The sequence below is a fragment of the Dendropsophus ebraccatus genome, chromosome 10, assembly GCF_027789765.1.
Source record: "Dendropsophus ebraccatus isolate aDenEbr1 chromosome 10, aDenEbr1.pat, whole genome shotgun sequence".
Classification (NCBI taxonomy): Eukaryota; Metazoa; Chordata; class Amphibia; order Anura; family Hylidae; genus Dendropsophus; species Dendropsophus ebraccatus.
Window position 1 is genome coordinate 78,869,304 of NC_091463.1, and position 72,089 is coordinate 78,941,392.

The 72,089-nt window shown below is 42.3% G+C and overlaps 2 protein-coding genes across 2 annotated transcripts in view; one reads left to right on the forward strand and one right to left on the reverse strand.

Moving 5' to 3' along the window:
• Window positions 1-12,186: 12,186 nt before the first annotated feature.
• On the forward strand, window positions 12,187-34,174 carry LOC138802997 (protein phosphatase 1 regulatory subunit 14A-like). The gene is made up of 4 exons (XM_069986807.1): window positions 12,187-12,815; window positions 25,493-25,573; window positions 28,661-28,693; window positions 33,391-34,174. Exons 1-4 carry the CDS (start codon window positions 12,624-12,626, stop codon window positions 33,499-33,501), a joined length of 417 nt encoding a protein of 138 aa, XP_069842908.1. The 5' UTR covers window positions 12,187-12,623; the 3' UTR covers window positions 33,502-34,174.
• Window positions 34,175-54,105: 19,931 nt separating this feature from the next.
• The window catches only part of LOC138802998 (cdc42 effector protein 2-like), a 24,007-nt gene continuing 6,023 nt past the window's right edge, over window positions 54,106-72,089 (reverse strand). Inside the window, exon 2 of the mRNA XM_069986808.1 lies at window positions 54,106-57,204. Coding sequence (XP_069842909.1) covers window positions 56,357-57,058 — 702 coding nt within the window. The 5' untranslated portion in view covers window positions 57,059-57,204 and the 3' untranslated portion in view covers window positions 54,106-56,356. The remainder of the gene's footprint in view (window positions 57,205-72,089) is intronic.

A 72,089-nucleotide genomic window follows, 5' to 3' on the forward strand; every position in this document is an offset into this window, starting at 1 on the left:
CATAGCCTGTTTTACCACGGCCTACGCCAGGCTGGAGCTGTTTAAGATCTTAGACGCGTTACAGGAGAGATGCCTCTATCACGACACAGATTCTGTCATTTTTGTGAGCAAGGAAGGAGATTACATGCCACCGCTTGGTGACTACTTGGGAGACTTGACCAGTGAAATCCCAGACGATACACACATTACCGAGTTTGTTTCGGCCGGCCCTAAAACATATGGCTATAAGTTGTCCAATGGGGAAACAACCATGAAAGTAAAGGGCATTACTTTAAACTGTACCGCCACAAAGGACATTAACTTTGACAGTCTCAAGGAGCTGGTGTTGGATTATTCCACCAATCCAAGCAGTGAGTCTCCGAAGAAGATAGTGGTAGAGCAGCCGGGAATTGTTAGGAGAAAGAAATGCTGGGAAATTGAGACAAGACAATTGCGGAAGACGCAAAAGTGCGTGTATACAAAAAGGCATTTGACACCAGATCAAGATTATACCACTCAACCATTTGGTTACTGATGTTGAATCTTTTAAAGACATAGGGGAAGATTTATCAAACTGGTGTAAAGTGAAACTGGCTCAGTTGCCCCTAGCAACCAATCAGATTCCACCTTTCATACTTTCCAAAGAGTCTGTGAGGAATGAAAGGTGGAATCTGATTGGTTGCTAGGGGCAATTAAGCCAATTCTGCTTTACACCAGTTTGGTAAATCTCCCCTATACAGCTACAGCCTTATCCAGCTGTTTTATTGTGTTAAAGGGGAACTACGAATAAGAAAAACTTGTTTTCTAATAAAAATACATTAAATGTTATATAGATGTGTCTATACAATGTATGGCTAGGTTCACACTCTGTATCTGTGCGGCTGTATTGCGGGCGGTAAATCATCGGCCAGATTTTTCCAGGTTCATGCGTACGCTGGAAAGTATACGATATACGGCTGCACAGTGCACACTATGTATGAATCTACGGCCCGATCGTAAACAGACCCGTAAAAAATTAACAAGACCATTGTTTGCGGCTGGAAATGCGGCCGTGGATTGACAGGCGGTCCGTACGGAGTACTTCAAAAATAGCCGGCAATAATGCCGAATGCCGATGCCTCTAATAGTTAATATATTAAATTAATAAAACACATTTTCTTTGTAATAAAGTCCCTTTCGTTGTTCAATAATTTAATTCTAACAAATCCATGATTGTGCAATTAAATATACTGTTAAAATAAATAGATATATATAAATAAATGTATATTTATATATATATTTATTTTTTGACAGTATATTTAATTGCACAATAATGGATTCGTTTAAATTAAATTATTGAACAACGAAACTGATTTTATTTAAACGAAAATGTGTTTTATTAATTAAATATTAATTAGTACAGGAAGCTCCAGTAAGCCGTTAATTCATATTGCCGGCAATAGAGCTTTCTGTACTAATCATCACTTTACTTTAAGAAAACATCAAATGTTTCTTCTAATTATGTTATCACAATAGCATTATTAGAAGAAACATTTAGAATTATATGTGCGCTCAGCTGATTGGCTGATCGGCTCAGCGCACATATAATTAGCGGGTCCGCAGCACAGTGACTTCATTGTGCTGCAGACCAGCGAAGAGGACACATCGGGGTGAGTATAGAGCTCTCCCCACCCCCTCCCCAGCACTGCACCCCTCCCAGCAAGGAAGGGGGGTCTGACATCAGTCTGGCCCCCAAGGGGTTAAGGGGGATGCAATACATCCTCCCTTAACCCCTTGGGGGCCAGACTGTAAGCAGCGATCTGTAAAGATGCTGCATACTGTAAGGTGCACAACACCGCTCACAATGATGGGTGTTGTGCTCCTGTTTGTGTGTTTTTTGTGTGTTTCTCCCTTTTGTTTTTCAGATATCGGTATCCTGTGGATTACGTCGGATTCCGTGGACTACGTCGATGACCAGCGGTTGTTTTTTTTTTTTTTTTAATAAAATGGTCAATGAGGGGTGTGGGGGTGTTTTTATTTGAATAAAAAATTTTAACTTGTGTCTTGTCTTTATTTCTTTACTTTATAGACTTAGTAGTGGAAGCCGTCTAATAGACAGAATCCATTACTAAGTCGGGGCCTAGTGTTAGCCGGTATAAAATGGCTAACACTAACCCCCCATTATTACCCCAGTACCCAATGCCACCAGGGGTACTGGGAAGAGCCGGGTGCCAGTGGTCCCGGAGCGTCAAAATTGGCGCTCTGGACTGGGCGGCAGCAGGCTGGTAATATTTAGGCTGGGGAGGGCCTAAACCAATGGCTTTTCCCACCCTGGTGTTACCAGGCTGCTGTCGTTTGGTTTTTAACCCGGCTGGTTATAAAAATAGGGGGGACCCTATGCGTTTTTTTTAAATTATTTATAAAAAAAAAAAACGCAAAGGGTCCCCCCTATTTTTATAACCAGCCGGGTTAAAAACCAAACGACAGCAGCCTGGTAACACCAGGGTGGGAAGAGCCATTGGTTTAGGCCCTCCCCAGCCTAAATCTTACCAGCCTGCTGCCGCCCGGTCCAGGAGCGCCAATTTTGACGCTCCGGGACCACTGGCACCCGGCTCTTCCCAGTACCCCTGGTGGCATTGGGTACTGGGGTAATAATGGGGGGTTAATGTTAGCCATTTTATACCGGCTAACACTAGGCCCCGACTTAGTAATGGATTCCGTCTGAAAAACAAAAAGGGAGAAACACACAAAAAACACACAAACAGGAGCACAACACCCATTATTGTGAGCGGTGTTGTGCTCCTTACAGTATGCAGCATCTTTACAGATTGCTGCTTACAGTCTGGCCCCCAAGGGGTTAAGGGAGGATGTATTACATCCCCCTTAACTCCTTGGGGGCCAGACTGATGTCAGACTGCACCCATCCCAGCAAGGAAGGGGTTAAGTGACCCCCCTTCCTTGCTGGGAGGGGTGCAGTGCTGGGGAGGGGGTGGGGAGAGCTCTATACTCACCCCGATGTGTCCTCTTCGCTGGTCCGCAGCACAATGAAGTCATTGTGCTGCGGACCGGCTCTTTATATGTGCCCTCAGCCAATCAGCTGAGCGCACATATAATTCTAAATGTTTCTTCTAATAATGCTATTGTGATAACATAATTAGAAGAAACATTTGATGTTTTAATTAAAGTAAAGTGATGATTAGTACAGAATGCTCTTTTGCCGGCAATATGAATTAACGGCTTATGGAGCTTCCTGTACTAATTAATATTTAATTAATAAAACACATTTTCGTTTAAATAAAATCAGTTTCGTTGTTCAATAATTTAATTCTAACGAATCCATCATTGTGCAATTAAATATACTGTCAAAAAATAAATATATATATAAATATACATTTATTTATATATATATATTTATTTTAACAGTATATTTAATTGCACAATGATGGATTCGTTAGAATTAAATTATTGAACAATGAAAGGGACTTTATTACAACGAAAATGTGTTTTATTAATTCAATAGATTAACCATGAGAGACATCGGCATTAGTGCAGAGGATCGCAAACCCCGGTAATAGCAATTCATGTAAACTGTGTTCCCTGCTTTCCCAGATGCACCCAGAGGTGTTTGCATCACTTTCTTAAGATTTTATTTGTTATTTTTAGTTGAACCAGATTTCCAAGTAAATGACCGTATGTTTTCAGCCGCATGTCTATTTTTTCCCACGGCCGTAGTTTCAGCCGCACATTTACAGCCGCATAAAAAATACAGCCGCACACATACATAGTGTGAACATAGCCTATAACTGTACCTGTACGGTTCTGCCACACTGGTAGCTGATAGAAATCCAGGAAGTGGAAAAAAAATGGCCCCTGTCCCAATTCACATTGTCTCCTGCTCCTTCTGCTATCCCCTTTAGGGGACAAATCTTACATGTCTCACATTGTGTGTTTGCTGAGCACAGGCTGATGATGCAGACAGGGGGCAGGGCGTGATGTCACAGGAGGCGGGGCTGGATAACCCAATCCCCTGACTGATTCACCATCTCTGACTGGCCAGAAGCAGGTGTTGCACTTATTTTACTGATTGTAATGGGTGGGGGCTGTGATGATCACATGAGGGAAAGCATTGCATTCTGGGAAATGCCAAACCAGGAAGAACAGAAACACAATACAGAACAACTCCCCCCAAACAAATGGATTTTTGGTAGTTTCAAAAATAAGATAGACAGGTAAGTAATGCCATATGCTTCTGCTGAAGTTTCATCTTTTTTAACCTCTACCCAGAGTTCCCCTTTAAAGAGGGTTTTTATTAGTTTTAAAAGCTTTTATATATGGGCAGGGTAAAAAAAATACAGAACAAAACTGTACTCCCCCACGATAGGCACTAGAATGTTCCTAGAAATGCTGATTCCAGCGACTTATCTTTTGTGCGGTCATTTAAATTATCACTCAATTCATTTCAATTGATTTAAAGGGCCGCAGGATTGAGCCTTGTGGAGACTCAGCAAACAAGCCCTGATCACCGTGTTCTGTCCTCATTATCGGGGCCTATGTAAAAGGGCCTTAGGTCAATGGGGTCTGTTGTGTAATGGATACAACTGTCATGATACAATACATATGTGAGAGACATTGCTCTGTGTCTGGGAAAATGAGTCATAGAAATTGCAGAGAAGGTAAAGTAATATGTCAAAACTGGACATTACAGACACGAGCTTATAAACTTGGACGCAGTTATTACTCTGTTACTTGTACTTTATATGTGTGATTCCTTAAAGTGTACCTGTTGTTATAAAAAACTTTTGACATGTCATAGAGACATTATAAAAGTTTTGTTTGATACAGGTCTGTACCGATCAGGATATAGAGCAGGGAGAAGATGCGCTGCAGCACGTCCACTCTCCGCTCTCAATTTTTTTTAAAAGTCAGACTTATAATGGGCTTTTATGGAGCACGACTCTTTTTTTAAAACAGGGATAGGATGCGCTGCAGCACAGTCCTCTCCCTGATCATTCTCCTGATTGGTCGGGGTCTCAGCGCTCAGACCTCAACCAATCAAAACCTTTGATTTGCCAAAAGTTTTTTATAGCGACAGGTACACTTTAAAATTTGTATACTCTTCATGTATAACCGCAGCCCCATGTTGTTACTTTTGTTTCATTGGTTGGTTCCTGAATACCTTGATAAAAAAAGAAAAGTTAATGAATGTTAAACTTTATGCTTTATGCAAACCTGTCAGCAAGTTGTGTTTGTGGTGGATAATAATAAAGAATAATCTGAAGAATATTAGGATCTGGTGTTTTTATGATCCACCCCACTAATCCTATTTACTGATCCAGGATGTGTTCACATAGATGTTCCTGCTATATCTCTATGTATAACCCTGACCAATGACTTTATTGTTCAATGTAAGAAAACGAAGCTCTCCGATTGTTAGATTACTGGCACTCTCTAGGCATATCGGGCCTCTAGCCTTTAATATAGGTGGTCTCTCTATTAGTGGCTGAAACAAGCTAGCGCCTCTTGTTTTAAAGGGAGCCAATCAGCCCAAAAAAGTTGCTCCGGCAGCCAATACGTGACGCAAGCTGTACAGGAGCTTTATACAATGCTGCAGAGGACCAAATCCCTTTAAAGGGATGGTTTAACTCCTAAAATTACATGTTAATGATTTACATGTAAGCAAATCGTACTTAAAGGGGGATTATTAAGGCTTGCATGCCACTTTTCAAACTTAGGTACAGAACTGGAAGGATCGTGTCTCCCATGCTGGGGAGGAGGAAGTCTGGTAGTATAGCTGTGTTAAGTGACAGGTAACACCAGTATAAAGATAACACAGACAGGAGAACAGTGAGAGGTGACACCAGTATATAGATAACACAGACAGGAGTACAGTGACAGGTGACACCAGTATATAGATAACACAGACAGGAGTACAGTGACAGGTAACACCAGTATAAAGATAACACAGACAGGAGTACAGTGACAGGTAACACCAGTATAAAGATAACACAGACAGGAGTACAGTGTAAGTAACACCAGTATATAGATAAAACAGACAGGAGTACAGTGACAGGTGACACCAGTATATAGATAACACACACAGGAGTACAGTGATAGGTCACACCAGTATATAGATAACACAGACAGGAGTACAGTGAGAGGTGACACCAGTATATAGATAACACACAAACAGGAGAGCAGTGACAGGTGACACCAGTATATAGATAACACAGACAGGAGTACAGTGACAGGCGACAACAGTATATAGATAACACAGACAGGAGTAAAGTGACAGGTGACGCCAGAATATAGATCGTGTCTCCCATGCTGGGCAGCAGGAAGTCTGGTGGTAAAGCTGTGTTAGGTGTGAAGACTATTAGTGACGTTATCTTACACCCAGGGGCCATCTCATGTTAACATTGGGGCAAAGTTTTTCTTATCTCAGAAGTTTATTCCATGCAAATTCACATATATCCTATTCATATTGTCTGATCAGAAGTGTGTGATCCTGGTGATGTTGATCATTTAACCCCATGTGCCATTTAGATTGTTGATAGGAGTTGACTTCCAGTTGCCACCCCTACAATGCACTTGTGGCAGCTGGAGACCTTGTGAAGGCCTTGGTGGTTATTATGGTGACTCTACAGGCAGATCCTACTAGTAAAATGCCTTACGGATCAATGCAGTGCAACAGCACTGCATAAAGCTGAATAAACAATCCCTAGGGGTATTGGGGGCTATGTTCACACTATGTATATTTGAGGCTGTATTTGGTCCTCAAGTTAGATCCTCATAGCAACCAAAACCAGGAGTGGATTAAAAACACAGAAAGGCTCTGTTCACACAATGTTGTAATTGAGTGGATGGCCGCCATTTAATGGCAAATATTTGCTGTTATTTTAAAACAACGGCTGTTATATTGAAATAATGGCCGTTATTTACCATTATATGACGGCCATCCACTCAGTTTCAACATTGTGTGAACAGATCCTTTCTGTGTTTTCAATCCACTCCTGGTTGCTATGAGGACCTGACAAGAGGACCAAATACTGCCTGAAATATATGTAGTGTGAACCCAGCCTAAAAGTGTAAAAAAATCAATAAAAATAAACTTTTTTTTTCTTTTTTTTCATAAGTTTGAGACTCCCTCCCTAAGGGCCCCATTAAACCAAAAGATTATCTGACAGATTTATTATGGTTATTATGGTGACTCTACTAGAGAGTATGCCTCAGGCAGATCCTACTAGTAAAATGCCCTACGGATCAATGCAGTGCAATAGCACTGCATTAAGCTGAATAAATAATCCCTAGGGGTATTTAAAAGTGTAAAAAAATAATAATCAATAAAAATAAACTTAAAAGTTTAAGACTCCCTCCCTGAGGGCCCTAATAAACCAAGAGATTATCTGACAGGTTTTATTTAAACCAAAGCCAGGAATGGACTATAAACAGGGGACAGGTCATAAAGGAAAGACTGAGATTTCTCCTGATTCAAGATACATTTCTGACTTTGTCAGGTAATCTGTTGGTGTTATGGGGCCCTAAATAAATTTAAAAAAAATCACCCCCTTGTTTTTCGATTTTTCAATTTAAAAAGTCTAAATTGCAGTATAAGTAACGCATTTGGTATTGCCTGTGAAAATGCTCAAGCTATTAAAATATAGGGGGAGATTTTTCAAAGGGTGTAAAATTTAGACTGCTGCAAACTGGCCACAGCAACCAATCACAGCTCCTCTTTCCTTTCACCAGAGCTGGAAGCTGAGCTGTGATTGGTTGCTGTGGCCAGTTTGCAGCAGTCTAAATTTTACACCCTTTGATAAATCTCCCCCCTAATGTTACTGATTGCGTCTGCTGAACCCCATATGCAACAAAAAATACCAAGTGCCAGAAATCACATCCCAAAAAGCAAAGTAGTAAAAATCTATATAAATTGTAATCATACAGAATACAGGTCACTTGTCATTTTTTATTGTAAAAGTTGTGTGTTTTTTTTTTACATTTTATGTCTTTCTTTTCTGTTTCGCTGTTTTATACTAGTACTTCACCACAAGATGGCGACAGAGGAAAATGTAAGATTTCAGAAGATGCGCAAAGCCTGTACGGATCATTGTATGGGGATGTTGGCCAATGAGAACATGTGACTGGCTGCATGTGTCTGATTAAGTGTACTACTTGTATTTCTATATATATACAAAACATGTTTTCATATCTTTGAAAATGTTCCAAACAGCAAATGTTTTTTTCCACTACTTCCAGCCTTATCTGGTTTATATATAAGCTCAGGACATTTTTGTATGTTACAACTTGAAGGCTATACAGGGGTGTAATTATACAGTAGGGGGTACTCTGGGGATTTTTTTTTTAATTTCAAATAAACCGGTGTCAGAAAGTTATATATATTTGTAATTTAATTCTTATTAAAAATCTCAATTCTTCCAGTACTTATCAGGTGCTGTATGTCCTGCAGGAAGTGGTGCGTTCTTTCCAGTCAGACACAGTGCTCTCTGCTGCCACCTCTGTCCATGTCAGGAACTGTCCAGAGCAGTAGCAAATCCCCTGGACAGTTTCTGACACGGACAGAGGTGGCAGCAGAGAGCACTGTGTCAGGATGGAAAGAATACACCACTTCCTGCAGGACATACAGCAGCTGATAAGTACTGGAAGACTGAAGATTTAAAAAAAATAATAATTAAATTATAAATCTATATAACTTTCTGACACCAGTTGGTTTGAAAGAAATAGGTTTGAAAGAAAATAAATATCCAGAGTACCCCTTTAATTACAATCTCCATTGGGATATTGCAAGTCACACGTTCATTGTCACCTAATTTACAAATCTATATCTATTTTTTTGTAATCTTTTTTCTATTTTTGTGTTTTACTATCTACATTTTAAAATAATTTCCATCCTGGCCATTAGGCCTAAAATCTGACATTTCCCGTTCTGTACAGATTATTTCCAAGTTAGAGCACAGTGAGAGTGAGGTGACACCAGTATATAGATAAAACAGACAGGAGTACAGTGACAGGTGACACCAGTATATAGATAACACAGACAGAAGTACAGTGACAGTTGACACCAGTATATAGATAACACAGACAGGAGTACAGTGACAGGTGACACCAGTATATAGATAACACAGACAGGAGCACAGTGACAGGTGACACCAGTATACAGATAACACAGACAGGAGTACAGTGACTGGTGACACCAGTATATAGCTAACACAGACAGGAGCACAGTGACAGGTAACACCAGTATATAGATAACACAGACAGGAGTACAGTGACAGGTGACACCAGTATATAGATAACACAGACAGGAGTACAGTGACAGGTGACACCAGTATATAGATAACACAGACAGGAGCACAGTAACAGGTGACACCAGTATATAGATAACACAGACAGGAGTACAGTGACAGGTGATACCGGTATATAGATAACACAGACAGGAGCATAGTAACAGGTGACACCGGTATATAGATAATACAGACAGGAGTACAGTGACAGGTGACACCAGTATATAGATAATACAGACAGGAGTACAGTGACAGGTGACACCAGTATATAGATAATACAGACAGAAGCATAGTGACAGGTGACACCAGTATATAGATTACACTGACAGGAGTACAGTGACAATTGACATCAGTATATAGATAACAGAGGTACACGCAATAGCTGCTGCTAACAACTCAGCTCCTCCTCCCTGTAGAATGATCTCTATAAAGGTCACTGAGCATGTCCAGAAACCTTTGTCAATAATCTATATGGGTAATGTCCTGTATATTGTTGCCTATGATCCTTGAGGTTTGCTGTAAAGCATATCTCTAATTGCTTTTAAAATAGCAGAGGCAAGAGGCTATCTCCATATGGCGATGTTCACACTACGGATGAGACCAGCCAGTCTCAGCCCGGTTCATCACGGCCTTTACTTAAGTACAGGCCGGATGATCTTTCCTCCGTGGAGCTCTGATGCGGGCGCATCAGCACGCGCACGCATCAGAGCTTCTCATAGCCCACAGTGAAGCAAGCAGCCTGAGCCGCTCGCTTCACTGTGTGAGCTGACAGGTCCTTCTGCGGGCGGAATTCATTGAATTCCGTCCGCAAATAATGGACCTGTCAGTTGTTTGCGGTGCTGCATGGGAACCGTTCGGAGCGTATACGATGTGTGTACGCTCCAGCCGGGATCCCATTCATCAATAGGCATTGTTCCACCCCCAAATCTACGGCTGTAGCGTAGATTTACGTAGTGTGAACATAGCCTAATAATATACAAAAAATTTAATAATTTAAAAAATTACAATTATAAAGTAGAAACAGATTAGATAAAAAACATGTCAGTGCCTGGCCCTGATCAGTAAAAAAAAAAAAAACCTTTAATGGTGCGTTCACACCTACAGGATCTGCAGCTGATTTTCTGCAGCAGATTTCATTTAAATAACTGAACACAGCATCAAATCTGCTGCAGATCCTGTAGGTGTGAACACACCCTAAGGGGCCCGGGTGCGTTGACACGTACAGCTTCTGCAGCAGATTTGAAGTTGCAGATTCAATGCAAAGTAACTCTGGGCCATCAAATCTGCTGCGAATCTGCTGCAGATCTGCTGCAGATTCAAATCTGCGCCATCAAATCTGCTGCAGATCCTGTATGTGTGAACGCACTCGGGAGAAGTATTAGGGATTTTTTTCCCCTAATACTTCTCAATGTATGCCGTCATCTGTCAATGAAAATTAATGGTGTGATCCTTTGGCTGGGGATTCTATCTGCATGTCCTAAAAGTCAATTATTTAAGAAATCTTTTCCTTATCTTATCTGGATGGGCTAATTACATATTGTTAGGTGACGTACAGTATCCTGCACTAATCAGATCATTTACTGCATTCATAGATGTCAGGCAGGATTTAGACTAGGCACTCAAAAAAACAACCAATAGAAACATCAAAATTGTCACAGTTTTTTTTTTTTTTTTAAATCAAAACAGCTGCAGCCAGATATAAGTTGAAAGTCAATGGGTAAAACTGTTTTTTGTTTGGCGTTTTTCAGCACGTTTGCAGCTTTGTTTAATTAAAGCATGCTATGAGTTTGGGCATTTCAGCGTTTTCCCCCCATAGACTTTTATAGGGGGTAAAAAAGTGTCAGAGAAAAACCCATTGGGGAGATTTATCGCACATGGTTTAAAGTGAAACTGGCTCAGTTGCCCCTAGCAACCAATCAGACTCCACCTTTCATTTTCCAAAGAGTTTGTGAGGAATGAAAGGTGGAATCTGATTGGTTGCTAGGGGCAACTGAGCCAGTTTCACTTTACACCATGTTTGATAAATCTCCCCCCCATGTCTATATGAATATTGGCATTTTCTGGGTTTTCCCCACCAATTATTCAATAACTAACCTGGAATCACATGATAAAGAATCGTATGACTTGCAATAAAAAAAAAAAATATATATATATATTATGGCACATAATATGCACTCTCCCATTACTCAGGGGTCCAGCTATTGGCTGCAGTGACTCGTACACAGCGGATGGCGTCATCTCTAGGGCACTGCCATGGGCACCAAAACAGGAACAACAGCTAATAAGTGTCCCATATTTCCCTCCCTGCCTCTGCCTTTTTACCAACAGGTTTTTATTTTTATTTTTTATCAAACCAGAAAAGTTCTTTAATTTTGTCGTCAAGTTCCATTACGTCTGCAGCCACTTCTTTGCCCCTGCTTTTTTTTGGATTAAAGCTGGCGGCCATACAAATCTATCATGGGAAATCAATTGTAATAACTCTTATAACTGTAATCCCAGATGCCGTGTTCTCATCTTAGCGTCAGTATTCGCTGGTTTTATCAGGATATATGGATAACATATTGGTCATTTATTTTTTACAGTGATTCATAGGATAAAAAAAATATGTTTTGTTTTTTTTTAAAGGGGCGGCACCTATTTCCTTTTGTTTTCCCTGCATTGTCCCATCTGTTTGGGAACATTCTAATTATTAGATGTATCTAATTGATATAAGTTGATTTGTACAAAAAAAAAAAAAAAGTAATAATGAGGAGTCAGCTAGATAGAGGGAATATGTATGGAGAACGCAGCGTGCTAGAGGTTTACATTGGAGCCTATGTTCATGGGAGGTCTGTGTCTCTCATTTGCACATGGGTGAATAGCTGAGAGGCTTGGAGGCACAATACTGTGAGTTTTTACAAGCGTCCCTCCCTCCCCCTCCTCTCTGGCTATAGGGGATGGTGCAGGATTGTGCTGTGTCAGTCCAGAGAGGTGCAGCTGGAAGGAGCACTACTACACTCATCATGCAGCTATAGGACCATGTGAAGCAGATTCATGTAATGGACCCCAAGATCAAAACCCCCCAGGACTGAGACTGCAGCCAAGGACACGCCGCCCCCTCCCAATAAGCCCATTGTATTATAAAGGATCCTTTCGTTGCCCACGTGGAGAGACCAGATCTGGGAAATACATAGGAAGAAAGAGAATTTTATCATTTTGGATGTATTAGAGGTCAATACTGATCTGATGATTGTCAGACGTGATCGGTGCAGATTATAGACCCCACCATTTGGAAACTAATCTGCTTTTGGATTGACTGGGTGACTTGGTTTTCATTGACCAGGAGTGACCACCAGCCCGGCCGCCCCCGGATCAGGACGTTCGACAATGGCTGCAAATAAGGTTGGAAAAAGACTGATAAATAAAAACCATTCCCCATCCCGGAGCAGGGATTCTGGACAAGCCATACAGAGGAGACAAGCCCGGGTGACAGTCAAGTATGACCGCAAGGAGCTGCAGAAGAGGCTGGATGTGGAGAAGTGGATCGACGAGAGCATTGAGCAGCTGTACCTGGGCAGGGTGAGATGGGGCAGCATATAGCGGGGGATCCAGGGATAGGGCGGAATTAGATGGGGGTTGCGGTTGGATCAGTTCATGAACAATATAGTTAGTAAGGTTAAAAAAGAAAATTAAAGTTGTGTAACTTTTCCATGTAATCTCATGTGACCGGCGCTGTTACAGTCATTTCCAGATATCTTCTATGGAACATGAGTAATGCTGCAACAACCAGGGGTGTAGGAGGGTGCAGGACCCTCTATAATGCCTGGGATAGAACATGGCGTATTATATGCAGTATACTGTACCTTATAGGAAAGTTACATATAGTTACATCAATATATTATTCTTTAAAGGGGTATCCTGCCCAAAAAAAAAACAAAACAAAAAACTAATTTTATTAAATATAATGTATATATTTTCTTATTTCACATTTTTACATTGAGTGAAAGCAGTAAAGTGTAACATTGCCCCTCTGCTGCCACCAATGGCTGTGTTGGAAACCGCAGGGCTGGCCAAGCCCAGGTCCCGGCAAAGTTACATATTGTCAGTGCTGGCGATACCTGTCAGTCACTGACACAAACAGGTTCCTCAAGTATAATGTCTAATGTAAGACTAATATGTATTAGAATTAGGTAGGCTCAGGATCTGTATGCAGCAGCTCTAGTGATTTGTAGCTGTACTGGGATGCAGGGCTTCAGCAGCCCTGCAGTTTCCAGCACAACCATTGGTGTCAGCAGAGGGGTTGTGTTGCCCTTTACTACTGCTACTTAATGTAAAAATGTAAATATAAATATATATGTTGAACACTGTTAAACCCCAGGTCAGATTTGCGGTGCTGTGTTGCTGGTCCTTAAAGGGTTATCCAAGATTAATCATTATTGCCTAACCACAAGATAGGGGATATTTAGCTGATCAGTGGGGTCCAACCATGAGAGAAGAATGGAGGTCAATTGTCACCCAAGTAAATGTCATAGTGAACATGAATGTCACTTAATTTATTGGGTCTTTCAAACACTGTCATGCTTGGCTATGATTAGAAGTCCTATAGAAAATGAATGGAGCAGGGGACGGCCATGGGCACTGGCACTACATAGCAGACCTTTATTCTCATGATCGGTGGGGGTCCTGTAGTTGGATAGGAGGTAGCTTCTAACTGTGGAATAAAACTAGAATGTGGCTATTCGTTAAAAGTGTAATTACATTCTGGCCATCCCCCTACCAACCCTTTGCCAAAAAGCTGATTGGTCATGCTGGATTTTTCTTGACAGCAGTGTCGGACTGGGGTATCTGGGGCCCATCAGGGGAAGTAATCATGGGGGCCACTAATGAAGAACCAGTGAGAAACGACATGTCAGTTAATGTTTGTGCAGGTTCTAAAGCTGGGGGCCCATCGGAGGATTCTCCAGTTCACCAGTGGGCCAGTCCACCACTGCTTGACAGTCATTGGATGATTTTGAATCCATATGATTAGTTCTGATTGCTTACATCCTTCTTTATATTATATATATATATATATATATATATATATATATATGCTCTGATTGCACAATGGCCAATTGTAATATAATCTTTATGGGCAGCTTTAAAGCTCTGATTTTCAATACTGCAAAGGGCATGGAAGAAATATATATATATAATTTTAGAGATACAAAGTTTCAGTAATTGCAGAACTCTATTGGCTGCTGCTAAAAGGTAAGGGCAGATTGATTGATCCCAATAACAGGATATTATGCAATTGTATCTTATGCAATTTGCTGGTGTAGTATACAGTGTAATAAACTGCAGAGCTGCAGGAAATACGTCTCTTAAATACCAGGCACACGTGGTGACGGGAAAGTGGCCGCTCTGCCCCATCAATCCTATCTGTCAGCTTACTTCCTATAAGAAAAAAATCAAGGGCCACCTAGGCTTTCATGCTAAGTTTTGTACCTAACCAATGGTTGTGGAACTGCAACTCTCATCATCCTTGTATAGCTCCAGCAAGTAACCCAATCTAGTGTACACATCTGTATCGGATCCTTATTGTCTTCAAGATCTCTGCTTGCAGTCTTTCAATGGGAACTATTCTTTTTACATATCAGTCCTGGTCATGTGATGGATTCCCATCCCAGTTCCTACTGGATGACAACAAGCAGAGTTCTTAGAAAGTAAGCCGGAACATTGTGTAACTTCTCTTTTCATCTTACAATGACTAACATTTATTTCCAGCTTTAGAACCTGCACAGACACTGACTGACATGTCGTTTCTCACTGGTTCATCATTGGTGGGCCCTCAGGATCATTTCCTCTGGTGGGCCCCTGATACCCCAGTCCGACACTGATCATATCAGATGAGGGTTAGGTCGCTCCATACACATAGGTGTCAGGACTGGCCTCCTTCCCCCCTACCCTCCTAGTTAGTCATCATGTCCTCCGCTGAGAAGTGTTCGGCTCCAGAACCTCCTGAGATCCTGCTGTGTGCTGACAGCCTCAGCAATTGTACAGACTACTGCGGGAGCTGACTGTTCTGTACCAGACGCAGGGGGTCCGGTCACAAGCTAAAAATAACATAGGATTCTTTTAAGCTCTTTCTTAATTTGCTTGGTCTGATCTTAAAGGTGACAGCTAGCGGTGACGGCCATCACTCTGTATATCCTGAACAGCACATAAATCTTTATTATAGACTCTGAACAGCTCATTATCTTACCATTACATGACTGACATGACTTGTAGAGTGGTGTCTTATAGGTCCTCGGCCTTAAACGTGTACCAGGATCCTCATCGACCATGTGCCATTTATAACACTGGTGTCGTCTTATGTGGCAGGGAGTCCTTCAAGCCCCATTGGACACCAGGGTCCCTTTGTGACTGATTTTTCTGTATTCCCTATAGTTACATCCTAGACCAGGGCATCGGAACCTTCAACCCTCCAACTGCTGCAAAACTGCAATTTATATCATGCCTGGACAGCCAATGCTTCACTTTGATGGGAATTGTAGTTTTGCAACAGTCGGATGGCCAAGGGCCATAGCGCAGCTAAGATGGTCCATGGTACAGCTCACAATAGCATCCCCACCCACTCCCCGGGCTAGTCCCCCCCCCCCCCAAAACTGGCATACAAATGCTCTATGCCTCGGCATTTGTTTCCCCGGCTTCCTGGCTTCATTGGGCTAGGTTAGTATATGTGTATAGGGGGGGGGGGGGGGGGGGGTGTCTGTGCGGGGTGATGTGCTGCCAGAGGCTGACCAGGGAGGGAGGGCTTACAGGGTTTATGGGGCCCCATGCAGTTTTTTGCTATGGGGCCCCATGAACCCTAGCGACGCCCCTGGCCAAAGGTTCCCCATCCCTGTCCTAGACTCTCTCCTACCACTGTCTTATCACATAAGGCCCTTTAACACTGGACAATAACAGGCACCAATCTTGCCGGCACGTTTATTGAGTCTTTGGCCGGGTCATCGATCATCCTTGGCTGCACATCTCCCGTTAATATTAGGCAATGTATGGCCAATAACAAACAACTTTAATTCGACCAGACAAGTTAGAGTTTTCTCCTTCGCTGGCCCTATTACATGGGCCAATTATTAGGAATATCTATTCCTATGAAGCCTAAAATCTTCCCAGGTAAAAGGTAGGTTTTTGAAGTTTTTAATCCTTTTGTGTGGCCAAAGGTAAAAGTAGAACCAGAAGAGTATGGTATGGGCTTTAACTTTTTTAACTTTAAGCAACTTATGAGCAAAGTCGAATAAACTAATATATTGTGTGAACCAGAAGGCTTAGGATAACGTGTGTTATATCTCAGACAGATAGATGCCTATGATACATAGGCTATAAAGAATTAGGAGATAGATGGGAGAGGTAATGTGCAGAATAAGACCACACAGGGATTGTTTGTATTCTGTAACCATGGAGACACATTGATTTGTATAGGAGTTGTATACAGTGGAACAATGAAAAGTAATTGCATGTCTTTTAAATGACATTAGTATGTAGCTGTTTATGCTGTGATAAAGCTGTGTTTATGGCTTCTTTCCATTAAAGCAAATGTACCACCTGAACATTGCTTTTGTGATTCCTACATGGATAGACCGGCGCGTTGGAATGCCGGTGCAGCAGGCCCTTTTTTTAACCGCAGCCCGGTTCCCACGTCTGGCGTTGGTCTATTACCGGGCACCGGTCAGGGGTGAAGCACTGGAGCCCCCAGTGTGATGAAACCCTCTCCCCTCAGTGACACGGCTCCATTAGAACCAATGGAGCTGCGTCACAAAGGGGAGGGCCGATTGTCACACTGGGGGCAGACGGGCCCACCTCCAGTGCTTCACCTCGATCGGTACTCGGTAACAGACCAGCGCCGTATACGTCGGAATCAGGCCGCAGTTTAAAAAAAAGACCGGCTTCCCCATGTCGGCGCCGGTCTATCCATGTAAAAAACTGGTGGTACACTCACTTTAAACTGCCTATAGGATAAAGTCAGTCAAACCTGACTACTTTGGTAGGTTCAGCCAACTCTCCATAGTATATGGAGGCCTCCCAACTCTCCGCTGAGTGACGATGTATGTGGACAGATTTATGCCCAACTCTATTGTTCTAGGAGGGACAAGCCGTTGCCAGAGCTGTCTGGATCCAGTTTACTCCTCCTCTCACTACAGAGGAAACATGATAATGTTGATCGATTATGTGTATGGGGGGTGAAAGATAAAAATCTATGGGAACCTATACTGTTCCACAAGAATATAACAAGCTATTACTACTTCCTACTTGCCATCAATTTCGAGGTAGATTGTGTAGATCCGGATTAGCCGTATGGATGCATTTTAATACCCTTTCAGCACATATAATTTCTTTTTCTTATATTTATGCCTTAGCACTGATCCCATCGTATAGCTGATCCTCCAGCTGTTACTTGAGAATCCAGAAGGATTACAGCAGAGTTCAGGTGTCAGCCGCCTAAGAGACATAGATTTTGAATAGATTTACAGCAGATGGGATTTTTTAAAAGGAATCTCTTGTCAAATATTGATCTTGTGCTGCGGGTGGAGGGGCAGGATGTTATTACCATATCAGTGACAGCGGGCAACAACAATCACTTTCTGGATTGATATCGCCTATAGATGTACATGACGAGTATATCTATTGTGAGGATGCTGAGCCCTGGAGCAAAATCTATGCCACGTGCCATTGTATGCAAAGGTTTCATAGTATATACGAGCTATCTATTAAGGTCTTTATTATATTCATGGTCTATACAACTGACAAGGGCCCCACCGATCAGTAAGAAGAAGGTGCCTATAGCTGCGGTGGAATAGACAAATCAATAAACTCCATAATACCACAGCAGCACAAAGTATTTCAGAATGTCTATACTGTATTCTTTAAGAAGAGTTAGCATGCCAAAACTACTAAATCACCGGGATCCTTTGAAGAATTCAGGTCCTATTCCTGTACTAGGTAGTAGGGGGTGGCATAGCATGTGCTGAATGCTGAGAAGTAGAGATGACCGAACAGCGCTAATTTTCAGGTTCGTTTGAGCTCGAACTATCGCCATTTGACTCCTGCTGCCTTCCGTTCCGTGGGGAGGGTGGAGATACCCCGAGTACGCCTGGAAAACAGGGATACAGCCTAGGTAATACCCTGCATATGAACAGTAGTGGGTTTGGTGTGGCAGTGGGACCCATATACATTATACCATTACCCATTACATATACACTACAGTACACAGACAACCTATAAATATGAACGGGTGCTGTGTAATAGTTCATATTTCTTATGATGGCACTGCAGGGAAAATGAACATTTGAACTCCGAAAAACAGAACAGGTAGGACTTTTAGTACTCTCCATATAAGCCTTTTAAGGCCCTTTAACATTATCTGATTATCAAGTGTTCGAATGAACACCCATTACCAACAATCGTTCTGTATATAAGAGCCAGTGATCGGCCAACAGTGGCTGATCACATCTTTTGTTCGGCCAATAAAATCATTGTCATTAGCCGCACATCGCCCAATGATGAGGTCAATGGCCGTATGAACGATCCCTTGATGTAAAGGCTGCGTTAGTGCTGATCATTGGGATCGGCACTCGTCATCTTAAGCCCATGGGCCCATGTAAAAAGCGTCTTACATACATCATTGTCAGCCACCTATGCTCTTTTCATACAGGTAAATGTGCGCCAACCAACAATGACCGCACAATCCCAGTCATCAGCTGAATGCTTGATCTTTTGTACAGGACAATGGGTGGCCTGCATGGTCAGTAATCACCCTGCATAAAGGGCCTGTTAAACTCTTTCTCTGCTTGGTTGTTGTGTGAACAATGGTGCCCGGAGCTGACATTGCTGTTTTGTCACCTAGGAATGCAGTCCACAGTGTGGGCGTCAATGGGTTTAGAGTCGTTGACTGATAACTATATCTTTTGTGGGATCTGAACCCATAGGACAGTCTCAATCTGTATACATGGCAACTGGCCAACGAGCCCCATTGCTTTTGCATAGTACAAGGAGAAAGTTGAATCATGTGCTCTGACTCACGTGGCGCTCTTCTACCCACTATTGTAAGAAGAAGCCACTCGTTGGGCTGGATGTCTCGGCTCTTCGATGACCGCTCATTGAGGAACACCCTCTAACAACTATAACACTACTGTCAACTCCACCTGCCAACAATATTGACCAGCATTGACCACTGCTCCCCAATAAAGGCTTTTTCTTGTCTTTGGTCATTTGTAGTCGTCCAGCTAAAATTGCTCGGAAGACGTTCCAAGCGTTAAAAACAGGAACTCAAAAATGTTGGAGCCAAAATTGACCATGTCATTCTTTATGGCTGATTTTTTGTGTGATATTTGCCTTCAATCCTTTCTACTTGTAGACCTGACACATTGCCCAAATGTAGGTATAGAGCTGATCCATCCCCTTTTCTATCTAACATATTCATGCATACACATTATATAAATAATTCATGCCGTCCCCAGCGCTGAACAGCTTCTCGGGGACATCTATCATTCATCTTCCCGTCAGCATGGCTGGACATTGTGTGTATGTGACATTAATCAGCGTCCCTGGGGGAGCACATCCCCCCTCTCGGAGTGTCACCACCATCCTCTGGGGGCAGCGTCTCATTATCTGCTAATTGGGCAGCTGGGTCCATCTTTGTTATCTATGGTGTGACAAGGTGACCCAGGCAGGGCCATTCTGTACTTAATCTATTTACCCTGCGTTTAACCCTTTACATCTAGCATACTATGCATTTTTTTTGCATATGTTTATTAGATTATATATCAAGATATGCACTGAGGCCAGCGGCAGTCGTGAGAATTTCTAAAGCTATAATTTACATGATGATGTTTGTAGAATGCAATTTGACGGAAAGGAAGCTGTAAGACCTTTTAATCATCTTTAAAAGCAATACTAAACCACCAACAGTGTCAGTAGTCTCAATGTAGGGATACTATTAAAGGCATACTCTGACATAAGGTATAAAAAAAAAAAAACATGGCAGAGATGCATACCAGATTAATTACCTGTCTGCCCCCATTGTGAAACTACAAAAAATGCATTTGTTTTTGAGGTCTTAGTTCTGTTATCCCTGGTTGAGCAATTGTTCAGTTCTACAATTCCCAGAATGCATCGCTTTTCCTCAGCTCTCCATCACAGACTTCCCACCCTGCCTACTCCCCTCCTAGAGCACTCCCGACATCTCATTTCACTACAGACCATTGCACATTAGTGTGGTTGCAGCACCTGCTTCATTTATTCCCATTATGCATTTTCTGTAGCATCATCGTAATTTATATCGTAATTGAGTGACTTCGAGTTTATCAATATCATGATATTCAATTTATTTCAATAAAATGTTCTAATACCCCTTTAACACTTTTACTTTTGCTATTCATGCCCTTAATCCTTAGATAAACGCTCTTATCTTCTGCATTGAAGTGTCAAAGAGGCGTGGCCTGGGGGGTCTGCAGTACATTGATGTGTCAGATAGGCCGTGCCTCTATAAAACTTCAATGAACACTTCAGTTCAGAATACAAGAACGATATTCCCAAGAGTAAAGACACGGACAGCAAAAGGGAAAGTAATACTGGTTTCTCGTATCAATTCCCCAGTGACACGGTTGGCGGTTTGACATTGCTTTTGCAGGTGAGATATGTTTGAAGGATATAATTCCAGCGGCCAGAAATTTGCATATTGCACTTTGGACTCCTGTGAACTGTCCTCTACATATTTGGGTATCTCGCTGAACTGGTTTGTACGGAAATGTCTCCATTATTGGTTGAATAGAAGATAAATTCCTCGCACTGGTTACGGCATACCATAGAGAACTGCTGGGAACTGAAACTTTGCAATGTGTTTAACCCTTTAACCCTGCTACTAGTTTTGGCCTTAATGAGACGCTGATTTCTTTCTCAGCTCTGCCTTATTCTTAGACAAATAAGAGCTTTTTTTTTTTTTTTTTTTTTGGTGGTGGTGGTGCTGGGGCATTTTTACGCTTTTATTATTATTATTTTACTTTTATTCTTTTATTTTTATTTTAGGTTTTTTGTGTGTGTGTTTTCTTTTTATATTGTTCAGCATTTAGTATAAATTGTGCGGGTCAATACATTTACAACTACAGTGGTTCCTTGGATTACAAGCATAATTCGTTCTGGGACAGTGCTTGTAATCCAAATCCACTCTTGAAGGAAAGCAAATTTTCCCATAAGAAATCATAGAAATGCAGACAATTGGTTCCACACCCCAACATAAATATTTATTATCCTGAATAACATGGAGAACAGATGAAACAAACATTCAGAAACAGCAGAATATGTGATATTATAAGTTACTGTACAGTAATGGAGAGGATGGGAAACACAAAGGCGGACAGAGACTCCAGGGAGCAGGAAGGAATGAGCAGGGCAGATGTGGGTACATATATGCAGTGCGCTCTGTCTGGGGAGAGAGGGGTTACAGCTATGGAGAGATTACCCCCACAGTCCTGTCCCCTGATGTAAACCCCAGCCTGAAGTAGATCTGCCATGATTTGGAAGGTGAGGGAGACTTCGTGGGTCAGAGTACAGTGCTGTAGACCCCGCTATGCAGACCATGCCCCTCCCCCACTCGCGCTCCCACCCAGTACAGGGAGCTCTTAAACCAAAGCAATGCTCTTAAACCAAGTCACAATTTTGAAAAACTGTGAGCTCTTAAACCAAAATGCTCTTAAACCAAGTTACTCTTATAATAAGAGTATAATAAAAACACAGAAAATTCCATATTCTAAGAGCTCTAACTTTGTTATTATTCAGTCCACGCGGCGGTGTGTGGAGTCTTGTTTTTTGCAGAACATCTTTTTTATTGGTGCTATTTTGAGATACCGATAACTTATTATCACTTTTTATTTGGAAGGCAGGATGAAAGATTTTTTTATGGCGTTCAACACACAGACTAAATAACCTGATAATGTTTTATTGGAGGCCATTATAAGTACAGCATTTTTTTATATATTAACCTTTGACATTTAGAAAAAAGCTTTTCGCTTCAAAAGAGTTTCACAAACATACTAAAATTTGTTAGATAAACCTTAGAGAGTGGTGACAAGGTAATGTAGTGCTCTCACTGCTGTTACTAAGCCCATGAGTCCATGGTGGTGCACAGCTATTTTTCTTTCCCTACATTTTGGGGGAGAGACCAGAGCTGAGCTGTTTTCTAACAGTACACATAGACTTTCTTTCCCTTATCTGGCCAATCCCATCACATACTCCTCTCTGCTTTACCTTGACGTAGTATTGGAAAAAGTGCACCAGCACTGTGTTGAGCTGATGATTTACACAGGCCAGTGCTAGATGGCATATGGAGAGAGAAGGAGTTACTCATGCACTGTGTTTGAACTGTGTTTGCAAGGTGCGATATGAAGAGAACAGAAAAAATCTGCAGGATCAGAGCAAGGAAACAGTTATACAAGGCAGAGAACTGCTACTGTTGTTGCTTCTGCAGGTGAGAAGCTAAAGGCAGAAGGGAGGAGAACGTTACACTGCAGCATTGTAGACATACATCAGTAGATATACTGGTATTTATGCAAAAGAAAGCTAACCTTAGTTTTAAGGGTGGTCAAAGATAAGAAAGAAGCCTTGATTTACCTTTGAGGGACAGTGTGGATCACCTTCAGCAGGATGACAGACTCAGATAGCAGGCACAAAGGCCAGGCTTTCTCAGGCTCTGTTTCTCTCTTCTGCACATAGTAAACAGGCCCCCACTTTCTTATCTAGCTGTTGTATTTCCCCTGATAACAGGCAGTAAACAGCGAGGCAGTGAGTTCCATAGCCTCGCTGCTCTTACAGTAAAGAATCCTGGTCAGTGGGAATTATAACAGGAAAATATCATATATGTAAACTTAGCAAACTAGCATGTGATATTTCCTCATACTGGCAAATGACACACGATACACATTGGATCACATGACACAACATACTGTTCTATGTCATAGAATGTCCTTCATGACACATTCGTAAAACAGCATTTTTTTTTTTTTTACAAATTATATGCTGTAGCACAAACTTTTTTCATGTATACGATATAATGATATTTAGGGGGAGATTTATCAAACAGGGTGTAAAGTGAAACTGGCTCAGTTGCCCCTAGCAACCAATCAGATTCCACTTTTCATTCCTCACAGACTCTTTGGAAAATGAAAGGTGGAATCTGATTGGTTGCTAGGGGCAACTGAGCCAGTTTCACTTTACACCCTGTTTGATAAATCTTTAGTTTTTTATACTAAATCCATCATTTTCCGTTGAACATAATATAGTCAGTATTCTCTGTGTAATGATTTGTCGCTCATTTTGCCGAATTTACTAATTTTGCATTACAAATAAAGACCAATGGCTCATGTACTAAATCCAGTCTGGGAAAGGTCTGTTAGTCCTAGTGTCTGCTAGGCTTCACTGGTTTATTGATCCGTGCAGTGACTGATATATGACGTGTCTGTAATTGTATTCCTTTATAGAGGGTGTTCATTGTTAATGGTATTTTATGGTCAACTTTACACCAGTCATTGTGTTGTGCACAGATGTGGCAGGGTCAGGACTGCATCAAACTTCCATTACAAAATAGTCTGCGTCCAAGTGTATTATCTACTGAAAGCAGATGACTTTACTAGTAGACTGCTCCCTAGAGCCACATTCAATGGGGGGAATTTATCATTTGCAGCCCGAGAGCAAAAATAGCACAATACCTACAAAAATTGGTATATATATATATATATATATATATATATATATATATATATTGGTAACATATATATAGAGATTGTTATTCCTCACCCCATTTCCTGTGGGGTTTAGGGTTTAAAATCTAATTTCTCCATCTCATCCACATTAAAGCGACTCCACAAGTGTACCCACAATCTGACACCCGGCCCCCCCCCGAAAACCACTTGTACCTTCAGATAGCTGCTTTTAATCCAAGATCTGCCTGGGGTCCGTTCAGCAGATGATGCAGTTATTGTCTTAAAAAGCAACTTTTAAACTTGCAGCCCCGTGCCCAACGGCCGGGGCTTGTAGTATCTGTGCCCTAACTTTGCACCACCCCTCCGTCCCTCCTCCCCACCCTCTTCATCATTAGGAATGCCACTGAAACATTTTCTCCTGTCTAAACATTGCACAGGTGCCTTAACGATCCAGCCCATGTGCCGTACTGACACAGGTGGGGAATAGGAGACAGTCTGCCTGGAACATTCCTAATGATGAGGAGGGCGGGGAGGAGGGACGGAGAGGTTGTGCCAGCCTAATGCATACACAATGTAAGCTACGTCCGTTGGGCACGGGGCTGCAAGTTTCAAAGTTGTTTTTTTAGGACAATAACTGCATCACCTGCTGAACGGACCCCAGGACAGATCTTGGATTAAAATGTACAAGCGGTTTGGTGGGGGGGGGGTCAGATTGTGGGTACAGAGTCGCTTTAAGACCAATTTCATTAAAAGTCATTGACCTATCAGTAGGTATTTGGAATGTGATGGGGGAATATGGGGGCAAACCCACATGAACCACATGAACATTATGAGAACTACAAGTCCCAAACATACTGTATATTTCTTTGGTTGAATTCAAACCCTGTCCCCTAGAGCTGCAGGACAACAGAGCTACCCACTGAGGCATCTTGGTGCCCAAATTTCCCCTGTTTTCGTGGGTTGTGATGTTGGGGGGTCCTGATATAGCAGCTGTACGTATAATGTATGATGTAGTTATAAGATGAACCTACGGTCTGACCGTATGGTACCATGGACTGTGTAGTTTCTGCCAAGAGAGCTGCTCATGCTTTGGCTTACTTAACATGACTGGCTTCTTCTGCTTTATGGTAACAGTTCCACTTAAAATGATTACTCATTTCAATAGTGCAGATTAAATAATTTGCGGCCTTTGTTTCCCATGATAAGTTCCTATTGCTGTATTAAGAGAGCCGCTTCTCGATGCCTCCTGGGTAATCCTTTAATTTTCCACTCAGTCTCCCCCACTGGGCTTCTGTCTTCTTCCAGCAGCAGAGTCATTCTGTAATTATCGAATAATAACCCTATTAGCGGTCTTAGTGGCCCCTTTGAGACCCACCAGCCATCCTGGAGACACACAGTATGGACACCTCCCATTTCCTCTATAGCTTCCTCCAGTCACATGCGATCACAATGAGAACCTGGCTAGAAGCCATAACTGAGCTATTAACCCTTTCCTCAACATTTCTGGCTTTTGTCTTGTAGGAAATGGACATGCCCGATGAGGTGAATATTGACGACCTTCTGGACCTAGATACAGAGGAGCAGAGAAGAAGCAGCCTGCAGGTAGGGAGAACTTAGTAATACATAATTCAATCAATGCATATACATGAATTGTATACAATGATCACCATGGGGGCCCACTTCTTCCTAGTCATCTTCTAATGGCCATTTGGTCATCTTATACATTGGAGAAATGTTAAAAAGATGGCTAACCATCTATCTGCATTTGCTCAGGTTTCTCCATAATTCCCATAAAAAGGGCTAAGTGTATGCACGACCATCTCTCCTATATATGGCTGCTATAGGTGGTCAGGTTGGTCAGGTGGTCACTTGAGAATGAAAGTTGACCTCAGGGAGATCAACCAAAACACTGGAGAGACACTATCACGTTTCTTAACATCAATTAGCTAGCCCGACGTTCCTCCAGGAAGGAACAACTAAGCCAAGAGGGATCTCCAGTGAAGGAGACCACTTTCCAACAAGCCACAATCAAAAATTGACAGGACTTGTGAAATACTTCAGCAAGGTATCCATTCACAGACAGCTGTTTCGGGGTATCAGTGTGGAGTAGGATTCTGGCTAGTGGGAGCAAAGCCTAGTAAGTGCATTCTAGAGAATGATGGTTGACCTCAGGGAAATCAACCAAAACAATGCAGAGACACCATCATGTATTTCTCAGTCAGTGAATCTAGGAATATAGGAGGTCAACCATCATTCCTTTGAATGCACTTAGTAGGCTTTGTTCCCACTAACCAGAATCCTGCTCCACACTGATGAGGGGCAAATACTCTGAAACAGCTGTCAGTGGATGGATACCTTGCTGAGGTATTTCGAAAGTCCTGACATTTTTTGATTGTGGCTTGTTGGAAGGTGGTTTCCTTGAGTGGAGATCAACCTTGGCTCGGTTTTTTCTTCCTAGAGGAAGGTCTGGCTAGCTCACTGATGTTGAGAAACATGTGATGGTGTCTCCATAGTATTTTTGCATATTTCATACTTGGCAAGAGGCCCCCACTAATCTTATCATTAGCTTCTCACCTATAGAGGAAAAAAAGATTCTTGGAGGTGTCTCCAAGAACAATACCAAGGGTTAATACATTTTTCTAGCACCAACATATTCCACAGTACGGTACAGAGATAGTTATTACTCACATTGGTCTTCATCCTCATCAGGGCTTACACAGTAAATTCAATAGAACCTATTAGTTTGTTGTTGGAGTTTTGGAGGAAACCAAGTAGGGGGTGAAACTCGCACAAACAATAAGAAACTCTATGCAGCTTTGGTTGTATTTGGACCCAGGGCCCCAGGACTCAGCAATGCAAACGACTAGGCAGCATAGAAAAAACCTTGTTGGCTTGCAGCTTGGCTTCATTAAAGCACCAGGTTTTATACATTATTAATTAAAACTATATACACAATGGAAATGAAGCCTCAGTGTTTGGAGCCAAAGGGAGTTCCTGCTTATCCATTATTCTGTATAATAATAAAATAACAAGTGGCCACAAATCAGATTGGGCCTCAAGATAAAGAGCTGAGGGGTGACGCATCATTGCCATTATGTATATGGTTTTAATCAATGGGGAATAAAACTGGATGTTCTAATTGATTAGTGCCGGAGCACTTTACTACAATGTAATGCAGTAAAACGAAATTGCCATAAAGTGTTTCCTTTTTATGACCTGGAGAGTACAGGATTGGTATTCCAGCCTGAGTAGATTGCCTTACAATACCTATATTATAGTGACATACAGATTACAGATAACGCAGAACATTGTATTGTAGTGCTCAAATATTACCACCATACAATGCCATAATATATTAGTGCCTATAAAATAGTTTCATACCATAAACCACAGGGTACACAACCTGAGGCCCTCTAGCTGTTGCAAAACTACAATTCCCATCATGCCTGGACATCCAAAGGGAGTAGGTGGGGATGCTAGTGGAAACTGTACCATCGAGGCAGACCACTGCATGGGCCCCATAGCAGCTGCTTTGTCTGCCTCCATCATAGCTGCTCCAGTGCCTTTGGCTATCCAACTGGTGCAAAACTACAATTCCCATAAAGCCTGGAAAGCCAAAGCTAAGCTTTGGCTGTCCAGGCATGATGGGATTTGTAGTTTTGCAACAGCTGGATGGTGCCAGGTTATGCACCGATGCAGCAAACACATAGCACTGATTGAACATGGCAATTTCAGTCGGATCGGCAGACCATCTAATATATATGGGGCCCCCTAGCCTCTTACCCCATTGGGAGTTTGTCGAGAGAGAAAGACGTGCCCCCTCCCTGTTATCCCACTGTTAAATGGATAATGGCGCCATTCACAGGCAGAGAATAAGGCTGTGCTACAGTTCCTTCTCGAGCAGTTAGGTGCCCCTGGGCAAAGTCAAACTGTGGAAGGGGCGCAGCACTAAATCAGTACTATAGCATTCTCATTTTCAGGATCTAAGGGAGTGGAAGCGTTATAGGTGCAACCCTAGTGATTCAGGATAGCTATATATACTCCACTCTAATGCTGCCCCTGAGATCCTTGGGGGAGTCACAGCCAACTACCCAGTCTGCCATTGCCTAAAACCGTCCCTTTTAGGAACTGGAATACAGACACTTAGAGAAATATTTCTCCTTGTTTTTCTGTTAGTTGGAATTTCCTTTCCATTGAAGCCATCAATTATCCATTTTCTTGTGTACTGTATATTATCTCATGGATGTGGGGAACCAGACTTTTATGGGGTTTTCCAGTTGCGAACTCTCGGCCACTTCAAACTTCTGGGAGAGGAAGATTAACTTTCCGCTGATAAATGTAATCTGTGCCTGTCAGTGCCGAGACTTCCAGTGAAATGGTCTCATCTTTGATGTGGTGTAGAATGAATGCTTTCCCACACAGAGCAGATATGTAGGAGGGGGGGTATGGGACATGATTGGGGGGGGTATATAAAGACAGGGTTTGACTGGGCCTTGCGCCTTCACACCACCAGCTTCTGTTCCCCTATGTATAAATCACATGACGTTATGAGCAGTCAATGCTTTGAGGGTTTCTTTTTACAAATAGCTCAAGGTTGAATTTAACATCATGGGATTTTATACAGAAAACCCTTATTACATTGTGCAGAAATCTGACTGATGGCTGTTTGTGTTCTGTGCTTCTTCTTAGGTCATCCTCGCTTCTTGTACTAACAACACAGAGGTATGTATTGCATTACATTGTTCTTGAATGTATTGTATTTTGATATGCCGCCTTTTGTGGTTTTTATTGTCTCTATAAGGTTCTGTTTACTTCTGCAGGCAAAAAAAATTTTTTCCAGACAAAACAACAGACACTCTATCGGATCACAGAGTCTATTAACATGATAAATGGTATACTTGTATTGCTCCAGTCATCTCCAGTGTAAGCCAACCCTTTGCACTTTAAGGGCTATTTTATGTTTCAACTACAAAGAACCACAGAATGGCATTTTTTCAAGGGAACCTGTCACCAAGAAAATGCTATCTAATCTATCACCATCATGTTATAGAGCAGAAATAACAGGGCAGGTCTATATATATCTTTGTGGGAAAAGATTTAGTAGAACATGTAACATGTTGATTGAAATTCCAGCTCATTCCGTGTTAAGGAGTCCAGTGGGCGGTGTCACTCAATGGACTGGACTCTTTAGCAGTTATACGAAATCTTTTCCCATAAATATATATATATATATCAATCTGCTCAGCTTCTTCTGCTCTATAACATGATACTGATTGCTTAGGTAGCATTTTCATAGTGATGGGTTCCCTGTAAAGGCAATGAACATCTCCAGTATACAGTCTTCTAGTCCCCTAATGTTAAAATCTCCATCTTGTGTGGAGAGGCAAACTTGTATTACCTAGTAAGACAGATGGCATAGGGGATGTACAGTAGCCAACCCCTTTATTATAACCCACTACAATCAATTCAAGACCCCCCCCCCACACACACACACACACACATACACACACACACACACACATACACACACACACACACACACATACACACACAATAAAGGAAGTTATGTTCTCAAAGTTTCTCCTTGGAAGATTTCTTCCTTCTATCAATCCCTTTGAAGTACAAGGGGAACATTACCTAAATTCTGCTAACTCAACCATGTATGCCTAAGGGCTATACAGATTAACATTTCCCCATACATTATAGGGGTTTTCTGGTTTAAAAATACTTGTCCCCTATCCACAGGACAAGTATTTTTTAAATCGACATGGGATTGATATGGGACATTCAGCACAGAAGCTTTCATTTATTTTATTTTATTAATTTAATTTTAAGCAGAGCAGAACCACATGGAAGTTGTTACTGTCTCCCAAAGAAGTCAATAAAAAATTGTCTGGTTTTTGTGTCAAAACCAAGAGGTTAATGGTCATGTGAACATGCCCTTAGTGTTGACGCTTCTTCTTAGGTGTAGGCGTGGGTTATGGGAACCATGGTGTGCATGTTTACATACGGGCAGCATAGTCGTGCTTTGTTCAGACTGAGTTTATGCTCAGATTACCAGCTTGTCAGATTCCTCCGTGATGGTTTAACATTTGCCTGTGAAATGCGTCTGTGTTGTGTTATGTGTCTAGGCCCTTTCCTCCGCCTGGCACTGATAAATTGACTCCTTGTATCCTGAGTGTAAACCTTTTCCTGTTAAGGGTGTGCTAGTACAAGCAGAACATCACAACCTGACCCTGTCAGCAGAATTTGGGCCTCCAAAGGAAATCATGGTGAAGACCCAGTATTCCTGTTATACATTTACAGAGCGGACATTATGTGTATTGTTTGACGTGATGCTACCTAAAATATCATAGGAAATTGTGCTATCAGTGATTTCCTAGTAAAATGTTCTTGTTTTAGTCAGACCTCCACCTATGTATGATGCTGGAATCTTCATTGTGCCAGAGAGGACATTACAACCCCTCAGGCCTTAGGCCCAAGAGCAATTGCTACCAACCTTCTTTAGTGTTGGACCCCAATAGCAGACCAAAACCAACACTATCTGCCTATACACATTTAACCCCACAGCAGCTAAGGGAATGGTAGCGTATATATAATATTTCACACATTATACAACAGCCGTGACACTAAAACCCCACTGCCTAATATTATGTAGGCCATCTTGTGCTTTGACCCATTGAGGCCTGGACTCCACAAGACCTGTGAAGGTGTCCTGTAGTATCTGACAGATCCATATGTCCTGAGGCAGGGTTTCTATAGATCAGACTTTTTCCAGCAAATCCCATAGATAATCGATCAGATTGAGGCAACACTCTGAACTCTGTCATGTTCCTCATTCCTGAAGAATGTTTGCAGTGTGACCAGAGGTCACTGCCATTAGGGGGGCCCACTAGGACTTGGTCTGTGCAATGTTTGTGCAGGTGGGACGTGTCACAGTAACCTCCACATGAATCCAAGGACTCAAGGTTTCCCAGCAGAGCATTGCCCAGAGCATCACACTACCATAGCCATATGTTTTCTTCCCCTAATGCATGCTGGCGCCATCTGTTCTCTAGGTAGGCCATACACATGCACCCAGCCATCCACAGGATATCTATCAAAGGAATAATTGCAATAATAATAATGTTTATTAATTTATACAGTACCAACATATTCTGCAGGCTACCGGGGGTACATAGACAATCAAACATTACAGAACTACATACTCATTACTGAAACAAAAGGGATGAGGACCCTGCTAGCAGAAGATTATAGTATATGAAGCAATTGATCTGACTAGGCCTCCTTCTTCCACGGTCCAGTTCTGTTCACCTGCGTATTGTAGGTCTCCACAGCAGTGGACAGGACACTATGGGTAATCTGTTACACATCCCATACTGACATCACTTTATTTTAGCCAGAATTAAAGGGGTAGTGCGGCGCTAAAAAATTATTCACAGAATAACACACATTACAAAGTTATACAAGTTTGTAATGTATGTTATGTCTGTGAATCGCCCCCTTCCCAATGTCCCACCACCCCTACCCGTGTACTCGGAAGTGTTGGTGCATTATACATTACCTGATCCGTGTCGCGCATGTCCTCCATCTTGTGCCAAATGTCATATTCAGCCGGCCGAATCGCTGCCGCCGTCGTCCCCCCTCCGCCGTGTCATAACTGTGCTCAGCCGTGATTGATTATTAGATGTTAGGGTTCACTGGAAACTATTCCACATCTGACATTTTTTAAGAAACCGTTTGCATTTTTGTGAGATGGTCTTATAGGTTATCCGTTTCTTTTACATAGTGATGCTCCATGTTTTTCTAAGGATTATCATGCTTACTTTGTTTGCATTGAGGAAGTTGGTTAATATATGACTGTGTGGATTTTTTGTCGCTCCAGAGATATGGGACAAAAACATTATATGCAAACTGCAATGACCATTAAAGGGTTTATCCAGCGCTACAAAAACATGGCCACTTTTCCCCCTCTCTTGTCTCCAGTTCAGGTGTGGTTTGCAATTAAGCTCCATCTACTTCAATGGAACTGAGATTAACCTGTTAAGGACGAAGCCAATTTTCGTTTTTGCGTTTTCGTTTTTTCCTCTTTGTGTTTAAAAGGCCATAGCACTTGCATTTTTCCACCTAGAGACCCACATGAGCCCTTATTTTTTGCGCCACTAATTGTACTTTGCAATGACAGGCTGAATTTTTGCATAAAGTGTACTGCGAAACCAGAAAAAAATTCAATGTGTGGGGAAATTGAACAAAAAAATGCATTTCTTTTATTTGTGGGGTATTTGTTTTTACGCCATTTGCCCTGGGGTAAAACTGACTTGTTATGCATGTTCCTCAAGTCGTTACGATTACAACGATATATAACATGTATAACTTTTCTTTTATCTGATGGCCTGTAAAAAATTCAAACCATTGTTAACAAATATATGTTCCTTAAAATCTCTCTATTCCCATGCTTATAACGCTTTTATCCTTTGGTCTATGGGGCTGTGTCAGGTGTCATTTTTTGCGCCATGATGTGTTCTTTCTATCGGTACCTTGATTGCACATATATGACTTTTTGATCACTTTTTATTACATTTTTTCTGGATTTGATGCGACCAAAAATGCGAAATTTTGCACTTTGGGATTTTTTTGCGCTTACGCCATTTACCGTGCGAGATCAGGAATGTGATTAATTAATAGTTCGGGCGATTACGCACACGGCGATAACAAACATGTTTATTTATTTATTTACTTTTATTTAAAACATGGGAAAGGGGGGTGATTCAGACTTTTATTAGGGGAGGGGGCTTTTTACTAATATTAACACTTTTTTTTTTTTACACTTATACTAGAAGCCCCCCTGGGGGACTTATAGTATATACACACTGATCTCTCATTGAGATCTTTGCTGTATAGTTATACAGCAAAGATCAATGAGACCGGCACTCGTTTGCTGTCGGCTGCTGCAGCCGAAAACAAATGAGTGCCGAGGCGGGATCAGCGCCATCTTGTAGCGGTCCCCGGCCGGCACCAGACATGGAGATCGTTCCTCCGGGACAACGTCACTCCGCCACTAGACACCAGTGAAGAGCTGCAGAAGGTAATCGGATGCAGCTGTCAACTTTGACAGATGCATCTGATTACCTGATTAGCGGGCATGGCGATCGGACCGTGCCCGCTAATAGCCGCGGTCCTGGGCTACACGCGGCACCCGGGATCACAGCGGGTCCCGCGCGGCCCCGCTCTGAACACCTCTTGCGGACGCATGACGTACGGGTACGTCATGCTTCCTTAAGAGGTTAAAACCCCACCCAATCTGGAGACAAGAGAGGGGGGAAAGTGTCCATGTTTTTGTAGCCCCTTTAATCCTTTCCTCTATACAATGGTTTGCTATAGCCTCTATACTTTTCTTGACCCTTGTCCTTGTTTTTCAGGCATTTATTCAAGAACTGCTGTTCAAGTTAAAGGGACTGCAGAAACAGACTCTTCTAAGGAAGAACGGTCTGGAGATCAGCAATGAGGAGCAGATTTTGGAACATGCGTGATCATCAGATATTGTTCTTATTGTGAGGGGAAGAGGATAGCAAGCACAAGAAAAGTTGGAAGGATGGATGAAAAGACAAAATAAGCATGAAAGTGACGGTCGGATGGCATCTGGTGTGTCACACGTCCTTGCACCTCATTATTCCAAACATGCACCATGCCACAGGTCTCATAGCCGAGATACAGTATAATGGCGTCATGTCACCTTCTTCTACATTATCCATTCTGCTAGAAAGCACAATATGCCTGAAATCTACAACAGTATTGCTCCTTAAGGACCACCATCCTGAGCCTGGAGGGAAAAAGCTTGTATATGTAAAGCTTAATTATTTCATGTCTTTATAGACCATGCAAATGCTTAGTAAGGTCACCACTTGGTGATTTAACATCTCATAGATATTAAAGGGGTTTTCCACCGTAAAGTTAAAAAAAATGAAATGCTCTCAAACCTAGCTGGTCTTACCCACCTAATCGCCCTGAATATTTTGCGTCATCTCCTGTCATTCTAGCTGCTGTCGTTCCTGAGTTACAAGTTTTTTCTTAAAGCCGGTCTATATCCAAGATGGCGCTCACTGGGAAACAACATTTCCCAGCATGCGTTGCACCTCAGAGCCAACTGCCAAGAATACGTCTCATCTTTTGGTATCTGTCCATCACTGGCTCTGCTTCTGCTTTAGGCTGGGTTCACACTATGTATATTTGAGGCTGTATTTGTGAGGCTGTATAGCAACCAAAACCAGGAGTGGATTGAAAACACAGAAAGGCTTTGTTCACATAATGTTGTAATTGAGTGGATGGCCATCATTTAATGGCAAATATTTGCTGTTATTTTAAAACAACGGCTGTGGTATTGAAATAATGGCCGTTATTTACTGTTATATGGCGGCCATCCACTCAATTTCAACATTGTGTGAACAGATCCTTTCTGTGTTTTCAATCCACTCCTGGTTTTGGTTGCTATGAGGACCTGACATGAGGACCAAATACAGCCTCAAATATACATAGTGTGAACCCAGCCTAACACTGTAAACAAAATATCTATCTATCTATCTATCTATCTAGGATGAAATAACTATGTCTTCTTTCCCTTATACTTCTCAGGAAGCTGTCCCTGTTCTGTTGTTTCCCTGCCCCTTGGTCAGGTGCTCACTGATTAGTGTGATGTCAGTGGTGGGCAGGGTTACAGATGAGGTATTACAGCTTGCCTGACAACAGAAGAGACAGAGATCACATGACCTCTATCTCAGAAGGGAGGGGTGAGGACAGAGGAATGGAGACAGAGTGGACCAGGAAGTGAGGATTTTCAGCAGCTTCAGGGTGTGAGTCAGGATGTGCTGCAGACAAATGGACCAATTCATGTAATGGAAACCTATTACAAACAAGCTTAAATTATGGATGGGGATTAAACAGGGTTAAATCTTTCTTAAGTGGAGTTCCTCTTTAACAGAGGGGAAAAAAGTTGCATTCCATTCTTTGTACATAGCTCCTGGCCCATGGTAATCTTATCTATCTTGGTCAATCACTAGAGATGAGCGAAACGGGTTCGGGTTCGAGTCCAGCCGAACCCGAACGATCGGCATTTGATTAGCGGTGGCTGCTGAAGTTGGATAAAGCCCTAAGGCTATGTGGAAAACATGAATATAGTCATTGGCTGTACCCATGTTTTCCAGACAACCTTAGAGCTTTATCCAAGTTCAGCAGCCCCAGCTAATCAAATGCCGATCGTTCGGGTTCGGATGGACTCGAACCCGAACCCGGTTCACTCATCTCTATCAATCACCTAGGAGGGACGCATAGAGCATGTCATTCCTGATATCCAACCAAATATTTAATTTGGGGGACTGTTTAAAGGGGTAAGTTATAATGCCAAGTGTCACTGTCACTTAAACAAAACGTGATCAGTCGGGGTCTGGATGCTTAGACCACCCCCAATCGCTAGATTGAGCTGGAAGGAAGAGCTAGTTAAGAGTCTCTTCCCCCATCTTGCTGTTTGTGCACAAAGAAAGCTCCCTGCTTGTTTAAGCTCCCAGGTCCTGACCGATCAAGATTTTTTATTTATTACTGACTTTTTAATATTAAAGAAGTTAACCAGGATTAGAAAAAAAAACAAAACTACTTTCTTGCAAAAAAACAGCACCACCCCTATGCTCAGGTTGTGTGTGGTATTACAATTAAGCTCCATTCATTTCAACGGAACTGAGCTTATAAACCGCACCCAAACTGAGGACAAGAGTGGAACTAGAAGAACATGGACATGTTTTTCTAAGCTTGCATAATCCCTTTAAGAGACCATTCTAGTGCATATACATGGTTAATACAATGGTTAATAGACTGCTGCAATAAGCAAATCAAAGATCGGTTTGTAGGCCACCGTACACATGGGCCCAATAGTGAGCCTATGTACTGGCATAAAAAAAAAAAGTGTCCAAATAATAACTGGTCAAGCAGAGACCAGCACAGTACAGTTGTATTCAGTCAGATATATAGGGGTATACAGATATGTTTTATACATGTGTCAGGGCTTTCCCAGCACATGCGATAAACATGCAATGTGGATCAATGTAAACATAGTAAACCATAACTTTTTAACCACACCAAAGGAGGAGCCTTCAGGTATACAGCTAAGCTTCAGGTAACACTTGTGCTTCCTTTAACAGCTTTTTTAGTGTTTTCTAGACATTTGGTGAATGTTTGATACTTTGTATTTATCCCTGTTTTTTTTTTAAAAACTATTTGAACAGTGTTTGCAGTGATTCCATTTTATACACTATGAGAGAGGCCTATAGGCCGATAAATTGCACTAGCAATCCCGACAGCTACCAATAACCAGAGATCATCGGCTAAATGCAGTGTGTCTAGAATCTGGGGGCTGGAAAACACTCTCTTTTTTCCAGAACGAACCCTAACGCTAAGGGCCCTATTCCACCTGACGATTATCGTTTGCATAATCGTTAACGATCTCAAACGACCGCTATTGCGAAAGACCTGAAAACGTTCACTCATTTCCATGGAACGATAATCGTTACTCATGATCGTATTTGCGATCGTTTTTCTTCGCTATTTATTAGCCATTGCATTCGTATCTATTGCGAATGACCGAACGATGTCTTATTCAATGCGAACGATTTGCGAACGAGCAACGATAAAAATAGGTCCAGGTCTTATAAAGCGCTCAACGATTTCTCGTTCGGCCTGTTAATCGTTAACTGCATTTCAACCGAACGATTATCGTTTAGATTCGAACGATTTAACGATAATCTGAACGAAAATCGTTCGGTGGAATAGGGCCCTAAGCTGCAGGGATCCTCATGGATCCCCTGTAATCTGTTTGGGAACCTGGCGGCAAATACAGTAATAGCTGTGTGCTTGAACACAACTCGTTCTGGGAGGCTGTTCCAGAATCGAGCTGTGTGTTTTCATAGGGAACAATATAAATGTTTTTATTTGTTTTTTACACTCCCAGTCCACAGAGCTTAAAGATTTAAAGTGATTGTACCATCGGTTCCCGCGCATGGCGCCAGTCTATTCCCGAAGACCGTCCCACCCCGGAGTACTGGGGGCAGACCTGCCGACCACCAGTGTGACTAAACCCCCTCCCCTTGATTCTAATGGAGCTGCTTCAAAGAGGGGAGGGGAGATCGCCACACTGCTCCGGGGTGGGCCGGTGCTCAGGGATAGACCATCATTGTGTGCAGTAATCGGGTGGCGGTTCAAAAAAAGGACTGTGCCACCGACATCCGCACACTGGTGCCAACCTGTTAATGTAGAAAACCCTTTAAGTGGTGATACAATAACATCACCACTTAGCTCCTCTGGACTTGCAGTCAGTAGAGGTGCATCGGGCACAACTCCTTACTGTAAAAGAGTGGGGAATCCCTTCATAATGATGGGAATCCCCATCCTAAACAGGGTTTTGCTACTGATATACATCCCACTTAAACCTTTCTTGTTGGGCCCAACGCACTGTGCTCTCAAACCCAGAGAGGAAGGGATTAAGTGGGATGCACAGCTGGGCATTCCTGGGTGCCCTCCGTGGAAGGTGACAGGGGGACCTGGAGCTCTGTGCACATGGATGTCCTCCCTCCTCAGGCGGCTGGCACGTTCGGCTGCATAGGAAACACACTGGCCACCTGGGTAGGGAGGATGTCCCTGTTAAAAGAGCTTCGGGTCACCGGTAACCTTTCTCAGAGGAACTGCTGGTAGGGAGCCCAAGAAAAGCCCCTCTATGGCTACCACCCACTCGTTTAGAGCGGAGATTCTCGTCATTATGACAGGAATCCCCGCTGCTGTAAACCTTATTCAATTTTTTTTACAGTGCCACAATGAAATAAATTAAGTATTATACGGTTCCCATTAAAATCAATGGGCTTTCCAATTAATAAATGGACACTTTAGGTCCTCCAGTGTGAGGGACACTCTTTGTAGCCATTCTCCACTCTGATAAGTAGATGAATGTCTTGCATGGAGAATCTTCTTATATTAACTCTGGTTTTCTCCCCCCTTACTGTCTATCAGTGTTCCTCATATTTTAGGATGACATTTCGTAAACAGATCATAGGTCCCAGTAAATGTAAACTTTCCAGTATCCAGGGTTTTCTCTGATCCTTGTTTTCACTTTTTCACTTGTACAGCCGGCTAGTTAACTTGTGTGACATTGGAGCTTCCACAAGCCTATTTATACACATTTGTTACCTTTTTTAATATAAGCATTAACATAGATGCCGTGATCTTACTTTAATGTTAATAAAATGTTTTACTTTCCGTTTGTGGTTTACTTTCACGGAAATCTTAAAAAATGTGTTCAAGTGTTTAACACTATATAGGATAACCAGGAGGGATGAGGCAAATATGCCTAAAAAAGGTGTATACTGTCCTATCTAAGGGTACTGTAGCATAAACTAGTGACAGAGAAGCCGAACAGAATGATGTATCACTTACATTGTTCTGTGCAGCTGTTCTAGAGATATCCTCCTGAATAACATGGACAATAAGTAGTCCTCTCCATTATATGCATGTGCTCAGCAGTCCTCAATATTCATGAGAAGCAGAAAACTCCGCCCACCAGCTGCTGATTGGCAGTTATCTATCCATGGTGTGTATAGGCAATCAAATGTCAATCAGCAGCTGGAGGGTGGAGAGAGGGGTGTGGCCAGAATCCCATTCTCCTGCATATTAGGAGAATGGCTGAACAAAATGATATAAGTAATACACTGAGCTGTTCAGCATTTCTGTCACTAGTTTATTCTGCCCTCATTTAAGGTGGCATAAACTTAGTGACAGATTCCCTTTAACGGATTTGGGATTCCGTAAAGTAGATGCTGAGAGTTAGTTTTACACGAGCATCTTCTATATATCAACAGGCACTATGTATGCATGTAAAAGTGGACATGTCTAAGATTCTTTGGATGCTATGTGCTGGTGTACATAACAAGAGCTCACAATAAATCAAACACAAATTTTAAAGAATGATAAAAATGAAAAGAAAAGAAGCAGATCATAAAGCTTACTGATAAGGAGGCATAAGTCAGACTCAGGAGGCTATGGTTATGAGTCTGAGGGGGTGAAAGTTAGGTTTGGGGAGTGTCAATGAGGACAAGGAGGCATGAATCAGACTTAGAGGGTGTGATCATAAAGCTGAGGGGGTCTAAATGAAGTTCACACTTCCTAAGAATCTAGTATTCTTTTTCCTTTTTGAAATAAAGTCCTTGCCTATTTGATTAATCGGGTAAAAAAAAGGGCAGATTGTTAACCAGATAGGAGAATGCTTATATCTTTGGAATGAAGAGCATTGCAACAAAACTTTTTTTTCCCCCTCTCTTTAAAGTGTCACTGTCGTAATAACTTTCACAATGTAAATCAACAGTAGATGTGATGTATAGCAAGTTTGCAATATACATTCTTTTTTTTTTTTTTATCATGCTGTAAAACAAAGCTGTACTTACCAGAAATCCAGGTCCAGTCTCCTGAAGGAAGATTTTCTGACTTGTGCTGGTTGTTTAAAACACAGCAATTTTGGCCAGTACAGAGTCACGGCTCCAATGTGTCCATCAATCACATGACTGCCTTCTCTGTGAGTGCTCACATCGCCTGGGATACACAGGACTTCCTGTTTTCTGACTATTTCCTATTTTTTGAGAAAAAAAAGAGTCAGAAAACAGTAAGTGCTGTGTTTTCCATGATAACTAAAAAAATAAATAATGAGTGTAAATTGCAAACTTGCTTTATATGACATCTACTGTTGATTTAGATTTTGAAAGTTATAATGGCGGGTACACTTTAAACGCTCTCCTTGTCTCACCTTAAAAATTCTCCTTGTCTTTAGCCACCACTAGAGGGAGCCATCCATTATATGGTAAGCTTCTAAGATCTAAGATATAGTGGTGCACATGAATGTGAAGCTGTATTTCTTTTATTAAGATGTTTTATGAAACCAGCACAGAATGATGGAGATCAACAACATGGTTTAAATAATCTACATGTATCCCAGTCTTTCTTCACACAAATACACATGAGTGCAGGTCAATCCAGAATTCTTGGAGTGTTATCAGCAGGATATATTCAAAGAGAGTAATATATACCATTTATACATCTACAGAGTAGTTGTCCGGCCTATGTTCAGAGTGGATGAGACCTGTTGATGAAGGATTGATGACAGTGATCGGTCCTGGGGAATGCCTGCTTAATAATGATACTGTACAGGGCTTGGAAACAGAGGTGTCCATATTTGGCAATGACATTAAACTATGTAAGATCAACACAGAACAGGACTGGAACTTCCTACAAACTAAGTGAGTCCAAAGACGTGATTTAAAGTGGGTGACAGAAAAACAGCAGCAACATTCCTTAATGTGAGCAAACATTGATCTGTCGAAATCTGGTCCCTCTACAATCCTCCGCAGTCTTTATTTCCTTAAAGCTGTCATTTACTGTAAGACATTTATGCCCCCAACCCCCCAAGCTACATGCCAACAAGTACATCAATCAATTTACTAATATGTTCTTTCATTGTGCCATTATAATTAACAGCCGTATATCCTCTATTCTGCTCTTTTCCGCCATAGTCAGCATACAGTAGATCTTGCATAGAATCACATTAGGAAGCTATTAACAGGAACAGATTGTGAATCAGAGCCCAGAGCCCAGTTTCCTTGTACACGCTCTTCCCGTACCCCTTGGGGATGGTTCCTATTGTCTGAATCCCAATGCCGCTCACTCCGGAGCTCTTTGTCAATGTGTCATTGTTCTCCGTTCAGGGACGGACATGTGGCCTCGATCAGTGACAGCCAGCGCCGGCCCTCAGAAGCCTCAGGACGGATCTGCTTGTATTTAGCAGCAAGAAACATTCCTTTATAAATATAAACATTTTGGGTTTGTCTGAGGCAAAAACATCACATGACGGGTCCAGATCTTCAGACACCCCCCCCCCCAATTCCTTGGCTTCTATTTCTCCTGCACACAGAGAACTCCATTTGGAAACCATTCTCGTACCACTAAAGCTTTACAGATGATGTGTCCTGGGAGTATAATAAAACAACTAAACTTCACACAATTCAATGTGGGTGTCACATGTAGGTTGGGCTCATCTCCCAGCCGATCAGAGTGTAACTTGTTATTTATATAGCAACTACATATTCTGCAATGCAGTATAAAGAAAACATTCACTTTGGTTCCTGGTCTCTGTAATTTTATTATTTTATCACTTTGTTAGAGGTGGGAGTCTGGGTCTTCACTAGAACTAGGGCCAGTGTCAGCACAGAAAAAAAGGGCGAAGGACCCGATCATATGACCAGAAGGTCCTCCACCTTACAGTGTGTAGAGCAGCCTGACAGAGAGAAAGACTGGGCTATATGTGCTGTGTGTCTGTGTCAGTCTGTCAGTCAGTCAGTGTCAGACAGGGTCAGTCAGTTAGTGTCAGTCAGTCAATCAGTGTCTGTGTCAATAGTGGATGGATGAGGGGCCCACTGAGGCTCTGCCACCTGAGGGCCTGCAAAAACCTGGGGCCAGCCCTGACAAGAATGAGCCGGAAGAAGGGTGCACTAAGCGCTTTCTCTCTCATCTCTAAGCCATGTGACCAAGATGGACTCCCAATGTAAGTCTATAGGACTTGTTTCCGATTCATTCACCTTGCGCAAAGCTGGGAGAAAATGCACATATACAGTTCCAGGGAGGTGATTGTATCTAGATGTGTCTCCGTGCAGAGTGATGCGCTGCGGAGCGTTGACTGGAGCGGGTCTGTGGTCTCAGTGATGCTGAGACATCTGCCGACTGACGGGTTAGAGTCTGTGCCGATGGAGGCGCGTCCTCGTGTCCAGGCTTCTCACTAGCAGAAGCCAGGACACGAGCCTGGAAAGTTTTGGGATAACCTGCCCTACTTACCTTACCATACAGTACGTCCGTAAAATTTAGTGAAAATAGATAAAAAGAGAAATTACAAAAACATTACATATGAATTATAAAAAATAATACATATTTGGAGAGAGAAAGGAGATAATTAATCCACAATTCACTCATTGTTTCAGCAGTATTTAAATCGGATTCGAAAAGGTGAAATGAATCTTCTTAAGGGTTTAGATAACGATCAACTTGTAGTACCTTCCAGGTCGGAATTTGATCCTATACTTAAGAGCATTGACCGGACGAAGGTCCCTGGTATGGGGTCACCTGCCTTGGTTTCCTCACACCAAGTCCCAAAAGATGAAGGTTTCACCTTTGTTTCTCCGAAGCCTGTTTTTCTGACTGTGGAACAAAGGAAAACCCATAGTATATATTGTGACAAGCTGGCCAAAGACAAATCCCCTAATGCTTCTCAACTAACACAGCTCCGGAACCTACCGGCAATCTACGGGGTACTCATAGGAAAAACTATCCCTTCACGTGACCTACTTTACCCATGGGAGGTTCTCTTAAAGAGAGTTAATAGTGATGACTCTATCTGGGTCTCTCATATCATCTCTATTTGTAAAGCCAAGAATGGTACAAAAGAGATCCATGCCTCTCACTACGTTGCCCCCATCAGGTATCGAGACTTCTATGGGAAGAATGCAGTGGAGAAGCACTTACCCTCTGTTAAATGGTGGATTGACCAGAGAAATAATAACCTTATCCCCCTAACAGGAGGAGACAGCCAGGAAGTTCACTCGATTATAATGTCATCTGTAGGTCAATTTCTTTTGCTAGACGAGAAGTTTTTACTGGAATTCTCTCTTCATCTGACTAGCAATGGGGATGCCAACCTACTAACAGCAACCCAGCTACAGGGGTATTTAGGATCGGGAATTCAAACAGAGAAGTCAGTACTCCGGACACTGAATTGGACATCCACCTATAAAAACCTGGAACTACCTGCAATCCTGTTACTTGATTTTCCGACTTGGGGCCTTACAAGAATTCACGGTCCTATCTCAATGGCGCCACCCGTCCAGGACAAGGCCGCACCGCCACCAAACAAGAAGGTTCAGGCTGAAGCCCAAACAGGTGTGAATGCCGATGAGGCAATTCCGCCCAATCCCTCCGAGAACAAACCCACCGCGTGGAGCGACCATCCGACGACAAACGCGGAAACTGAAAATGAAACCCAGAATACGCTTGAGACCAGGACTTGTACCCCTACTGACACTCTGAGTATCGTGTGCGACAGAGTGGAACATCTTCAATCCGTCCTAGACCGGTTTGCTATGAGGCTGGAAGATTTTGGGACTCGATTTAACAAATTAGAGTCAAAAGTCGCCTCTTGCCTCCACAGATCTCAATGGAATAGCAATCAGATTGATGCCCTTCAGTTGACAGTAGAGGAAATAACTAAAAGATCTGTGATGCCACATGTAAAGAAGGACCAAGTTAGTTTTCCAGAATTGGAGAATACTAAAGCAACCTGCCAGGAACTCCTAGGACTGTTACCATCCGCAATGAGGAGGGCTGCCAGGCCAAAGGTGCTAGAGATCTTGGACACCAATGATATTAACAAGATTAAAGCTTTACATCGTCATCTTCTTAAACAAGCTCAAGCCTCTATGAGCAACTAACTTCTGGGATAACAGACTCTGTTTACACCAAATCTACCTCTTGATTATAATTCCACTGCTACAGAACAAAAAAATAAAAATAAAAAATAATACATATTTGGTCCTGCCTCAGTTGTACTGACTGATAGAATCATTCATGTCTATGGGGAATTTGTGGTCTTTACACGTACATTTCTTAAAAAAAAAAAACTAATCCGATCATAACCAGAAATACTTAGCACACCTGTCACCAGGTTCGAAACACAGTTTGAACAAGGTCTGTATACGAAGTGGTTCGGACTGTATTAAAGGGGAACTCCGGAAAAGAAAAACTTGTTTTCTATTCCAAAGTACATTAAAAGTTATAAAGATGTGTCTATACAATGTGGGGCTAGGTTCACGCTACCATCTCTGACCGGCCAGAAGCAGGGGCAGCACTAATTTTACTGATTGTGATGGGTGGGGGACTGTGATGATCAGCTGAGGGAAAGCATTGCACTCTGGGAACTGCTCAACCAGGAAGGGCAGAAACACAATACAGAACACTCCCCCCCCCCCCAACAAACAGATTTTTGGTAGTTTAGATAGGTAAGTAATGCTATATGCTTCTGCAGAAGTTAAATTTTTTTTTAACCTCTACCTGGAGTTCCCCTTTAATTGCAGAAAGTCGGAGAAACTGGAAGAAATAAAAGAATAAAGAAATACGTAGAATTAGACGTACCCCTAATGGTAATAACTAGAGATAAGCGAACCGGGTTCGGGTTCGAGTTCATTCGAACCCGATCGTTCGGCATTTGATTAGCGGTGGCTGCTGAACTTGGATAAAGCTCTAAGGTTGTCTGGAAAACATGGATACAGCCAATGACTATATCCATGTTTTCCACATAGCCTTAGGGCTTTATCCAACTTCAGCAGCCACCGCTAATCAAATGCCGAAAGTTTGGACTCAAGCATGCTCCAGGTTCGCTCATCTATAGTAATAACAAAAACAAGACCACATTTGGCCATCTTAGTGAAAAAAAATTGTAATGACCTAAATATTTCTTTTCCCCATAAAACCTGTTTTTGTTTAGCAAAGTTGTAAAATGTGTTTGTGCACACCCCAAACCATTAACAGACTTAGTTCCCTCCCCAAAAGGATTTAGTAAATTATAGGTTTCCCCTAAATGGCAGCATTGAAAAATCTCAGTTACCTGTCGTATGTATGAGATACCACTCTTCTAATGACACGGGAAATCTGCACTTATATAATTACAGGGAGCGATTTCATAGATAGGTAATAGTTTGCAAACCTGATCTGCAACATGAGGACTTTCACTTTCCTAAAGTGTAGCTGTACAGACCTCAGCTGTCCCCCCTTCCCCCCAGGGCCCACAAAATGGAATACAGTCTCTGTATTCACACCCTTGCTGTTTTTCCCATTTTTGTTGCCTTAAAGTCAACTGGTTTAAGAAAGTTACATAGATTTATTTACTTCTATTTAAAAATCTCAAGTCTTCCAGTACTTATCAGCTGCTGCATTTGCTGCAGGAAATGATGTTTTCTTTTCATTCTGACACAGTGCTCTCTGCTGCCACCTCTGTCCATGTCAGGAACTGTCCAGAGCAGGAGAGGTTTTCTATGGGGATTTGCTGCTGCTCTGGACAGTTCCTGACATGGACAGAGGTGGCAGCAGAGAGCACTGTGTCAAGTGGAAAGAATACACCACTTCCTGCAGGACATACAGCTGTTGATAAGTACTGGAAGACTGGAGATTTTTTAAAGTAAATTACAAATCTATATAACTTTCTGAAACCAGTTGATTTGAAAGAAAAAGATTTTCGTTGGTGAGCCCCTTTAAATTCTGGAATTACATAGTTTTTTTGTTCTTTTTTAGATCAATGAAACTGACAAAAAGTCCAAATTCTTATGGAATAATAAGAAAATGTGTTTAAAAATAATTAAAAAGAAACCCTGCATATTCACCCCTATTAATATTGACCCCCATATTTTACCCCCACAGCATAGAGAGAAGATGGCGTCACACTAGAAAATATTTTGAACATGCAAAGTGGTCATCATGTTGTATAAATTAAATAGTAAAATAAAACAAAAAACAGAAGCCATTTTAACCCTCTAGTAGTTCATGACATTTATTTTAGTCATGGGCTATTAAAGGGGTATTCTAGAAAAAAAAAATTTGCAAATCAACTCTTGTCAGAATGTTATACAGATGTATCAATTATTTGTATTTAAAAATCACCAGTCCAACTTTTGTTGTGGAAAATATGTAAATGCTCAATTAAAAAAAAAAAAATAAAAAAAAAAAAATAAATAAAAAAAAAAAATATATATATATATATATATATAAAAAAAAAATCTCCAGTCTTCCAGTACTTATCAGCTGCTGTATGTCCTGTGAGAAAAATAGAATAAAAATAATCAACAATTAAATTTATGTTAAAAACTACACATAACAGTGCACAGCTCTGTAGATGGAATAGTAGAAAAATTATAGGGGTCAGAAAATGGTAATTTAAAGGGGTACTCCAGTGATTTTTTTCCAAATCAATCGGTGTCAGCTATATCAATTTGTAATTTACTTCTATTTAAAAAACGAAAGTCTTCCAGTAGTTATCAGCTGCTGTACATCCTGCAGGAAGTGGTGTATTCTTTCCAGTTATACAGTGCTCTCTGCTGCCACCTCTGTCCATGGCATGTACTGTTCAAATCAGGAAAGGTTTTCTATGGGGACTTTCTACTGCTCTGGACAGTTCCTATCATGGACAGAGATGGCAGCACAGAGCACTGTGTCGCAGAGAATACACCACTTCCTGCAGGACATACAGCAGCTGATAGGTACTGGAAGAATGAAGATTTTTAAAAGTAATTTACAAATGTTTATAATGTAACAAAATAGAAAAACACAGATGAACTGAATATATTTTCAAGGCTGTATAAGGTACAGGCCTGATAGGCTGCATAGGAGATATAGTATTATGCATCTCTAAATGCATGGGATAGGTGTAAGATGGAGGTTCCAGGAATCCTGACCATATGTGTGTGACAGCAGCTGTGGCTGGGGGATCGGGGAGAATCGGCACATGTCTGGCACATGTTAGCACACTCTGTATTTATTTGTCTGCTCTTCCTGACATTTGTGTATAATAGTCCAGATGCAAGCACCAGGCCAGAACCGCCAAATGTAATTATTACCCTACAAGGGATCGGGCCTGTATTCTCGTCTAAACAAAACATGGAAATAATCTGGATTTTTCCGTAAAACTGCTGGATGTGGCTACAAATATTATGCAAACAAAGCAATGGGGAGGAAGAAGTTTTATTTTAAAGGCTATTGGCTGATATCAGGGGCTCTCCTCAGTGGGTCAGAGGTCAGGCCCTCGGAGGAATCTTTTGCTTTGTCAGACCACAAGGAGACTGACATTTCTTCTTGTTTCCCCATAAGGCCACATACCGTTCTGTTTACTACACAGAGACATTTGCATAAGACTTCAGAAATCAGAGGAATTCTAGCAATGACCATGTGCAGGGGTGTAACCTGACACCTATACAAAACCTATAAATGCCCCCCTCATCTACCATGTGCTATTTATAATACTGCTATCTTCTTATGTCCCCCCTTACCACCTGGACCTGGTTCAGCTGCTACATCTACTAAACCCCTAACACTTTCCTGTTTTTTTTTAGTTCTTATAGAATTTTTTATATATATTTTTATATTTAGTGAACCTACCAGAACATATAGGGGAGTATCTCCTAGTATTATTATGGGATGTTGCTTTAGTGAAGGGGAGTGTTCAATGAGTGATGGGTGTGGACCCACTTTGTTACCTACCGTATTGATTTGGGTTTAGGCCAGGCCTAGGGCTAGAGTCTAAGGGGGTGATTTTGGATCTTTAGTGAACCCACAAGAAGATATGGAGGGATCATCTCCTACTACTATTATGGGATGTTTCTTTTGAGAAGGGGAGCATTCATTTTAATGAGTGATGGGTGTGGAGCCACTTTGTTACCTACTGTATTGATTTGGGTTTAGGCCAGGCCTAGAAGTAGAGTTTAAGGGGGTAATTTATCAAAGGGTATAAACTGCCCACAGCAACCAATCACATCCCCTCTTATATTTTACCAGAGCTGAAAGCTGAGCTGTGATTGGTTGCTGTAGGCAGTTCATCGGCTGATCGTCGTCTTTATTACACAGAGCAATAAACGGCCAAATTGGGCCAATTCGGCTGATCGCTCCATGTCCTAGGGTCTTTAGTACCATTTTTACCCTTTATTCCAGCCCAGGATGCAGCAGCTGGGCTTCTCTAGATGGTACAGGGTTGCTCCACCTGGTATAGGTAGACACTGGCCCAGACAACCAGATGGTACCAATGTGTGACACCTGGGGGTCAGGCAGGCCAGCTCATACACTGGAGAGTCAAGATGGTAGTAAGAGGTGTAGTCAAAAACATTGTGGTAATCTGGTTTGGCAGCAGGAGATTCAGTACAGTACAGGAAGGGTCTGGCAGAATCAGGGTCCACAAAAAAGACATGGGATAGCAGAATCAGAATAGCACATCTTTACAATGGACACAGAAGCAACAATGCTCAGGCAACAGGCACTAGGCCGAGGTAGGATAGGATTAGGCATGTACACACTGTCCCTTTAAAATGATAAAAGCGGGCGAGTGCATCATGGAAGCCGGTGCCAGAACTGCCGTCCTGTGGCTGTCCTCATCTTAAATACCTTGGCCAAGCAACTACATGTAACGTCATACTGTGGTGCCTGTGTAAAGTTGAATATTGTGAATATCCCTTAGACTGGAGTGCTGACCCTTTCCTGTATTCGGTTGATACTATTGTTACTATTTCCCAAAAGAGGGAAAGTTGCCTGATCCCTTCTTCTTGATTCCTATCACCACGACTGATAGCGCTATCTGTTCCCCAGCCTGCGGATTGCCACCTGTTATATAACTACAACTCCCATTCTGCCCATTCTGATAAACCCACAAGACAGATGTAGTTTTGCAAAAGCTGATGAGCCATAGGTTGGGGAACAATGTACAGTATTTAGAACGCATTTCTTTAGTCGTGGTTAGGTCTAATAATACATGTGAATAATACACTGCTGCCCTCTACTGGGTAGCTTTGATATTGCAACTTCTAAAATACAATTTTATTTATTTTTATTTTTTTATTATGGGAAACCTGTTTACTTTTTAGGATTTTAAAACCACAGGTAGGCTGGGTTCACACTGCGTTTTTGCAATCCGTTTAACGGATCCATTTTTTTTAACGGACAAAAAAAGAAAATAGTGTCAGCAACGTTTTTGTGTCCGTCAAAAAAAACGGATCCTTTTTTTTATATAATGGAAGTCAATGGAAAAACGGATCAAAACGGATGCACACACAACTGCATCCGTTTTTGCAATCTGTTTTTTCATCCGTTTTTTTTTTTCAAAAAACGGATGAAAAAAGTGGATTGCAAAAACGCAGTGTGAACTCAGCCGTAGAATTAAATAGGCACGGACAGCCTCACTACAGTACACTATGATGTGAAATGGTGTGATTTTTCAGAAAAATCGTAGTTATAAGGAAGTACCAGAAACATAAAAGATCCACACCTAATGGAACAGAGAAGGAGCATCAATGTGAATGATGTGATACTGTATCACAAATATAAGTGTGGTGCACCACCGGTGTGGTGGTCGACCGGTCACTTTTCAGATGGTGAAGTGTAACTCCACTACAGTAGTGGTTGGTCAGGGAATAGCTCAGCCGCTTGGGCATACAGGTATGATGGCACACCTGCTTTTATTTTAGTGAGGCTGGCTATACCCTTTCCCCTGTGGTCAGTAACCTGCCAGGCTGTTTGGGGGTCCCATGGGCGCTTATCACAGTGGTCCAGAGTGGAGTTGTGACCCACCCAGACTATTGGTACCGCCACCCACAGAAAGGGGACAAGACCCAAGGAAGATACAATGGCTGTGTTGGTGCTTAGACAAGAATCACTGAGTCCAGTTAAAATAAGTAACTCCTTCTGTACTGCAGGAAGGCTTCATACAATGATATACAGCAGACTTCTGACTTGATAATACACTTTAGGCTTTAGTGACCGGATCTGTGCTGAAAGCTCAGAAGGAATACAGTCTTGCTGACTGAGTTGCGTGCTGAGAGGTAGAAGAGGTTCAGAGGAGTAGAGAGGAGGAGGATGAGAGAGTACCAAACACATGTAGTACTGTGCTCTGCCGGAACTTTAGAAGTAGAATAGGTAGAATACTTGAGAGTAGAGAGAATACTTGTGCCCATGTTTTGACTCTTTGGTCCTTGTGGATAATAGTAAAAGCCAGCTCACCAGGTTTGCAAGCTGCTCCGCACGGTCCGTCACTCCAAACTGTGATCAATGATTCCAAGAACGATACACGGGACCAGTGTGTGCAGGTGAAAATTCAAGCTTCTTTATTGTGCGACCCAAGTTGGTTGATGTGCCTGCAATTTTATGGGTCGCACAATAAAGAAGCTTGAATTTTCACCTGCACACGCTGGTCCCGTGTATCGTTCTTGGATTCTTTGGTCTTTGTACCACCTATTGCCCCCCAATGTCGGGCGACCGGTCCTAGAGGGTGACACAAGCCCCAGACCTTGTTACCTGGGATGAGCAGAGTGGTCAGAATTTTCTGGTTACACCCATGCTGTGAGAAAGAGTATGTAGGCTTCTAGCAACTTTGCTCTATCCGGATCAGTTCCTATTTGTTTAGAATACTGTCCTGCACCTTTAGACTTGTTTACGGCGTGGGCTGGGATGATGCCTGTCTTATCCTGTATAAGAGTGTTTAGCACTGCATAGTGCGTGGAAGTGCTGCTTTCAAGAAAAGAGTGTCCTTGCTTCTCATGTGCGTCTGTTCACTACCACACGTCAGACTACACTAAACTTAAGCCAGGGCCAAACTTGACTGCTGTCGGGACCGTACTGGCTTGCGGCCTTCTAAAGGTGTGGCTACACTTCCTCTCCCCACGTGACAACTTGTGATAACATATGTAAAATGTGCTGTGAGTGGGTGAAAAGAGAGTGCAAGGGAAAGAGAAGGATAGAGATAAGTAGAGAAGAGAAAGAGCTCTCGTTGGTGCACAGATCACAGAAACAATAACACTTTGGTTACCAACAGCTGTGCAATACATAGAGGGGCCTATTACTATATAGGGGCTGCACACAGGGGTCTACCTACTATATATATATATGCACAGGGGACCTAACTACTATATGTGTTGGAGCACGGAGCCTAAAATTTTTATCAGGCAGATTCTGGAGAGAGGATTCGTGGCCAGGAGAAGACTTTAAGATGTCCTGGGCTGGATGGAGAGAAAACAAAAAAGGGGATGACTCCCTCCCACTCTCTCACTCTCGTATAAGTTCTGTACTGGCAGTTATAGTGGTCATGGCGTGGTGGTATTATTTTGGTATTAAGTAGTGGTATTATAGGTAATATCTTTCAGTAGTAGTATGGAGGTAACATGTAATAATCACTGTATGGCAGTAATATTTATCAGCAACTATGTTATAAGATATGTGTGGGTGAAGAGTTTGGTCGGTACTGCAATAATGCCAGTTCAATGAACCGGACACAAACGCCTGTGTTGTAGGTGCTCCTGGTAAAAGAAGAGAAACAAACAGGCACTAGCAACACTGTGTCTGGCTTTGGAGGGAAGAGGGGAGGGGTTGGTTGACTAGGGGTTCTGAAATAAAAAAGTGTAAAACAGGCTGAACCTTCCTACATGTACTGCACATGTGCACAGGGGAAGTGAGACACCTAGTGGTTAGAGTAGGGCACAGCAATTAACTGTAGTAGCTGGCACCTGAGTGAACTAATTTTACCTGGGTGTGTAAGGACAAGAAAACCATCCATAGTGGGACACTACACTATCTACCCTAAGGCTGGCCCTGCATATACACACCCTATTGGCAAATCCAGTAACAGCAGTTCTCAGATGGCAACAGGAGCAAGGAGGAGCATGAGTGGCAGCGCATGGCATAAAAGGAACTTGTCAAAGCTCACAATTCAGAACAAAAAGGTAGGAGACAAAGTAGAAATATCTTTCTTTATTAAAACTAGCAAACTAATATCTAGAAAACACTCGATATACGCTATGTATAGGTGAATACTTTACAAACACTGGATCAGCAGAAAAGTTCTTACAAAGAATTTTCTCCTAAAGTCAGAATAATGGCGGCAACATTAAATACTATAAATAAGCGGTGATAAGCCTTGTTTTCTATTAAACATTTAGGGTTGGTGGACCCTTATCCCCAGATCCTGACAGGGACTTCAGTCAATGAAGAGATTATCAGACAATCTGGGATTATACATTTCAAAGACACCACTTTAGGCTTCAGTATACAGGTTATGCACCTTTGTCGTACAGTAATGTATATGCACAATTCATATTCCAGAGTAATACAATCATTTTCTTAAAACTATTTGTGTAGATACCCATTGTGACCAGCAGAGGGCAGTAGCGTTGTCTACATGAATTCTTGTAACCTGTAGCTAATAGCCTCCACTGTATGTTGTAAGTGTTCCAGATACTGTGGGGAGATGATCATTGTTTTTTAGGTCATGGGATTTAAGTGCTTATCTCTAAAAATAACAAATAACTTTTAACTAGAATTGTGCCTGCTGCAGGGGTCAGTGTCCCCATCATTTATCAGTCATCACCGCCTTCCTTTCAGCAATATTAAATATCACATGCTTATTGCCTGCACTAACAATACAATGTCCTCCTCCTGACAGAGGACTGCTGATATAAATGATATAGGAGCAGTCTGTGGTAAGGGGGGCTTACATGTTACTAGGTTATAGAACAAAAGAATGAGGATGCATCTACCCACTGCAGTCTGTCCTGATGCGCTCACAGTCTTCTAGAGATGCCCCTTACAGTGTACCATATAGCGCCCAAATAATAGAATGATAAAAACCCATAATATACAGCCCCCAAATAACATTGTCAGATCAAACAACAAGGAAATGGAGCTGCTGCTGCCTCTATAAGATCGCTTAGGATCATGACGCATCATTTCCGGTGGCGCATTCTGTGGCCACCAACCCTATGCAATGCTATTGAAGTTGCATGTAGCCGTTTTACATAGTGTTTGAAGAAGATGAGTTGCTTGGATGCCATATAAAGTAACAAAAGTGACTGAGACATGTGAGTGTGGGTGTTGTGAGTGGGAGCTAGGGCAACAATTTGCTATGCTATTTCTGAAGCCTGCAGAATTGTGAATACAGCTCTGGAGTATAATACAAGATAATAAAGCAATGTATTTACAGAGTTATGACCCTATTAAATGCAGAGATTATGGGCTAAACAGGACAATATTGCCCTGTGTGAAAGGCTGTAGGTTCATTACATACAAAGTAAGGCTATGTTCATACTATGTATGAGACCGGCTGTTCTCTGAAACGCTCATCCCGGGCGCTACTGCAGTACCGGCCGGATGATCTTTTGGGCCGCAGAGTTCTGATGCGGGTGCATCCGTGCGCGCCCGCATCAGAACTCTCCATTGCATGCTATGGAGCGAGCGGCCGGAGCCGCACGCTCCATAGTGTGCACTGACATGGTTTTCTGAGGCCGCTATTCACTGAATAGTGGACGCATAAAACTGACATGTCAGTTGTTTGCGGCGCCGCTAGGGGGGGAAGAGTATACCATATGTATACGCTCCGGCCAGGATCCCATAGACAGCAATGTAACACATTTTTTGTAATAATCACGACCGTTGTTGCACTGTGCAACAACGGCTGCAGATTTACGAAAAAATATCTAGTGTGAACATAGCCTAACAGTGTAGTGTTAAAGGGCTACTCCATGGATTTTTTTAAAATAACTGAACAGCTTTCAGAAACTTATATAGATTTGTAATTTACTTCTATTTGAAAATCTCAAGTCTTAAAGTATTTATCAGCTGCTGTATGTCCTGCAGGAAGTGGTGTTTTCTTTTCAGTCTGACACAGTTCTCCCTGCTGCCACCTCTGTCCATGTCAGGAACTGTCCAGAGTAGTAGAAAATCCCCATAGAAAACCTCTCCTGCGCTGGACAGTTCCTGTCTCGGACAGAGGTGGCAGCAGAGAGCACTGTGTCAGACTGGAAAGAATACACCACTTCCTACAGGGCATACAGCAGCTGATCTGGAATACTGAAGATTTTTAAATAGAAATAATCTACAAATCTATATAACTTTCTGAAACCAGTTCATTTTAAAGAAAAAGATGTTCACTGGAGTACCCCTTTAGTTATATTTTTGTCACATGTTGCCCCCGGTGTGCTCCTTCTCAGCTCAGCAAGAGTGAGTATATAGAACTACAGCTCCCATCATGCCTTTCTGCCATGTACTGTAGGCTGTTCTCTCTTGCTGCTCTGAAGGCCTCATTTATCACAGCTATAAGGCTAAGTCCATTAGTGTCCATTAAACATTTACATTGGAGGGAGTTGTCAACATATCCATCTAATATATGACGATATTACATAGTGGTATCCATCACACATAGGGATCCATGTTTACAAAGTGTATACAGCATAGTATACGCTTTATCATCATTCAGCCCCCCCCCCCCCCCCCCCCCAATATATCCCTGGTTAACGCTTACTAAAGGTTGTGGCCTAAAAAAACCTTAACATAGCAACATAGCCCATAGCAACCAATCAGAGCCTAGCTTTCATTTTATCAGAGCACGTGAATAAATGAAAGCTCAGCTGTGATTGGTTGCTATGGGCAACACAGAAGGCAGTCTTTCTTGACAGTTATGATAATGCCTTCATCCTGTTGTACCCTTCATATTGTGCTCCCCCACTGCTGAGCCTCTCACATTAGTTCCTAGTCACCATTCTCTTACAGCACAAACTCCTATAATAAATAGCTGCTGCTCACACTACAAGTGACAGAATGTTCTTTATTCCATCTTGTAAGATATATTCTTATAGGTGGATAGTACATCAATGCTGAGATTACTACTATAGCTAAATGTTACTTATCAGTGACAGACATGGGGTCTGGACACATCACTCACTTAAATCTAAGGAAAGGGCAGTGTGGTACCAACCAGGGCCGTAACTACCACTGTAGCAGCCAAAGCGGCTGCTACGGGGCCCGCCACATCAAGGGGCGCGGTGGCCCACTCCTGTAATACACTGGGCCCCCTGAGCTGTCATAATTTGCAGCACCTGGTGGCCGAGAGGGTCTCCCGGGATCTGCAAATGTCCCTTTAACTGCAGGCACTCCTGACCAGGGCTTGCAGTTATGCAGTTATGACTACACAGAGACAACTTAGTAGTCAGCTTAGTGGCTTAGTGGTCAGCCATTTTGAGTTACGCCCCTGGTACCAACTATTGGTTGGCATCACCTAGTTAAATTAAAAAGCTAAGGCTGCATTCCCACATAGCCAAAATCATGCCCCCATCAATCCTGGCAACATCTTCCGGCTATTGGTGGCCGCATGAGCACATGGTTTTGACTGCATGAGGTGACCACAATTTGGGGACTGGCTGTGTTTATCAAAGCCTACTTACAATTCAGTAACATTATAATGAGTATTCCGGATAGTGATTTTTAAAAATATATATTTCTGTGACTGGATGAATGAAGTTAAAAACAACCCATACTCCCCTATCTGGGTCTCCTGAGCTCCCCCTGCAATGACTTTCATCTCTTTGCTGGTTGTGCTGGCTGCTACTTTCAAGATGGACCTGTCTTGGCATAGACGGCCCCCTCAGCTTATCACTGACTTTTCCACCTCCTTTAATGACTGGCTGAGTGGGCTGTCATTGCTAAGATTGTCTCAGAAGTAACGGCCAGTGAAACCAACAGGGAGCTGGACGTCATCACAACAAGAGCCCAGGTGGCCCAGGTAGGTGAGTATCCAAGGCTAATCCCATTGAGCTATCATAGGTCTTCCATTACTTCCCATTATCACACTTACGACTATATCTCTGATATTTTTCACATTTTATTGGATCTAGTGATCTATCCTTTCTATAATACATACCTGGAGCCATTTGAAGACTTCACCTACATAAGTGACCATTGAGATTACTGCTGGGGTGAATTAATACATGGCAGATTTTGTGGCAGACCTTTTTGTCACTATCCTATTTATCTGTATGGAACTTGCAGAAACCAATGTACTTGCCGCCAAATCACAGACATCACAGACATTTCCATAACAAAATCTGCCATGTGTGACTCTACCCTTAGACCTTTTTTTCAACTTAGGCCAGGGATGTAGCCTACTGTTCACTTGTTTATGAGAATTAACAGCTAATATCTCATGATCAATACAACTATTGCATGTCTATTGCCAATGAGAGCAAAGACATGGTAGAATTGTATGTTAAACAACATGGCAACAATGGCAATTGTTCTCTATGGTGGCATTTTTAAGCACCATAAGAATTGTTCAATAATTCATTTAAGTTTTGAAAAAAGGCAAAAAGCCACCAGAATTTACAGAGATAAAGAAGAAGCTATTCTTGGGGTAAAGAATGAGGTGTAATAGTTCAAGCTTGCCAAAATGATCCAATAGTTTCCAATAGTCAATAAAATTTCCTGGAAAGCGTATTTTCTTATACAGAATTGAATATGTTCTTCTCTTGTGAATTACATTTTAACAGAAATAACACAAATTTTATAGGATTTTTATACGGGCATGGTGAATTATAAATCATAGTTCTTATAAAATATTGATATAAAAGGGTCGGAGTGTAGAGATGTTATCCATTACTTTAAAATGCCAGATGCAGATTGTTTTTCTCTGAAGCATTGCCGTACAATAATAAATAGTGTCCATTAATGTCTATGTACAGTTCCGCCATATCCTTTTCGTCATGAAGCTTTGTAGTCATCCATTATCCTCAGAACATCATCTAGAATTGATGGTCCGAGGTCTAGCTCCAGCCCAAAGATAGATTCAGAAGGAGGATTATCCTGGTTCTCAGAGTCTGTGTTGTCCATTTTACTTTGTGATACATCGGCCCCACATCCGGGACTGAACCTCCCACTTCCCGAAATGGAACCTTCAGAAGAACTTGTGGACGCTGTCAGAAACCTGCTGCTTTCTTCTTTTGAGATGGAGGAGAAAGATGTATCTTCTTCTCTACGAAAACATCCTTCTCCATAGCTGATAGACATAGAACGTTGGCTCGGGACTTCTTCCAGGTGGAGTCTGGGGGGTTTGGGAGGAGCTCTCTCCTTACTCTGTGTTCCAGTGAAAACAGGGAGAGACACTGCACTTTTTAAGAAGGGGCGAAAACTTCCATCACTGTCATGAAACTCTTGGTCCAAGCTGTTTTCTGTGTTTTGGAGGGTCAACTTTCGGCCCAAATTGGGAAGCAGGTCATACTTTCCTTGTAGGAAGGACAACTCCCCAAACATGTCTTCTTCTCCATCTAGTCCTATATGAGCACTGTGTCTGAAGTCACCTAAAGGAGGACTTATCATTTCCCTTGATAACACATCTCGAAGTTTAGGCTTTTTACCTCTCTTGGGGGTGGAGGTTTTCAAGTACATTGGGGTTTTTGCCGGCATCTTGTACAATGCGAGATCAAAGTTTCCAATGTAAGTCAATTCACATAAAGGAAAACCATAAACTGGAACCTTCACTTTAACCTGGAGGACATTATCTTCATATTCTCCAACACTTTTTCCGATTCTCAGCCAATCTTTTTTTTAATCTGGAAGAAAAATATTATATGTATTAAATGGGACATCATGTAAAAGGACAAGGTTCCCTTAAGAGCACAGACAGGACAAGGGGCATGGAGCCTGCGCAACAGTGTACAATGGCCATATGGCACCTTAGTAGAGATTGTACTGTGTCTGCTATACAGGCTCTGTCAGGTGCCATATCTAGAGATGCATTGCTTGAAAGGGAGAATACCTTCATAAATATGAAAGGAGCATGGTAAAATTTGTGTTCTGTTGGATCTGTAGGCCTCATACTCCAAGTACCTTGGATGGTGTACCCCCCGTACCCATTAAACTCTAATACACAACAGATACACAACAGATATAATATGAACATATTATTAATACAAAGCTACAAAAGGGCCACGTTAAATCATAGGGGTCCTAGAGAGGGTTATATGGTTCTATGGCTCATAGAAGGACATCAGTTTCATAAAATGTGTATAATAATCAAAGGGCCCCATTACAAATCTTATATAAGCCCCCCCCAAGTCCCATCTCTGGGAATAATTACAAGTCACAGTGGCCATTGGCCATGCCTTATAAGCGTTTTTTACCATAATCTGGATCAGCCAGGGTTAACTAGGGTTCCCTTTTGTTTGGTCTCAGGATTTTTTATGCAAGTCAAATAAAGTAGTGGTAAAATTAATCTCCAATGTACCAGGGAGGATTGGTATCGAGATATAAATATCTGTTCCTATGCTCATTAGTACATGGGATTTATATAGATTTCCTGTGGAAATGAGGGCCTTTGGGATAAGCTTCCTTCCCCTCAAGCAAACAGGATGGAAGCCCCTCCCAGAGCGAACCGCGGACACGATCTACTGTCACAGTCACTTTCATCCTCCTTGGCCAACTTTCTCTGGTGCAGAGATTACTGTATACAGTGATTACATAGTCTATTTACCTAATGTCTATCTATCTAAGGTTGGAAACACAGCTATACCAAACTATCTATCTATCTATCTATCTATCTATCTATCTATCTATCTATCTATCTATCTATCTATCGTTGTATATGCCAGGAAAAGATATACAGGAAACATATCTAAAGACCCTCTTTATTACCTGATGAAGGCTGAAAGAGTGTTATCTATCTATCTATCTATCTATCTATCTATCTATCATCTATATTTTGCTCTATGTGCCAGGAAATCTTTAGTGGTATCCTGTCCACATATCTACAGACCTGCCAATTACTTGATAGAGGCCAGAATAGTGTCACTTTGGCCTCAGTTAAGGTAATTAACCCAGGGGTTATGCCTGTTTGCAGTACGGGATATATTTTATTCACATAGAAGTCTATGTATGACAGTTGTCCTTTAGGACGACTCACCTGTCATTGGTATATAGCAGAGATATTAAAAGGAATGTATACAGCCAACAGATACTGTGAGATGAGAAATAAGCCTGTCTAGAAATAACGTGGACATACATCGGCCAAACAAGAGACTTGTAGGTTTACGTATAGTCAGTCTTGTAATAGCTCGGCGGCTGGCACAGGGAAAAGGAATGGTGAATATGCTTTCTTCCTTTAGTCCCCCACCCCTTTCCACTGTAAAAATTGTGTGCTCTGGCAGACAGATGGCCGTAAAGCTGATCTCATAGATTATATCAGATGGCAGTCACTTCCCAGCTGGTTGCCTCAGTTAATGGGAGACACGGGATCCATTTCAGGGCCGTTCTCTGCTGCTCCTTTCTAGAGGAAAGTGGTTGGAGAGTGTGAAATGTATGAAAATCAGATGGTCCCAGATACTAAAACATGAGTCCATCTGGTGCAACTGTATACATAGGCCATATAGCATACACGAGCCTCATAGACAGTCCTTACTCAGCTACAAGCCTTTTATAGGCCTGGAAACATACCAAATAAAATGTTTTGCAAACATAACAGGACCCAAAAAATATCTTAGGAACCCAACTGGATTTTGACCAGAAGTGGTGCTCTATGGCATTACTCTCTGGTATTTGATAGTGCCCAAAGGACACAATAGAATGACACCACAATTATAAATTGACGATGGTTGGTGGGAGATTGTTTAACATTTTGTACGGGGGACTGGGAGGTTCAACATACATCTCTGGCCAAGACTAGTGATCAGCGAACATGTTCGTAAATTTGTTGCAACGTGCATGTGCGTAACTCTAGACCTAAATGTACGCAACGGTGTAATTAACGCTTTGCGTCTGATAATAAGTACGCATGTGGGTAACTCTAGACCTAAATGTAGGCAACGGCGTAATTAACGCTTTGCACCTGATAATCTGTGCGCTTCTACTGTACGTTCATGAATGTTCGAAGAACACAAACTTATCACTATAATTTTTTTTTATGTTCGTGTTTGGGGTCCGAACCGACCATCGGCATGTTCGCTCATCACTAGACTTAACCTGCATCACGTTTCTGACTGACTCTGACTTTGGCACCACCTGAGCCGTAGCCGAAGATTACACCTGATTATGGGTTACGCCACCCGCTAAAGCATATAGTAGTTGATGTATATATAGCAGGGATAATCCATAGTGCTATATCAGCAGATTCTATGGCAACAAACAAATCAAGCCAGCCAGTGTATGAATCCTGATCTAATCCCCATATGACTGCACCATCACGTTACTCAGAAGGAGTGCGAGAGCTTTCTAATGAAAGGAAAACTTTAATATCTGAATAATTGGACATGACAACATTGTATTATCGCTCGTTGTATTTCATGATTTCCTCCCTTGCCACATGTAGACAGTAATTCATATATAATGAATGATTAGGTCATCTTGTACGCTGTGTGATTGGTTCCTTGTATCACATTTGTATCCAATTTATGAACTGTATTAGTGCCAGGACATAGATTTAAAGGGGATGGCTAGGATTGGAAATAAGAGAAGGCAGCTCTAGTCTATGGGTTCTGTCTGGTGTGATAGACCATTCCCAAAGAACTGAATAGGGCTGAGCTACAATATAAAACATGTCACCTGGACACCTGATGATCAACCAGAAAGAGCTCGTCTTCATTCCGAAGGGATGTGGGGCATGCTGTAAATATCTGAGTACTGTAAAATGATCCTTCACTTTCGCAGTAGCAAAGGAAAGCACTAGACGTCAGACGGTACTGTGTGAAATGTAAGCATGATAGATGTCTAGCACACCCAGTCATGGCAATGAGTCTTTATACTATCATCCAGAAGACATATAGGCCCATATTTTTTCATCTGTATGAAGTCTGTAGGGCGCCATTGTTGTCTGTTGTGTCACAAAGCTTTGCGGATTTCCATAAAGCTGCCCATACACATCAGATCATGATCGGACAGAATATCTCACCAACAACATGTCAGACTGAACTCGATGATCAAGGGAACCCAACGCAACCCCAACCTGATATCCCATTTTTCATAGACAGTCTGCCTCGGCCATCACAAATGGTCTTTCATGTAAAATTTCAAATAATAGTTGACCTAAATGGCCAAAAGTAGCCCTTTTTGTTGACCATTTTCAGGACAGACAACTAAGGCCTGCATGGCAACTTATAGAAACGAAACAATGGAATTTTTATATGAACTTGCCGAAAGATCAGCATTTGAATCCAGTTGTCTGGAGAGGGTGGGGCGGCCCAAAGACTGCCTGGAAAACATGGATTTTTCACGCAGTCCTTGGGCTGCATCCTTCTTCAGGTAGCTGGATTCAAATGGCAATCGTTTTGGTTCGTGCAAACCTGAACCTTCGGCAAGTTCGCTCATCTCTAGTATCTATGTGTATTTCTAGTACAGTTTTCATTCTTATCTGTGTTATGCCCCATCACTCATCACTCCATCATACAACGGATCCAAATGGCGCCCAATAGACTGTTTTTTAGTCATTAGTCTTAGGTTTCTCTTGTTTTATAGAACATATAATACCTCACGCTTCACTATTCTCGCTGTCAAAAGGGACAGAAATTGTGGCTAAATAAACAAATATGAATGGACTCTAAAAGTAGTCATACACATTGGATTACTTTCGGCTGAACCTGCTGACCATCTAATGTGCGGGGTGTCCAAACACCAGATGTCAAGGGAAAAAAGGATCAAGCATGCTGGATTTCACTATGCCTGATCCTTCGTTTTAAGCTGTGAGTTGTCCAGCAACAGCTTATTCCCCTTTCACTACTGAAACCACACTAGGCCAGAGCCAAGCATGGAGGTGTATGGGGAGGTCGACAGCTATCTAAGGTGTTTGGCCACATTTATACTTGAACATTGACCACACCTTATCTCCATTCCCCTGTATTTGCCTTACAAGAACGTCCAGGATGAGTCGGATACAGGACAGTAAAATCCTGTTCTTCTAATCAGAGTCCGGCAAGTGGTGTCAGCATTTCCTCGCAGGAAGATGGTTAAGTTACACATATCAGTCTCCTGTCCAGATCCCTCGGCCAAGAATGTGTCAGTATAGAGGAGTGGACCACCATCTGTCCGTCCATCCCTGATGATAAACTCTCATTGACTCTGCAGGGATAGTCCGAGGGCAGAATGGAGACCTATTGTATTGTATCAGGTGCTCCAGCCTGACCTTCTCCATAACCTATTGTATTATACGTCTCCAATATCAATAACTAAATCTGAGAAACAAAAAGACTATTCAAATCATTTCATCTGGAAGAAGAATTTCTCAGGGTCCTCAAATTTTTCAAAGTCTCTACATACCCTACAAGGCATCTGATACTTGTAATGCAATGACAGCTGGAGAATTAGAATCGTCCTAAGCATTCAGTAGATACTGTTAAGATGACGTATTGTATCTATGGCTTAGTGAAGATCAATCCCACATGCTCACACTGTCAAAATATGGAGAAAACTATGAGTAACATTCTCCTTTGCACAACTTGAAACAACAACGGGGCAGATTTATCATTACTTAATGGGCAATTCCAGCGAAAAAATAAATTCTTTCAGATCAACTGGTGTCAGAAAGTTATATAGATTTTTAATTTATTTCTATCAAAAAACTCAAGTCTTCCAGACTTTTTTAATAAAAAAGAAATTACAAATCTCTGGCACTCACACTAAGTGATTTGAAAGAAAAAAAAATTCCGCTGGAGTTGCCCTTTAAGCACTGTATGAGCAATGCCCCAGTGCAGCAAGCAAGAGTCATCACAAGGTGCACGCCATCAATGTCTAGTTTAATAAAAAGGATCTAAGGATCCCTCAAGATACTAGCATTTCAAAGGAATACCACAGCAATCCAAGAAGATAAAGCTGAAAAAAGGGTGTTTACTCACCAGATCATGAGCAATGTTTCAGCCCTTAAGGGGTCTTTCCCAAGCTTGAGAAAGACCCCTTAGGGGTAGAAACGTTGCACATGATCTGGTAATAAACACCCCCTTTTCAGCTTTACCCTGTTAAGGTGCTGTGGTTTTCCTTTGAATGCTAGTGTCCACCTCAAGGAGATAAATGAGTCAAGTTCAAAGCAACTCTGAGGCAGTGCCCTCTCTTTCCCACGTAATACATTGTTACATCTGATCCTAACTTTGTTGTGGTCAGGGATGTTACTATGGTAGATTCCTAAAAAAAAAAATCATGGCACATACAGTTTACCGCCACCCTATAAAAAATAAATATTGGACTTGGCATATCTAGGACAATTTTAATAACACACTAAGCCTAAAGGAGAAGTCCGGCGAGGGGACTTTTTTTTTAAAGGCAGGGGAAACACAAAAAAACAAGCTTTACTCACCTCTCCCGTGCCTCTCCAGTGTCGGATCGCCGCTCTGGGACCCCTACCGGGCTCCAGGATTTTCTCCCAGCCGACGTCATGACCCAGTTGGTTGACTGCCCGCTCAGCCAATCAGTGACTGGAGTGGGACGCCGCTGCAGTCACTGTTTGGCTGAGTGGCCAATCCATCAGTCAGGAAGACATTTTCCCCCTCATCGTGACATCATCAGGACTCCGGGGAAAATGCCTTCCGGCAAAGGGTCCTGGAGCCATTGTAATGGTGTGGCATGGGCACATGGAAAGGTAAGTTAGCCTTCTGTAGTAAGTTTCCCCCTGCCCAAAAATAAAAATGGCCTGACTTCTCCTTTAAATGGTCATTGTTGTTTCAAACAACTTCCTTTCGTTTAATAGCTTATATGTGATTCCTGACATCTTTGTAAACCAGCTAATTTACTAAACATTACTCTATATCCTAGACAAAAAAATAAATAAAAAACTAACTAAAACGAAAACGAAAAGTCTTGGCTGCTAAGTGTCTAAGTGTTATAAAACCCAAATTTTGTAAATGATGAAGAAATAGAAGAACTACCCTGCATGTACAGAGCGTCATAAAATCTCATCCAAGAGTATAACTCATAATGGAAACTCTTTTCCTTGACTTTTCCATTTACATATTTGCTCCTGACCTGATCACTCATTTATCTCGGCCCTCTGTGCCCCACTGCATTGATTTCCACATTGTCCAGATTCCTTGATGGACTGAGAACGCTTCCAGTCTACCATTTATTTTCACTTGCAGCCATAATTGGTCAATATGGATGTCACGGACCTTATGGGTCGGTACATTCACGGAGGTCACAGTGACATGGGTCTGAAAACCAGACTGATTGATGATCGCTATTTGTGCATGAGCGTCATTGATTATGTCATTCCAGATGGCACAAATGACCTCAGACATAGTTACATAGACTGACGTCCACCAGGTTCAGTCTATAATGTTCATGTGTTGATTCAGAAGAAGCAAAAGTTACATCAATCAGTATATTCAATCTGGAATGGCATGGCTGTCTCATGTATAAGTAGACACTAGTCGTCAGCCAGCACTATATACACAATATAATGTAGAAACTCATGTGTTGATCCAGAAGAAGCAAAAGTAAATCAATCAGTATATTCAATCTGGAATGGCACAACTGTCTCATGTATAACTAGAAACTAGTCGTCAACTAGCACTATATATACAATGTAATGTAGAAACGTGTGTTTCCACATTATAATGTCAAGACTGTAATTTATAAGCTTCCGGTGGAAGGGTTGAGGTACTTGGCCTCTTGCATCTGGTGCATCCTCTATATGGGACCATAGTGGGGCTGCAAGGGGGTCTAGGGTGAGAGTTCACCCACTTCTCACAGTCCACTTTCTCTAGAGCCAGTGTTTCTGTTAACCCTTGCATGTCCAGAGGTTCATCATAGGAGACATAGAATACTTCGAGGGACTCGTGTGTTTATAGTTTGGTTCCTCCTTTCAGGTCTTTAATCATGTGCTGGAGATCTCTGGTATGTCCCGGCCTCCTAGGGAGCAGGAAGTGGGTGTTTATGTACTGGATATTATTGTGCTTGGTACAGTAGAACAGACATTTTTGTTGTTTTGTGGAAGCTCATTATATACCAATCTGTCTAATAAGCAGTATGTACCGTGCTTCCCCGAAAAAAAGACGCCCTCCTAAAATAAGACAGCCCTACTACCCTACCCTTTAGCGTAAATTAAGGCATCCCCCCAAAAATAAGGCACCCCTACACTAAACTAGGGCACCCCCTCAAAGTAAGGCCGACCGTTACCACCTGCTGCCACTCAGGACTCACCTAATTACCCTTGTGGAGCTTCACCGCCACCATGGCCCCCAACGTCTTCACACGATTGCGCTGTACATCCCGACGCACAACACCACCGTCCGTCCCACACGCCACCTCCCGTCCCGCAAGGATGTGAGTTTTCCAGGGATATCTGGGGGGATGGCTTACTTCTCTCCTCCCGGCCAGGGGGAAAGAAATAAGACATACCCCGAAGATAAGACATAGGGAAAGATTTATTTAACTGTTGTAAAGTGAAACTGTCAACCAATCAGATTCCACCTTTCATTTTTCAAAGAATGGAAAGGAATGAAAAGTGGAATCTGATTGGTTGCTAGAGGCAACTGAGACCATTCTACTTTACATCAGTTTGATAAATCTCCTCCGTAGTGCCTGTTTTTGAGTAAAAATTAATATAAGGCACTGTTTTATTTTTGTGGAAACAGGGTATTAATACAAGGATACAACCCACATATATGTGTAACATCAGCGTATTGGGATTGCTATGTGCGGTGATTCCAAATTTCTGTGCATGACCCAGATTAAACGTGACATTATCAAGAGCCTAAAGTTGGCCATATAGATACATATAGTCGTTCATGATGAAATTTATAATAAAAAAGGACCACTGAGACCAATAGCCAGACAGGTCTTGGCAACCCTCATACACATTAGATCATCTATGGATCCATTTGAAAGTGGTTGGATCTACCTACGGTAATAGTTTCTAAATTATTTTGGCTTCTCACAAGAACATGCTGTGTGGTTTGTGTTCTACTAAGTTAACTCTATGCTTAAAGGGGTAAAATGTACTGATGATTTATTCACAGGACCACAGAGTGAGCAAAGTTTGTCTCCATTCACTGTGTAGCAGTTGCAATGTGTAACTGCACCTCAATGTCTGTTCAATGAGAGCAGCATTTAGGCTTTATTCACATGTTCTGTGATTTTTCAGTTCCACATAAAGATCCACTGTTTTTACTCTGTGATCTGTGCAATTTGGTCTGTAACTGCATCCGTAGTCATGTCTATGAAAAACACAGATCCCATAGACTTCTATTGGCTAATCCATGCCATACAGATCATTGTGCAGATCGCGGCACAGATCTTCTTAATAGACACATAGGATTTAATGGCCCCTAAATTCCCTGATCGTGGACAGTTTCACGGAACTTGTGAATAAGGCCTTGCAGTCTGCTCCCTATGATCTGTCCTGGTGTCTCTGTTACTAGAGACAGACTGAACCTAACAACAGACAATGAACAGCGGATTGTAGGGAAACACAAGACACCTATTAGCTAAGGGTCTTATTATACTGAGCAATTTATAACGATTAACGACTAACGCTAAACGATCGCAAATGAGATTGTTTATCGTTAACCTGAAATCGTTCACCATATTACACAGAACAATAATCATTAGTTACGATCGTTACTATGATTGTTATTGCGATTGTTATTATGATCGTTTATTCTTTCTGATTTCAGCAAAACAATGAGCAATGTGCAATTACATTGAACAATTGGTGAAAAAATGCGGAACTTGAGCGAACGAATGTGGAATTACAGCGATCAATAAGCGAACGATTAATGATAATTTTAGGTTCAGATCTAAATCAACGATTGACATACGAAAGATTTTTCAACCGTTGCCTGCAATTACACAGAATGATTATCGTTTAAATATGAACGATTTAACGATTTTTCGCACGATAATCGACCCGTGTAATAGGGAGATTAAGGAGTCATTTTTGGCAAATGTAGCAAGTAAAGACCCTATTACATGAAAAAATTATCGGCCATACTTGGCTGATAACCGGCCATTCTGGCCAATAATCGTTTAGTGTAGTAGCTCATGCCGAAAGAAAACGGTCGGCCAACATGCATAATGTCGGCTGATCGCAGTTTTTCAGCATGTAGAATTGACAACCATAGCAGGCCATCGCTATGTGTAATAGCAGCAGACCACCACTATCCTCTATAGGCCATCCGGGCGATTTACAGATCGATCATCTGGGCAGCCCTTCCTACAGTTCCCAATGGCTTCCCCCTCCTTTTCGCTTGCTGTCTATGCGTCTTATGAGCAAGCGAGCGCTGACCTGACAGGTCGGCGCTCGCTTACTCCTTAATATCACACCGTGTAATAGGGCCCTTAAGTATCACATAAGGACATCAGTATTTAAAGCTGCTTAAAGGGGTTGGCTTACCATAGAGACCCAAACAGACAACTGATTTTGCTGGGAGAAATCAATTCCAGCCATACTTCCGCTGGTAGGATTACAGGGGTGGTCATCCACGTAACTTGTTAGCAGCTGTCCACTCAGGATTATTGTGGGAAGTCCTGAGTAGGGGACCCCCACATTATAGAATCTGTATGTCCTAAGATGGTATAATGGGGACCGAATCATATATAGTTGCAATAAAAGAAACCATTGGATTAGACCAGACCTCCTGACTCTGCTGTGGTCATGGTATCTATTTGGCTTGTTGCCCTGGATTGGCGCTCGAGTGGATCACCTGCAGGGTGGATGGTGTCCAGTGCCGGCTCCCTATACAATACATTGGAAGCACTGGCGGAACTACCGCCGTAGCAGCCGTAGCGGCTGCTACGGGGCCCCGCCGCATCAGGGGCCCGTGACGCGGGCCCCTGGAGCTTACATATCCTGCAGCACCCGGCGGCTGAGCATGCCTCCCGGGTGCTGTAGCCGGGGGCCGGTCCCATGCTCCTCCCGACCCGGAGACTCCTTTCCCCAACCATAGGGAAAAGGAGTCACTGGGCCAGGAGGAGCACGGGATCGGTCCACAGCGCTCCTGTCACCCCCTGTCTGATGCGCGGCTGCCGTCTGATGCCGCGTCCTAGCCCCGGCAGCGCGCGTATCATAGAGTTCTGTGTGGAAGTCGCGGCCACAGGCCCACACAGAACTCTATGATACGCGCGCTGCTGGGGCTAGGACGCGGCATCAGACGGCAGCCGCGCATCAGACAGGGGGTGACAGGAAAAAGGCTCGACGGGGGAGCGTGTTGTTAGGTGAGTTTTTTTCTTTTTTTTAAACTTGCTTTCCTCAGAAGGGGGCAACTATAAGGAAGGGGGGGGGGAGAGAAGGGGGCATCTATAAGGAAGGGGGGGGGGGAAGAGGAGGGGGCATCTATAAGGAAGGGGGGAGAGAGAAGGGGGCATCTATAAGGAAGGGGGGGGGGAGAGAAGGGGGCATCTATAAGGAAGGGGGGGGGAGAAGAGGAGGGGGCATCTATAAGGAAGGGGGGGGAGAAGAGGAGGGGGCATCTATAAGGAAGGGGGGAGAGAGAAGGGGGCATCTATAAGGAAGGGGGGGGAGAAGAGGGGGCATCTATAAGGAAGGGGGGGGAGAAGGGGGCATCTATAAGGAAGGGGGGAGAAGAAAAGGGGGCATCTATAAGGAAGGGGGGGGGAGAAGGGGGCATCTATAAGGAAGGGGGGGGAGAAGGGGGCATCTATAAGGAAGGGGGGGAGAAGGGGGCATCTATAAGGAAGGGGGGGGAGAAGGGGGCATCTATAAGGAAAGGGGTGGAGAAGAGAAGGGGGCATCTATAAGGAAGGGGGGGGGAAGAGAAGGGGGCATCTATAAGGAAGGGGGGGGAGAGAAGGGGGCATCTATAAGGAAGGGGGGAGAAGAGAAGGGGGCATCTATAAGGAAGGGGGGGGGAGGGTAGCATCTATAAGGAAGGGGGCATCTATATGGAAGGGGGGGAAGAGAAGGGGGCATCTATAAGGAAGGGGGGGAGAAGAGAAGGGGGCATCTATAAGGAAGGGGGGGGAGAGAAGGGGGCATCTATAAGGAAGGGGGGGGCAAGAGAAGGGGGCATCTATAAGGAAGGGGGGGGGAGAGAAGGGGGCATCTATAAGGAAGGGGGGGGGAAGAGAAGGGGGCATCTATAAGGAATGGGGGGAGAAGAGAAGGGGGCATCTATAAGGAAGGGGGGAGGGGGACATCTATAAGGGGGGGAGGGGGACATCTATAAGGGGGGGTGGGGGCCATCTATAAGGGGGGGACACCATAGGGGGAGAGCAGGCCATCTATAAGGGGAGAACATAGGGGGAGAGGGGGACAACATAGGGGGAGAGGGGGATATAAATGTACAACATTGGGGGAGAGGGGAACATCTATAAGGGGACAATAAAGGGGGAAAGGGGGCCATCTATAAGGGGACAATATAGGGGAAGAGGGGGCCATCTATAGGGGGGGCAACATAGGGGACCATCTATAAGGGGACAACATGGGGGGGCATCTATAAGGGGGACAGCGGGTGGGGCAACATAAGGAAGCTATCTATAAGGTGGGGCGACAGAGAGGAGGGCCATATACTAAAATGGGATCACATAGAGTCAGCCTACCCACTAAATGTGGGTGTAAAGGGGCCAATACAGATGTGCAGTGTGTATAGAGATGAGGATGGTGACAGAGTGTGGAGTCTAATATGTCTGTCTGGCAGATTCTGTGGATTCGTGGCTCGGAGAAGTTCTCATAACGGCCCAGGGCAGATGGAAAAGAAAATGAAAAGGGAAGAACTCCGATCAGAGAAGACGTCTCCTGTAAGTCACCTGATGTAACTGTACTGTAATTTATATGGTGTACAGAACCTGTGTAGAGAGTGTGTTGATGGCATAGTGGTCGATCGAGAGGGGGTGGGGCGGGGGGGCCCCAATCAAAAGTTTGCTATGGGGCCCAGCCATTTCTAGTTACGCCCCTGATTGGAAGCATATTGAGATATACTGAGTGCCCCTCTAAGTGACATATTATGGGTCTATACAGCTAGTTGTTTAGCGTGTAATATGTTCTTGGACAGGTGTTCTTATGCTGCTTCTGCTCATTTGGATCCCTAGGCTACAAGTAACAAGAGCTCCGATCATAAAACAGCAAAGCATTACAGAGAACGTCCGAAATCTGAGAGGAATAAATAAGGTAATAAATGGATGACATCTGGAATGGGAAACCCCTGTAGGTTACATTGTGTACTGCTGGGGGGAATCCAGAGAAAGCAGACTTCTCAGACATGACATCACTAACAGCTCATTGTATGTGACGGCCTCTCATTACCGCTTACTAATGAGTCAGAAGAGGAAATAAATCACTAATCAGAGAATTTCCAAATGCCCTGATGTAACTGAGTAAAAATGCGTCCATGATCCCTCCACCACCACATCACATTCCAGTCCTGGCTTACCTGGTACTACATGATACTGTATACAGCAGATCCGCTCACTAACTGGGTGCACTATAACAGGCTCCTCCAAGCTGGGGCTCTGAAGCTGGTACAAAACTACAATTCTCATTGTGCCAAAGGCTGTCAGGGCATGATGAGAGTTGTGGTTTTACAATTATAACATAATGGAGATATTCATTTCAGAATCACAAAATGCAGAAAGGATTTACTCAAATACTATTTATCAGCTAGATTGTATTGATAGATAGATAGATAGATAGATAGATAGATAGAAGGATAGATAGATAGATAGATAGATAGATAGATAGATAGATAGATAGATAGATAGATAGATAGGAGATAGATAGATAGGAGATAGATAGATAGATAGATAGATAGATAGATAGGAGATAGATAGATAGATAGATAGATAGATAGATAGATAGATAGATAGATAGATAGATAGGAGATAGATAGATAGATGGATAGAAGGATAGATAGATAGATAGATAGATAGATAGATAGATAGATAGATAGATAGCTGATAGGAGATAGATAGACAGACAGACAGACAGATAGATAGAAGATAGATATAGATAATAGATAGCTGATTGATAGATAGATAGATAGATAGATAGATAGATAGATAGATAGATAGATAGCTGATAGATATAATATAGATAGATATAGATAATAGATAGATAGCTGATAGATAGATAGCTGATAGATAGAAGAGAGATAGATAGATAGATAGATAGATAGATAGATAGATAGATAGATAGCTGATAGATAGAGGTGCCGCATGATCTGCCATCACCTGGGGCAAGCAGTGTACTAGTCCAGTACATCATGAGCTGCTATAATATGATAGGTGGCACACTTCTATGTACTGGAGGATTGTGCAAGGAATGTATTAAGATTAAATGTATACACTCCTCACTTCACACTTGCCAGGCCTAGTGTGAGAACACCAATGATGGAAAATGTACAGTAGTGAGCGGTGATGTGTACACTGTGTGCATTCCTGTACTGTATGCAGTCACACTCACTTTGCTCTCATTCCTGAAATATAAAATGAGCAGTCAACACTCATGTACACATATCTAGCTCACACCTGACCAGCAGGGCTGCGGTACCTTATGGTATACATAGAGCAAGGAGAAGGTCATGTCTACACTGTATACACATCATGATAGATAGATAGATAGATAGATAGATAGATAGATAGATAGATAGATAGATAGATAGGAGATAGATAGATAGGAGATAGGAGATAGATAGATAGATAGATAGGAGATAGATGATAGATAGATAGATAGATAGATAGATAGATAGATAGATAGATAGGAGATAGATAGATAGGAGATAGATGATAGATAGATAGATAGATAGATAGATAGATAGATAGATAGATAGGAGATAGATAGGAGATAGATAGATAGATAGATAGATAGATAGGAGATAGATAGATAGATAGATAGATAGATAGATAGATAGATAGATAGGAGATAGATAGATAGATAGATAGATAGGAGATAGATAGATAGATAGATAGATAGATAAGAGATAGATAGATAGATAGATAGATAGATAGATAGATAGATAGGAGATAGATAGATAGATCATACAGATTTTGTATCATTTTGGCTTTTCAGTGTTCTTTTAGTTTTCGTATATATCTTTTATGTAAATATTTAGCTTTTTCTGTTAAAACAAACATGACATGTCATGTCGTTACATGACAGCTCTGTACATTGTATCACAAAATACACAGCTTTTCTAGGGATCTCTCACCAATAACAAGAATGGAGGTGCCCGGACCCCTGTTACCAGCAGAGTGGTGGTCTCTAACTAATATGGAGACTGGGGGATATCTTCCTTCCCCCATCATGTAAATTCTGATATATAGACAATACTAGAAAATGTACCCGGCGCTGCCCGGGTATAAAGTGTCCGTGTGTTAATTAGATTTGTTCTAAGGTGCCCAGGAGGCCAAGCTAAAGGTATTGTTTCATCTGAGTTAATCAGTGGAATTAGTGTATACCTGTAGTGCATAGTTGGAGGGGTTCTGTATACCCACAATGTATAGTTTCTAGGGGTCTCGCATATCTGTAGTGCATAGTTGGGGGGGGGCTGTATACCTATAGTGTATAGTT

What these genes read in the sequence shown, in the direction of transcription:
- LOC138802997 (XM_069986807.1), top strand. Translation starts at nt 12,624, where the DNA reads ATGGCTGCAAATAAGGTTGGAAAAAGACTGATAAATAAAAACCATTCC. An exon ending in AGAGAAGAAGCAGCCTGCAG is followed by an intron (nt 25,574 to 28,660) that starts GTAGGGAGAACT and finishes GCTTCTTCTTAG; the next exon opens with GTCATCCTCGCTTCTTGTAC. An exon ending in CTTGTACTAACAACACAGAG is followed by an intron (nt 28,694 to 33,390) that starts GTATGTATTGCA and finishes CTTGTTTTTCAG; the next exon opens with GCATTTATTCAAGAACTGCT.